The 72089-nt window shown below is 40.7% G+C and overlaps 1 protein-coding gene across 3 annotated transcripts; it reads right to left on the reverse strand.

Annotated features, from left to right (window-relative positions):
- Positions 1-715: 715 nt before the first annotated feature.
- On the reverse strand, positions 716-19025 carry penkb (proenkephalin b). Of its 3 annotated transcripts, none has more exons than XM_063063890.1 (4): positions 18995-19025; positions 13871-13983; positions 13094-13234; positions 716-1682 (listed from the first exon to the last, which is right to left on the reverse strand). In XM_063063890.1, the coding sequence occupies exons 1-4, from the start codon at positions 19008-19010 to the stop codon at positions 1023-1025; spliced, it is 930 nt and encodes a 309-aa protein (XP_062919960.1). In that variant the 5' UTR covers positions 19011-19025; the 3' UTR covers positions 716-1022. The 3 variants fall into 3 exon arrangements, with proteins under 3 accessions (XP_062919960.1, XP_062919953.1, XP_062919970.1); XM_063063883.1 differs by lacking the exon at positions 18995-19025 and adding an exon at positions 14617-14659; XM_063063900.1 differs by lacking the exon at positions 18995-19025 and adding an exon at positions 14112-14264.
- Between the last annotated feature and the right edge of the window lie 53064 nt (positions 19026-72089).

A 72089-nucleotide genomic window follows, 5' to 3' on the forward strand; every position in this document is an offset into this window, starting at 1 on the left:
GGCTCAAAGCTTTGTCTGATGGCCTGGGATAGATGAGCAGATTAAGCTGCTTGCCATGCATCGTTCAGGATGGCAACACGTCCAGAAGAAAGGTGTCAGAACCACTTCCAGCAGAACCCAAGATTGTTTCACAACCACAAGTCTTACCTGCCAGGCAGAGTGACCCCTTGTCGAGAACGACATTATGCCACAAGAGTAATAAATTGTCCAGAGCGATTAAATCTTTAGGCCTGAATGGGACAACTTAAAATTTACAATGCTGTGACTGTCTATGTAGTAGTTGTATTATAGTGAGTGTGTGTGTGAGACTAGAGAGCAACTTGTTACATATTTGAGTTGAGATGGGTTTTATATTGAGTTGGAGTTTACAGCTAAGCGGGGGAGTGTAGAGTATTTAATATTTCAGTAATATTGTAAATATATTGCTTGACCTTAAGTATTTTTGTTTACATAATTCTTTATAGTTTATATGTTAATAGTATGTGAATGGCATACATCATTATGCCACCACATCATATGTGTCCGCCTCACTAAAGTAACAATTAAGTACACATGCAATCCTGGTTCCCATGTTTTTCTTTCAATTAACTCCTGGAGTTATTAAACACAACTGCAGAAATAAATGAGAGTTTGAAAAATAGAAATGACAACAAAATTTAAAATATATTTTCTATTGAGTTAAAGAAGAAATATAACAATGCACAATGAATTTAAATATTTTGCAGTTAGATTTATTTTAGTATATACAACTACACAGTTGAGATTTTTCTTTGTTTTGCATTTAATGAAAATTAGACAACATTTAACAAATTACAATTAGAGAAGAAGTGCACAAAGAAGGCATACAATTATATTTGACAACCTCACCTTAACCAAAGGTAACACAGATCTGCACACAACATGTTAAGTTGCAGGTCTCCTGCTTCTGGTAAACTAAGTTAAAAAAAAACAAACACCTGTACATTCTAAGCAACACAATACACTTAAATCTGAGAACAGGGACAGTCTTTCTGATTGAGGTTCTAATTCCTCATAAATCCACCATATCTCTTTTCAAATTCAGGGACTTCTTTGGAATATATTTCACCATCTTCATCGGAAGGGACGAGAGCATCATTCCAACGTTTCATAAAACCACCATACCTTTTCTGGTAATCTGGTTTCCCAAACCTTCTCATGAAGCCTCCATATCTCTTTTGCAATTCAGGCCAATTGTCTAATTCTTGGTTTTGTTTGATTGCATTCATGAATCCCCCATACCTCTTCATGATGTCACTGCGGCTATCAGAGTCGCTCTGGTCCAAGTAATGCTTCTGATCGTTGAGCTCACTCAGGTTCAGCAATTCTTTGAGAATGTCAGAAGAATCTACTGAAGAAGCACTCTCAACATCCTTCTTCATGAACCCCCCATATCTTTTATTCAGTATCTCCCTCCCCCTATTTTCATCGTGAACGTCGGCAAAGTAGGTGTCACTGGGGTCTCCTTTTTTCATAAATCCACCATAGCGCTTCATGAAGCCGCCATATCGCTTGTTCAGAAGCTGACGTTGTTCTTCCTTTTCCTTGTCATTTTCAGGAGCACTTTGACTGTCCTCGTGGAGTTTATTAATTTCCTCCAGCTCTTTGCACATCCCCCATGCCTTTCCTGATGGCGTCTTACCTTCACACTCCAATGTGCAACTCTGGAATAAAATAATATTTATGTATCAAAGAAAGCATAACTCTTTCCAAAAGGCAGCATGGTAGTCAAATAAACCATGGGCTGGTTCTTAAACCCATATTTTGGTGCTTTAAAATCTATTTTGCTCCCTTTTAATATGTGCTGCAGTGAAGAGAATTTGACTTCATTTGCATGCAGTGGATATGTTAACAAAATTTTTACATGATTTTGCAAATAACTTTTACTTTATTATTTAGTTCAGCTCATTTGACAGCAGGTACTCAACTTAATAAGTAGTTTTATTTCTGGAATTTCATGGGCTTCAAGAGCACTATTGCATTGAAAGCCCCATCACCTGTAGTGTTTCAAAGAGAAGGGCCATTGCCAAGTATCAGAACAACTGGGGATGATAGGTAAAATCATCCTATTAGAATTTCACTTGAGGATCTTTGAATTGTGCTCAGTCTGTGGTAGTGGCTGAATATTTTTCATTTTTATTCAGATGGAATTTAAAAACTATATTCACATGTAGGAAATTATAAAACCAGAAATTAATTACCAGTTAACCCTGACAAAGTAGGTTTTACTAGCCACTGCCAGAATCTTCCACTTATATAATCCAACCAGATATGTTTTAGACCATAAGATATAGGAGCAAAGTAGGCCAATCGGTCCATCGACCCCGCTCCGCCATTCAATCATTGTCACAATGGCGGGGGCATTGGGAGCAAGGGTGGATCCAAATGCAAGACACATCTTGTGAGGTTACTTAGATTTAGTCTATTGTTCGATACCAGGAGAGCAAGGCAGGAGTAGGAATAGCGAACTGGACGAGGACTGAGGACTACGACTAGGCAGGGACCAAGGGTCTGGGCTAGGACTCAGAATCGGCTCCCAGAGCTAGAGGAGACATGAAGAGGCTAGGGTATGGACTCTGAGCCAGAGACTGGGCAAGGACCCAGTACCTGGGTCTTGCCTCGGGCTCGGACCCCAGAACCAGGCATGGACATGACATGGGCTAGGGAGAGGAGGAACCAGGGAACACAGAGCCTCGGTCTTGAGGAGCAGGTACATGGAACCATGGACATATACACAGAACACAGAGCTGGGACCCCTCCTTGGGTACAGGACATAGGGCTGGGACTCACACACAGAACAGAGAGCCAGGACCCCTCCTTGGGTACAGGACAAAGGGCCAAGACTCGCACACAGAACAGAGAGCTGGGACCCCTCCTTGGGTACAGGACATAGGGCCGGGACTCACACACAGAACAGAGAGCCAGGACCCCTCCTTGGGTACAGGACAAAGGACTTAGACTCGAACACAGAACAGAGAGCTGGGACCCCTCTTTGGGTACAGGACATAGGGCCGGGACTCATGACCCTCTGCGGGGCAACGGCAAGACTGCCTGACTTACCCCACGGAGGCGAGGACAAGACACGACAAGACATGACCCCCCATGGGGCAATGGCAAGACGGCCTGACTTACCCCATGGAGGCGAGGACAAGACAAGACATGACTCCCTGTGGGGCAACGGCAAGACGACCAGACTTACCCCCACAGAGGCGAGGACCAGACAAGACAAGACATGACCTCCCGCGGAGCAATGGCAAGACGGCCTGACTTACCCCACGGAGGCGAGGACAAGACAAGACCAACACGAATTAACTCTAGACAGTACCTATCTAGCTCCGGTGATGGAACTAGACCGAAGTGCAGGCGGGGGCTGCAGACGAGGGCTAGAGGTGAGAGGGGCAGAGAAGGGATTCAGACAAGGGGGTAGGACAGGAATCACAGACCGCCAGGGCCAGGACTTGACTCAGAACTGGGAAGCCGCCAGGGCCAGGACTTGACTTGGTGCTTGATTGCCGCCAGGGTCAGGACTTGACTTGGTGCTTGATTGCCACCGGAGCCAGGACTTCACTTGGAGCCTCCGGGTAGTGGCGAGCTCTCGACTCGACCCGGGAACAGTAGACAGCGGTTCTTGATTCCCTCCGGCGGGTTAACTGACGGACCCACCTTGATGAGGAAACTTCGGCGAGGTAAATGGACAGGGTTGCTATGGTGAGGAAGGGCGAATTACCGGCTCTCGCTTCGGCAGAGACTAGGCTTGCTCCGGCCAGATGACATTGGCACGCCATGACTTTGCAGACGCTCCTGCACTGAACGGCTGAAAGCCCGAGACTATAAACTACCGGTTCAGCTGAGTGTTAATTGCCTCTAATCACCAAAGTCGAGGGACACGGGAAAACAGGGAATCAACGGTCCGGATCGTAACATAAACAAGCTAAATTTAAAGGGACCCCAATCCGGACCATGACAATCATGGGCTGACCCAATTCTTCCAGTCATCCCCACTCCCCTGCCTTTACCCCATACCCTTTGATGCCCTGGCTAATCTCTGCCTTAAAAACACCCAATGACTTGGCCTCCATACCTGCTCGTGGCAACAAATTTCACAGATTTACCACCCTCTGACTAAAGTAATTTCTCCACACCTCAGTTCTAAATGGACACCCTTCAATCCTGAAGTCGTGCCCTTTTGTCCAAGGATCTCCTACCATGGGAAGTAACTTTGCCATATCTAATCTGTTCAGGCCTTTTAACATTTGGAATGTTTCTATGAGATCCCCCCTCATTCTCCTGAACTCTAGGGAATACAGCCCAAGAGCTGCCAGACGTTTCTGATACGGTAACCCTTCCATTCCTGGAATCATTCTTGTGAATCTTCTCTGATCCCACTCCAATGTCAGTATATCCTTTCTTAAATAAGAAGCCCAAAATGGTTGAGTGAACTTGGCCTTTTCTCCTTGGAGCGACAGAGGATGAGTGGTGACCTGATAGAGGTGTATAAGTTGATGAGATGCATTGATCGTGTGGACAGTCAGAGGCTTTTTTCCCAGGGCTGAAATGGCTGGCACGAGAGGGCAGAGTTTTAAGCTGCTTGGAAGCAGGTACAGAGGAGATGTCAGGGGTAAGTTTTTTTTTACGCAGAGAGTGGTGAGTGTGTGGAATGGGCTGCTGGCAATGGTGGTGGAGACGGATATGCTAGGGTCTTTTAAGAGACTCCTGGACAGGTACATGGAGCTCAGAAAAAATAGAGGGCTATGGGCAACCCTAGGTAATTTCTAAGGTAAGGACATGTTTGGCATGGCTTTGTGGGCCGAAGGGCCTGTATTGCACTGTAGGTTTTCTATGTTTCTATGTTTCTAAAACTGCACACAATACTCCAAGTGTGGTCTCACGAGTGCCTCAACATCACATCCCTGCTCTTATATTCTATGTCTCTAGAAATGAATGCCAACATTGCACTCACCTTCTTCACAACCGACTCAACCTGGAGATTAACCTTTAGGGTATCTTGCACAAGGACTCCCATATGATTTCTTTATGATTACACTAGTGTTGTTTCCCAGAAATCTGATAGTCTATTTGCAGGATTCCAAATGTAAAATAAAAGTCATTACAACTTCTGCACTGTTTTCCATGGTATATGATCAAGATCCAACTTCACACTCAACATCCAACAAAGGCAGTATACAAGCTGAACAAGCTTTACACTGAAAATAGGAAACAGTCGGTACAATTGTGTTCTGGAATTCTGCTGTGTAGAAGTGTGTATACTGTTCAGCTATGGTATTAGTATAGAAGGGTGGTGGATTCTTGAGGAAATCATGTCTTTTAGTTAGCATATTTTTATCCATTATAGTACTGTCAATTATACCTAAGTGTCCATATTTCTAAATTAGGAATATATCCCTTGGTTGAAGCAGTGTATAGTTTTAAAATTATATGACATTTCTGCCAATTAACCGCTAGGTATTATGTTTATCTAATACCAACAGCTAACCACTGTTGAAAGGTATTCATGCCCAAAGAAATAAACTAGACTTTTAATAACTAACAGAAAATGGGAAAATTCTTGTGTACAACTTTCCATGCATTGTTAAGGAGAATGGTTATCAGCCTTTCTTCAGCAAGTGTCATAAGTCAGCAATCTAGCTCTCAATCCTGTTTACCACCTGCGCAGCATAAGTTCAAATCTAATATGGGAGAAAACAGAATTTGCTTTGAAATTGCGCCTACATAACCTTAGAACAAATTGGTTTATCATTCAAGTCTCAGTCTAAAACATCAATTGTTTATTTCCCACCATATATGCTGCCTGACTTGCTGAGTTCCTCCCACATATCATGTATGTTACTCAATATTCCCTGCATCTACAGAATCTTGTGTTTTTGTGATCAACTAGGCATCTTGCAGCTTTCTAGATTAAACAATTTAAAATAATGATTCTATTATTCCCCTTTTCCTGTACAGTTGGATGTCCAATGCTCCACTATCTGGTAAAAAAGTAAAGGCATCCGTTAGTCTTGTGAGACCATGGATCTGCGCCTGGAAAGTCTTCACTCTCCAGGGCGCAGGCCTGGGCAAGATTGTATGGAAGACCAGCAGTTGCCCATGCTGCAAGTCTCCCCTCTCCACGACACCAATGTTGTCCAAGAGAAGGGCATTAGGACCCATACAGCTTGGCACCAGTGTCGTCGCAGAGCAATGTGTGATTAAGTGCATTGCTCAAGGACACAACACGTTCCCTCGCCTGGTACGAGGCAAACATTTATGTCAACTAAACCAACCCTCCTAAATCTGGGTTCATCACACTAAAATTGTGTGGCCACCCCTCAGAAACTAACTGCTGCAGTTATGACTGTGTGGCTAAGCAAAGCTCCAATGCCATATTTGTTTGCTGATGATACCACTGTCCATAGGCTGAATAAAAGATGGTGATGAATCAGCATAAAGGAGGGAGATTGAAAATCTGGCCGAGTGGTGTCATAACGACAACTTCTCACTCAGTGTCAGCAAGACCAAAGAACTGACTATAGATTTCAGTAGAAGGAAAACAGAGGCCCATGAGCCAGTCCTCCTTGGAGGATTAGCGGTGAAGAGGGTTAACAATTTTAAATTCCTAGGTGTAACTGTTTTGGAGGACCTGTTTCGGGCCCAACACATAAGAGCAATTACAAAGAAAGCACAGCAGTGCCTCTTCCTTAGGAGTTTATGCAGATTTTGGCATGGCATCTAAAACTTTGACTAACTTCTATAGATGTGTAGTGGAGAATATATTGACTGGCTGTACCACAGCCTGATAGGGAAACACCAATGCCCTTGAATGGAAAATCCTACAAAAGGTAGTGGATATGGCCTTCCCCACCGTTGAGCACATCTACATGAAATGTTGTTACAGGAAAGCAGCATGCATCATTAGAGACCCCCACCACCCAGGATATGCTCTCTTCTCGCTGCTGACATCAGGAAGAAGGTACAGGAGCCTCAGGACTCACACCACCTGGTTCAGGAACTGTTACTATTCTCAGCCATCAAGCTCTTGAACCAAAGGGGCTAGCCTCATTCAACTTCACTTGCCCCATCATTGAAATGTTCCCACAACCAATAATCTCACTTTCAAGGACTCTCCATCTCATGTTCTTGTTGTCTTTTGCACTCTGGTAGAACACTGTAGTTGGAAGGACTTTTTATTGATTCTGTAATAGTTATTATTGTATAGATTTGTCATGAATACCCACAAGAAAATTAATCTAAAGTAACCCAACTGGTTTCATACTGCTTCAACACCTGAAGTAACGCAACTGTAGCCAGTCCTCAAAGCCAGTCAAAGGGTCTCAGCCCGAAATGTAAACTGTACTTTTTTCCGTAGATACTGCCTGGCCTGCTGAGTTCCTCCAGCATTTGTGTGTGTTGCTAGCGCAGAGTGGGAGAGGAGCAACTTCCAAGATGTCCCACAGTCATAGGGATCTTGGGGGGCTCATGACACAATTGTCATACGTATCTGCTAGACCCACCTTTTCACACTGTTGACATCATCACACCCATGCTTTCACTCTGTTGGCATCATTCATTATGTCATTCAGTCTCACCATCTTTCCATCGTATTACAAGTCTTTTCAACCATCCTTAGATTCAATGGCATCTTAAAAACCTGTTCACTTGTTTTATTTTTCCACATTCTCTGTCCGGCCTGCTGAGTGTTCAATCACTTTCTTTTTGTATCACATTCTGAGTATTTTGCTTTACAGGATATTATAGCAAACTGCTGTACTCAGATAAATTAACCCATATATTTTATTCACTGTGCATAGCTGAAACTAATCACAAAGCTGAAAACCTTTCTTCTGGGCTGCCTGCAAGATGTGTGAGACAGCAGAAGACAAAAAATGAGAGGTAAGTGGTATTAGGGCACAAAATTCCCACGTATCATCCAGTATTTGAACCTACTACCTGCAATCCAATCAGTAAAAACTACAATCAAAGAATTATATTTCCCTATTTACAACAAATAGTGCTCACTTTGGGAAAATATATGCTGCTCATCAGCTGTTTAGCATACTTATTGATGAATCTGATGAAATGATTGGAAAGCAAATTTTAAACTGAACAATAAAGTATTGGCTGTATAGAAAGAAGTGGAGCCAAGAACATTAATAACAGTCAAACTGGAACACCACCTGAAGGTTTCTCTTCAAGTCACACATTAATCTAGCCAGAAGAAATATCCTTTGTCATTAACTCTTAACCGCTGGAACATTCTCCCATCAACATTGTGGGAGTATCATCACTGGAGGACTGCAGCAGTTTAGCACCTCCTGCAGGCAGTTAAAGATGTGCTTGCCTTTGAATGAATACAAATTTAGATTGAGTGAGCAGGCAGAGTTTTGACAGTTAGATTTCAGTGTAGATAAGATGAGTTGAAACATTTTGGAGTAAAGAATGTTGGAATGTTATTTAAAAGGTGAAACTAAATCAGTCTTCTTCAGTTCCCTTTAAGCACTTCAATCCCTGGCTTCTAATTCTCAACTAGCAACTAACTGAAACCCAACCAGGCTGTTTGTGGCTAAGATTCTGAGGTTTATTAAAAGGTGGTTGTGATGATTCATCCTGTGGGAGGATCTAAAATGGACTTTTATAAAAATGAACATTGCCTATTTAATATGGAGATGATTCCAGGGGATTCCAATCATCTCTGAAATGGTGATAAAAGCACTCTTGGGAGATTTTGATGGAGGATGCAGATGGATTCTTGATAAACGAAGCGATGAAAGATTACTATGAATTGATCGTAATGTAAAAACGAGGTTCCAGTCAGATGCATCATCTATCAAGGAGCAAAGAAGCCTACTCGTCCTCCTGATGTATAGGTTTGTGGACTCATATGATCCACGTGAAGTCTAAATGCCCAGTGCAGCAGCCAGGGCTGCATTTTTTCCAAAAACATTACTATCCTTTGGGGGAGAGACATAGATTCTCGTATTCCCCTTTCTGACATGTATTTATAGAATCCTTTTTAAAAATTATAACCCTTGTAAAGAGATATTGCTAGCTAAGATATTCCAACTTGTTATTCCACTTCTTGTCCGTTGCTCCAAGGTCAGCCTTAATAATACACATCACACCAATGTACAGTATAAGCAATAAACTTGAAACTTAAAAGCTTTAAAATGAAATCATACACAGCAGATATAGGGGAAGTAGCATGTTAACAAATTATTATTCATAGTATTTTGTGATTTGCTGAAATACTTCCACCGTGTCCGAATAATGTTGAATGAAATTTCCCACTCCAAAGACCTAAGCACTAAAGACTAGCTGACATTTCAACTCAGAACTAAAGAAGTGCTACACTTTCGAATTTGTTTGATGATATACAAAATTTATACAAAATTGAGGGCTAGCCCAAGAGTACCAAGTAGACTTTGATCACAAGCGGATTAATGTTCTTTCTGAGACTTTCAGATGTGCAAATTGATTGTTCCATTTTCTACATCAAAAAGGAATCAATTGGTTATTAAGTACTTATCCTGGGGCCATGAAAAGCCTTATGTATTAGCACTGATTTATGTAACATAGCAGCTTTTTGTGATTTGATTTCTACTGAAGATGCCTCCCAGTGTGTTTGAGAGTTATCCCAGCTTGTGTTGTGTTCACAGCTCTGAAAAAAGATGCAACATGATCCAACTGGCGGCATGTAGACAAACCTTCAGTACCAGCATCACCTGGTTATTATTTATTGGGTCAGTGCCTCGCCTCATAAGATAATAACTTGTGTGTTAATAACACTCCCAAAACTATTTCTTGAAAAATGCCATCTTCCCAATAGAAGCAGTTGGTGAAAATTACTGCTTTCATTTGGCTTATCCAGATTTACATTTAGAACATAGAACATAGAAAATCTAGAGCACATTACAGGCCATTGGCCCACAATGTTGTGCTGACCATGTAACCTACTCTAGAAGCTGCCTAAAATTTCCCTACTGCATAGCCCTCTATGTTTCTAAGCTCCATGTACCTAAAAGTCTCTTAAAAGACCCTATTGTATTCGCCTCTACCACCGTCGCTGGCAGTGCATTCCACACACTCACCACTCTCTGTGTGCAAAACTTACCTCTGACATTCCCCTTGTACCTACTTCCAAGCACTTCTAAACTATCCCCCTTCATGTTAGTCATTTCAGCCCTGGGAAAAAGCCTCTGGTTATCAACACAATCAATGCCTCTCATCATCTTATACACTTCTAACAGGTCACCTCTCATCCTCCGTCGCTCCAAGGAGAAAAGCTGACAACCTATTTTCATAAGGCACACTCTCCAATCCAGCCGATATCCTTGTAAATCTCCTTTGCACTCTCTCTATAGTATCCACATCCTTCCTGTAGTGAGGTGACCAGAAGCAGAATGGTGGTCTGCTGGAGGCTTCTACAGAAAATACTACACACCATCTAGATGAACAATCTGGTGTTTCGGGTATACTGTACTTAGTGCAGTATGTTGAAATCTTGGCTGTTTCAAGGCTGCCGTTGGCAAAGTCCATTCATTTTAAAGATCATTCACATTTTGGCCATTTCATGCTTCTTTAAACTAGTGGGTCGTTTAACATCCTGAATTTAGCAACGTCAGCGATCCACCCCATTTTGAATCTGCGGCGTGCGCGTTTGTCACTAATGATAAACCCGTTTGCTTGTAATTTACACCTACTCATAACGTTAATATTTGATTTCAGTAGCATTTCTCCTTAATGGAGGGAGCTAGCCTTTTCAAACTAAACCTTCATTATTTATTTAGTCTATCTGCTAATTTAACTCTTCTATAGGACTCACATTGGCCTACGTAGGTCGCACAGCACATTCCAATCAGCCCATGAAGAACTGTGCTCTTGCCCTTGGAAAGAGCTTCACCCAATGCATAGCGTCTCGGGCGTTGAATTCCCGGATTTGTTTCTACGCCGTGGTTGGGTGGGGTAGGGTGGTAGAGGGCGGGGAAACAAAACGGCAGGATTCCCTTTACTGTTAATCTTTTTCATGGCATTGCAGAATTTAAACTATTATCGTCAAAGGTCATGAAACTACAACTTCTGCACTTTCCTTCTCTACGAATGCTGAAGACCTGCTGTTTCCCCTGGAAGCAGTTTCTGTTTTTATTTAAGAATTCCAGCATCTGCATTTTGTGTATTTTTTTCCTGCTACAATTGTCGGACTCTGGTTCGTCATCTAATTAAATTTGACCATTATATTCCACATAGTACTTTTAAATACATCCCTCTTCAAACTAAGCCTGAAGTTGTTCAAGGCAGAGTTTATAGTCATAGAATCATACAATGTGAAAACTCGCCCTTCTACCTACCATGCCCCTGCTGGTCACTGGGTTGCTAAGGGTCTCTGCTGGAACCATTGACTGTATTCTTTTCCATTGATGCTGCCGGACCTGCTGAGTTCCCCCGGCATTTTGTGCATATGATCTATCATCAATTTCCATTTTCCAGCAGGTCTGCTGAGTTTGATGACATGGCCTTTCAGATGCTGCTCTAAACACTTGGAAAACGTTGTGAGATTGCCTGTCTCCCAACCTCAGGGCCTCCCAACCATTTGTGCTGCCGTGGACGTCTACCATTACCGCAGAGTCCCTAGACCCCAGGTTGGGAAACCCCTGCATTTGGCGGTGCGTTCCAGTTCCCAAACACGCTCAGGCTCGCCTTTATATCTCCTACACCCTGTTTCAAACCTACACCATCTGATTATAGACAATGTTGCTGAGGAGAAATTATCTAACCACATCTTCTCTATTGGTGCTGCTGGTAACCACATCAATTTACGCATTCTCTGAGCATTCTCCTCTTCAAAGCTAACCCTGCCTAACCATTCTCTCTTACAAGCGGAAAGTTCCATCGCAGACAATATCTCGTTCAATCTCCTCTGAAGCCGTACAGTCCAAACACATCCTTTCTATAGTTTGACATCAAGAACTACACACTGTACTCCGTCTATGCTTTCAACCTTACACCGACCACGCCCCCGCCATTACTTTGAGCCCTGCCTAATGATATCACGTTTCGGGATTCTTGGATACGGAGACCCACGTTCCTGTTTTCCGCAGTAGTTCCCAGGGTTCTATCAAACCTCATATTTCGTGATAAACAGTAGAGTAGCGTCCCATTGGAAGTAAAACTGAATTTACATTAACATCTTGGAAAGAACTATTTGAATTCGGGATTAACGGGAGAGTGGGAGTGAAATAAGTGTGATTTGTTGATCATTTTGTTGTACTTGGTGCACTTGGCTGATCGCCATCTATGTCCGGAAATATAAAGATTTGAACAGATAGCCCTGAGCTGTTGTTGTCGCGATATAACTTCTAAGTGAGTTCTTTGTATCGTTCCGTCGGGGCGAGAATGCCGGGGAGTGTAGGGGAGAGGTGAATAGTCTTTACCCGAAGCTGCTCTCCGCGGGTTGCTCGGTGCGGCACATCACAACCCGCGATAGTTGGTGTTCATGATATTTAAGGAACGACCGGCTCCGGTTTATTTTTCCTCCTTTTGGAATAAAGGACTGGAAGTTGTTGGTTAATGGGCAAACCTTGGTGTTGCGGGGGAGTAATTCTGAGCACAACCAGCCCCGTAGCTTTAAAATCGCATAATGCTGCATCTCTCTCTCACACACACACAAATCTTCCCTCGCTGTCAGTCAGTTCCCTCTCCTCCACTGTATCACCCCGAAATCTATCGCTCTATTGAACGTTTTGTTTTGCGCTCGCTTCACGCGCGTACTAAACTGGAAAACAAATGATGCAGATCAATAATTAAAATGGATGATAAAATATTTATCTTCCTAAGAACCCTTAAGCATATCGGAATGCTCGCAATTCCACGAGCTTGTCTCCATCCCGATGGAAATCAATCATACGCTTGCAGCACGTACAGTTCGGTCAGTGACCCTACTCAAAAATGCAAGTGACATCCCGCAGCTGCCGTAAACTTTTCATTGACGTTCGGGTTTTACACGAGTTTGTCAAAACTGTTCTTTCATCTGTATATGTGTACGATCAATGTTTATGTTAAAGTGTGAGAGGTCGTTTAAACTCACCAGCGAGTTGAACTCCGTGGCATGGCCGGCTAAATGGTAGGCACAGTAGGCACATTCTTGGTCACAATCTGCCCCGACCCCTACGAAGGAGGCACACAACACCGCCAGCAGGCAATGGCACTTCCACTGTAACGCCATTAGCTGAAAGAGAACAAAGCATACAGCTGAATGATCGCTTTCTCGTTTAAACTTTTCATTTTCTGCATCGGTTAACAAGGTGCACCTTCACACCATTCTGCACTGCATGAACCGATCACAGTAATCGCGGCTTTGGGTCATCCTTCGGTAGTTCAAAGGTTTGTTCACATTATCATGATTATAGCAACAAAATACATTTTGAGGAAGGTTCAAGTTGAAATTTATTGTCATAGACATAAAAAACACAGGACATATTTCTACTGTTAATTGGGCATATCAGCTCTGTCAAAGAATAGCTATAGCTACTTTTAATGGAACAAGAAACCGGACGGCGATCTGATTGCTGTAAGTAGAACTACCGTTGCCTTGAGAGATCAGTCAATGATGATTATCACCTCGGTCTGGAAGGTGAATTTACATATAAACTCACTGCATCTCCGAGTATCATTGCATTGCTATGCTAAAGAGCGTAAGCATGAGTGAACTCACTTCGATAGTAAAAAGAAAACGGCTCGCTTGTTAAAATTGCCGAGAATCGTAGTTCCGGTGATTTCAGAAAGTTTTACTTAAATGCGCCCGTTCATTAAGGACCATGTAGACAAGTAGCGCCCTACGTCCATTAAGCTGTTTTGCACCTACCTTTGTCGCAGGCTTTCTGAGAATGAAACCTTTCTGATGCCGGGTGAAGGTTTCCAGCTCTTGCAGACGGTGCCTGGTATTTATAGAGGAATGTGCCGGTCTCCGGAAATAACCTGGAAAATAGACAAATGACCCGTAGTTATAGTAGTCAGTTTGCCTGTCTACTGATTTCTTTACCGTCTTGCCTCGCGCCTTTAAGTAAGGGCGGGTCGCAGTGGGCAATTGTCAATCGCTACCCAACCTGTCAAGCTGTTAATATTTACTGCTCCTGAAATGGAAGCGATTCAGAGTAACGATCACAAGAGGAGAATAGTTGCCTGGAGGTCCCAGGATGCAGAACTCACAGACTTTATTCTTCTGCGGCGTGTGACAGATTGCCGCCTACGGGACAGAACACTTTAGGATCTAATTGGCAGCTTAAAATGTGTTTGTAGATAAGACCATGAGACATAGGAGCAGAATTAGGCCACTCGGCCCATCGAGTCTGCTCCGTCGTTCCATCGTGGCCGGTTGATTATTGCCCTCAACCTATTCTCCTGCCTTCTCGCCATAGCCTTTTACGCCCCGACTAATCACGAACCTATCATCCTCTGTTTTAAATATGCTCAATGAGTTAGCCTCCACATCCATCCATGGCAATGAATTCCACGGATTCACCACCCTCTAGCTAAAGAAATTCCCCCTCATCTCGGTCCTAAATGGACGTCCCTCTTATCTGAGGCAGTACCCTCTGGTTCCAGACTCACCCACTATAGGAAGCAACAGCCTCCACATCCACTCTATCGAGACCTTTCAATATTCGATGTGTTTCTTTGAGCGCCCCCCCCACCCCGATTCTTCTAAACTCCAGCGAGTACAGGCCCAGAACCATCAAACGCTACTCATACATTAACCCTTTCATTTCCGATATCATTCTCGTGAAAGTCCTCTGGACCCTCTCCAATCTTTTATTAGATAATGGACCCAAATCTGTTCACAATACTCCAGTTTCGGTCTGACCAGTGCTTTATAAAGCCTCAGCATCACATCCTTGCTGTTATATTCTAGTCCTCTCGAAACGAATGCTAACATTGCATTTGCCTTTCTTAACACTGGCACAAGCTGCAAGTTACCCTTTGGGGAATCGTGCACGAGGACTCCCAAGTCCTTTTGCGCCTCTGATTTTTGAATTTTCTCTCCGTTTAGAAAATATATTCCATCTGCTACTTCTTTGCCTATTCCCCCAATCTGTCAATCTTTCTGCAGAATCCCTTTTTCCTCAACACAACCTTACCCCTTCACCTAACTTCATATCGTCTGCAAAACCTGTCACAAAGCTATCAATTCCGTCATCCAAATCTTTAACCTGTAATGTAAAAAAGTGATCAAAGTACCGACGCCTGTGGCAGCCAACCAGAACTGGCCCCCTTTATTCCCACTCTTGCCTCCTGCAAGTCTACCATTCTTATATATATGCAAGTAGCATCGTTTTTATATCATGGACTCTAATCTTGTTAGGTAGCCTCATATATATGTGGTGGCTTGTCAAAGGCCTTCTGAAAATCTAACTAAACAACATCCACTGACTATCATTTGTCTATCCTGGCTGTCATTTCCTCAAAGAATTCCAATAAATTTGCCAAGCAAGATTTCCCCTTAATAAACCATGCTGACTTTGGCCTACTTTTATCATGTTCCGCTGAAAACTCAGCCTTAATAAGGAACAACAACATCTTCCCACCCACTGAAGATAGGCTAACACACCTATAATTTCTGTTCCTTTGCCTCCTATTCTTAAAGAGTGGGGTGACATTTGCAATTTTCCAGTCCTCTAAAACCATTCCAGAATCCAGTGATTTTTTGAAAGGTCAGTACCAATGTACTCTTTCAGATGCCTGAGGTGTAGTCCTTTAGACCTTCCAGTTTTCCGAGCACCTTCTCCTTAGTCATAACAATTACACTGACTTCTGCCCCCAAGACACTCACAAATATCTGGCATACTGCTAGTGACTTCTACAGTGACACAAAAAGGTTTGTCTGCCACATCTTGTCCCCCCATTACTACCTGTCCAGCATTATTTCCAGTGGTCTAATAACCACTCTTGCCTGCCTTTTACTCTTTGTACAGTATATCTGAAAAAAGGGTTTGGTATCCTCTTTTATATTTATTGGCTAGCTTTCTTTCATCTTTTCTTTCCTTATGGCTTCTTTAGTTGCTTTTCATTGTTTTTAAATGTTTTCCAATCCTCTAACTTCCCACTAATTAAAAATATTATATGCCCTCTCTTTTTCTTTTATGCTTTGACTTCCCTTGTCAGCCATAGTTGCCTCATCTTCCCTTGAGAATACTTCTTCATCATTGGGATTTATCGGTCCTGTGCATCCTGAATTGCCCCAGAAACAACAGCCATTGCTGTTCTTTCGTCAACATTGATAGTGTCCCCTTCCAATCAAAGTTGGCCCACTCTTCTCTCATGTCTCTGTAATCCCCTTTACTCCACTGTAATACTGGTACATCTGACTTTATCTTCTTTCTCTTAAACAACAGAGTAAATTCTATTGTATTATGATCACTGTCCACTAAGGGTTCCTTTACCTTAAGCTCCCTAATCAAATCTGGTTCATTACACAACAGCCAATCCTAGAGGGCTCAACTACAAGCTGCTCATTTTGTAGGCATTCTACAAATTCCCTCTCTTGGGGTCCAGTATCAACCTGATTTTCCCAATCTACCTGCATATTGAAATCCCCCATGACTATCATAATATTGACCTTCATGCCTTTAATATCTCCTGCTGTTACTTCTATCCCATATCCTTGCTACTGTTCTGTGGCCTGTATATAACTCCCATCAGGGTCTTTTTGCCCTTGCAGTTTCTTAACTCTACCCACAAGTACTCTACTTCTTCTGAACCTATATCGCCTCTTTCCAAGGATTGATTTCATTTTTTCTAAGAGACATCCCAACCCCTCTGCCTGTCTGCCTGCCCTTTCGATACAAGGCGTGTCTTTGGATGTTAAGCTCCCACTATAATCTTTTTAGAGCCACGACTCCATGATGCACACGTCATTAACGCCAGTCTCTAACTGCGGTACAAGATCACTTATTTTATTCCGTGCTTTCAAATATAACATCCTGTCTCACAGCCTCACTACACAACCCTTCGACTTGTATACCATTTGTCCCACCCGGAGCCTTATCTCTCCGGTTTCTATCCCCTTGTCAAATTAGTTTAAACTAAGGGGGAGGGGTGTTTGGTGCCACAGTCTTTTTTCAAAGGTTCTATCGGGCAAGATTGTACAAAACATTCATTTTCTGATACAAATCTCGCGCATCGCTACTTTTAAGGAGTGCGGAAACCCACAAGCATGTAATCTTTCAAAACATGTTAACAATTGCGGTAAATTAAAGTCAAATTTAGACACTGGCATTCTTCGGGCACATTTAAAAGATAGCGAAAAGCAAGTTAAAAGTGAATGCCAAATCGATTAAGCTCTTTTTTCAGTAGAGCGTAATGCCACGTCTCGTAATACCACACGCCTCTAAACAAGACTGCACAGAGGTTGATGTGGGCTGCAATCTATTTCCGATATGTCAACCGCCCAGAGAGCAGACTATAGAATTACAAACAATAAAAGGACGCATTCCAGATCAAACGGATTCCATTCGATTTAAATCGAGTTATCACTGTTTTCTAATTAACAATTCCTGAAGTTACAGCCCATCCCCAAGGTCCATAAAGTGCAATTTGCCTTCCTTGATAATTTTAACTGTATTTCGAGTCGTGCGTACTTGCTGTCGTGCGCCGGTAACTAACGAGAGTAGTAAATATGGGCAAGAAAACAGAACAATAACAAGCCTGGTCTAAGCTTAGTGGCGCAACCTGGCGTTAATGGAAGCAGTCGCGGCGAATGCTCAATTTCTCGGCGGGATCTTATTTTGTTCAAATTTTACATTTTGTCATTGAAATTCAGAGGAAGCCAAGCCATTTCGTCACTGAAGTAGCCTTTCACTAGAACTGTTTGTCTTGCCAGTAGTAACATACATGTTAAACGCGTTCATATATTTGACTGATGTATTGTGCTTCACACCAGGATTGCCACAGAGTCGCTTCTATGCCTTGTGAAAATATAAGTAAGAAAGCTTTCCCGCTCTATAATGTTACTGTGTAGATATAGAGGGCATTTATCTATCGGCAATGAAGCTGCTTAGACAGTCGGTTATCTACCAGATCTTCAGCGCTGTTCGCTCAGTGCAGGAGTGGCGAAAGAACGGAAAGCTCTCGTATGGACGAATTCGACGCCCCTTTGGGAGGGACCCTAGTCGGAGTATTTCCTACTTCGTTTTGCCGCCTTTCAAGTATTTCATTGTATTCTTGCTGTGCGCAAGTTTCCTGTAAGTGGGGATGCATCAAGTTCATATAAAATTCAGTGGAACACAATCTAAAAGGCGCTTTTTTTCCTCCTCCCCTTTTGTTAACTCCTCTAAATCTGGACAGCAGTCAGTTGCTTGGCCCAGCCAGATTTACCAGCCAGGTTTCAACATTATCTTCCCCCAGCAAAATAAAGAAATTGCCAGTGCATTTCAGGTAAGAATACCAGCGGCGAAAAAAAAAGCAGCTGTACATTGGTTATGTAGAAAGTTGCGAACACAAGAGGTTTTGCAGATGCTGGTAACACGGAGCATCACACACACGGCGCTGGAGGAACTCAGCAGGTCAGGCAGCATCTATTGCGAGGAAGAAAACAGTCACCATTTTGTGTCACGACCCTTCTTCGGGACTGAAAGCAAGGAGGAAGATACCAGAATAACAAAATGGGAGAGGGGAATGAGTACAAAAGATCAGGTGAAAGTTGAAACCAGGTGAGGGGTAAGGAACAGTAGGTGGGTGGGTGGAGGAGGGGGGATGAAGTGAGTGGCTGGGAAATGAAGGGCTGAAGACGTAGGAATCTTGGAGAAAGAGAAGAGTGGAACTGGAAAAAAGGGAAGGAGGAGGGATAGTTGACGAGACGGGGTAAGAGAGGCGCAGAATCGGGATGGAAAAAGAGAGCAGGAGAGGAGGAGAAATGACCGGAAGTTAGTTAAATCGAAGTTCAGGCCTTTAGTTTGGATGTTCCCCAGACGGAAGGTGTTGCTACGCCAACCTGAGAATGGCCTCATTGTGACCGTCGAGGACGCCGTGGACCGACATGTTTGAATGGGAATTTGAAGTAGAATAAAATGGCTAACCGCCAGGAAATTACGCATTTTGTTGCCAACCTAGTGAAGGTGCTTTAACAAAGCGATCTCCTAATCACTGTCTCACTGATGTAGAGAAGGCGGCAACGGGAGTAGCGGATACCAGATACGATAGATGACCCTGACAGATCACAAGTGAGGTGTCGCCTCACCTGGAAGGACTGTATGGGACCCTAAATGTGGCGACGGAGGTGATGTCAAACGTGCAAGAATAAATTCCAGGACGAGATCAGTGCGGAGGAACGAGTGGACAACTTGATCTTTCTTCTTGGCACTTAGCAAGCGGGACAAGAGCTATACCTGCCTGTTCATCTCCTCTCATACCACCAATCATGACCCCAACCAATCCTTCCAGGTGAAGCGACACTTCACTTGCGATATGTCAGGGTCTTATCCGCTGCTCCCGGTGCGGCTTCCTCCATATTGGGGAGACTCAACATAGATTCGTCAAGCACCTTCGCCTCCTCCGCCGCAGAAGGCTGGATTTCCCGGTGGCCACCCGTTTTAAATCTCCCCATTTCTATTCCGACATGTCAGTCCATGGCGTCCTACGATGAGGCCACTAGCAGGATGGACAAGCAGCACTTCATATTCCGTTTGATAGGATGAAGATCGATTTATCTAATTTTCGGCAATTTCTATCATGTCCCCCTTCACTTTTTTTTCAATTCCTCATTCTAGCTCCCCTCTTACCCTTTCACTTTTCCTCACCTGCCTATCACCTCACTCTGGTGCATCTCCTCCTTCTCTTTCTTCCATTCCTTCTACTTCGGTCCTTTATCTTTTCCACCTATTACCTCCCAGTGCCTTGCTTATAACTCCCTCCCCCATCGAGCTAACTTCCCCTCATCTGTATTACTTATTACCTGCCATCTTGTACTCCCTCTCCTCCCCACCTCCCTATTCGTACTTCTTCCCCTTTCCATTATTCCAGTCCTGGTGATGAGACTGGGACTGAAATATCGACTGTTTATTCCTCTCCATAGATGCTGCCTGACCTGTGAAGTTCCCCTAGCATTTTGTGGATGCAGAAAAAAGTGCTTCTTTTATAGTTTCATCAATGCAAAGAATGGTTACAAATAGGTTGGCAGCTAGGGGCATTATTTATTTACCATATGAGAAGAAATTCTGTACTCTCCTATACTTCTGGTGTTTAGAAACAAGTGCCAGTATTTGCCTGGAGCTTAGCCAATTTAGCATTAGTGATGGGAGAGAATGCTTAGCCCCTTTTTTCCTTTTGTTCTAAGCTCCAAATAACAATCAAGCACTAAAGTTACATCACAAAATTTCAAAAATGAAAATCATGCCATTGATAAATGTTAAACTAGCCTCTGGAGACTGGCTCTCAATTCCAAATCTTCTTGTCCATTCTTTTCTAAAATAAGTAAAGTAAGTTATATGTTTAAATGAAGGATGAATTGCCTATTTTATGATTACTTACAAGTTCTTGATTATTGACATTGTTATACACTTGGTAGCCTCTTCATTAGGCACACCTGCTTGATAATACAACTATCTAAACAGCCAATCATGTGGTAGCAACTCAGTGCATAAAAGTATGCACACATGGTCAAGAGTTTCAGTTGCTGTTCAAACCAAGCAACAGAATGTGGAAGAAATACGAACTAAGTGACTTTGACCGTGGAATGATTGTTGGTGGCAGAAGGGATGGTTTGAGTTGGTTTGAGTTTCTCTGAGCCTGCTGAAGTCCTGGGATTTTCATGCACAACAGTCTGTAGAGTTTACAGAGAATGATGTGAAAACAGACAAAAAAAAGAATCCAATAAGTGACAGTTTTGTGGGCGAAATGCCTTGTTAATGGAAGAGCTCAGAGGAGAATGACCAGACTGCTTCAAGCTAATGGGAAGATGACAGTAACTCAAATAACCATGTGTGTGTAGATTAGCATATCTCAATGCACAACATGTAGAACCTTGAAGTGCATGGACTACAGCTGCAAAGGACTATAAACGTGTACCTCCTGTACCTAATAAAGTGGCCACTGAGTGTACATTGATATTTTATGACCTGTCAAATTTGATAATACACATTTAGGTTTTTGATAGTGTTGTAGAAGGATTCAATTTTTGGGAGCTATTCATTTGAAATTCATCTGACTCATCTGAGTCATTGGTAGTGGGAGTTGCATTTGTGTCTCCGTGGCTTAAAGGGACAGAAGTTTCGAAGTTTTGAAAGTTTAATGGAAGCAAATAATCCCTTTGAGGCCACACTTTTCATTCTGATATGAGCCAGTAAAGTGATTCTTATGTTTGTGACATGTTAAAATCTAGCATAGACATATCCCAATTGGAGATGTGAAGTTTCATTAGAACTTTGGATTTGAAAGTTTCCATTTCTATATGCCATGAATAAATAGCATAGATTTTTAAAAAAAAGAATAAGAATGAAAAGAACTTTGAATTATCTTTCTTAAACAGTTCTCAAGGTGCAGAATTCCTTTGACTATAGTTTTAAGGAGAGTAATAAGTTCTGGGCAGAAACTATGGTCTGTCACAGATGGGACAGATGGAGCATGACAGCATAATCAATTGACAAGGCAGAACTCAGAGTAGAGTCTTTGGTGTCAGGTATGTGAATGATGTAGTGCACACACTGAAGCTAGACAAGCATGTTCAGAGCCTTGACATTTGGTTTGTCTGCAATAGCTGATGAAGATTTTATGGAGATGGCATTGATGGCACTTCTCTAGCACTTTGAGATTCCTGCTGTAAGTTGTTCACATCATTGCTGTATACAGGAGAGTGGAGAAGGTTATTACTCAATAGGTATTAGTTTAATACAACGATTGAGGTCTTGGAATCAGCATTGGTATTTGCCCTCACCAAGAGGTATACAAATGATCGACATTGACCAGTGTTCCATGGTAAATGCTGATACACAATATGTGGTCAGATTGGTGAAGGACCTTCTATATTCTTAGTGTAAGGCCCAACATATTGCATTCTCCAAGGAAGAATTCTACAATAGTTTGTAAATGTACACATCTTCAAATGTCGCTCGTTCACTGTATTTTCTTTGATGGTTGAAATTCTGCTGATCTTTGATCTGGAGAGAAGGTGGACAATTACAGTGGATAAAGTTTGGACAATTTCTTATTTATTCTATAGGTGGGTTGATTTTTGGTGGTGATCATAAGCATTTCAGTGAGGAAGAACAAGAAGTATTTTGTTATATTTGCACAGCCGTGCTTGATCCCAGTCTGTCTGGGACTGAGATTCTGATAGATGAAGATTATGTCTTGCATGGAGCATATTGAGGATGATCCTAAATTTTTGGAGGCAGGCAAATTTGAGGACGATCCTTCAGAATCTCTCTAGGTTAGTGAGACTGTAAACAAAGTATAATTACTTTAATAGAGTGAAACATTCCAAGGCATTTCACACAGGTGAAGTCAGCCCAACGTTGACATACTTACTATTCTAAATCAGGCACATTAGTTTGCCTTTCTGGCTAGAGGAAGCACAAACACTGATACAAGGAAACACCACTATTTTCAAATTCCTCTTCAAGTTATGAAACATGCTGATACAGAAATATATTAGTTCCTTCATTGTATTCCAGAAGGACAAGAAGGCAGTTCTCAAAACCCGCTCAGGAAAATTATGGATGAATGTTAAATAAATTTGTTTCTTATAAATTCTATTCTTATAGAAATATCAATTTATTCCAATTCTTAATTTTTTGCAGTCTTCTTCATATCAATACTAACATACACTCAGTGGTCACTTCATTAGGTACACCTGTACATCAGCTCGTTAGTGCAAATATCTAATCAGTAAATCATGTGGCAGCAACTCAATACATAAAAGCATGCAGACATGGTCCAGAGGTTCAGTTGTTGTTCAGACTAAAATCAGAATGGAGTAGAAATAAGATCTATGTGACTTTGAATGTGGAAAGATTGTTCGTGCCAGACAGGTGCTTTGAGTATCTCAGAAACTGCTGATCTCCTGGGATTTTCATGCAAAACAGTTTCTGGAGTGTACAGAGAATGGTGTGTAAAAAAAAAATCCATGGAGCAGCAGTTCTGTTGGCAAAAATATCATGTTAATGAGGGAGGTCAGAGGAAAATGTCTAGACTGGTTCAAGCTGACAGGAAGGTGACAAATAATCATACGTTACATCAGTGGTGTGCAGAAGAGCATCTTTGAATGCACAATACGTCAAACCTTGAGTGAATGGACTATAGCAGCAGAAGACCATGCTGAGTTCCACTCCTGTGCCTAATAAAATAGCCACTGAGTGCAGGTTAAGAATGAATTCTAGTCATTTAGGTTTGGGATGAACCAGTGGAAGCTAGATCAAATATGGGCTAGCCATGGGAACTGGAGGATTGAATACATCCCCTTTGATCAAGTATATACACAAGAGATTCAATAAATGCTCGAAATCAGGAGCAAAAAGCACAAAATACTAGAGAACTCTGCAGGTCAGGCAGCATTTAAGGAAATAAATAGATAATTAACATTTTGGGCTGGGACCCTTCATCAGTACTGGAAAGGAAGAGAGAAGCAACCAGAATAAGAAGTTGGAGAAGGGAAAGGAGTACAAGCTAGCAGATGATGGATAAAACCAGGTGAGGGTGGAGTTGGCTGGGTGGTTTAGGAGGATTAGGTGAGAAGCAGGGAGGTGATAGGTGTAAGAGTAAAGGGCTGAAGAGTGAGGACTCTCATTGGGGAGGATAGTGAGACATGTGAGAAACGGAAGGATGATGGGCACCTGAGAAAGGTGATGAACAGCTGAGGAGAAAGGAAGAGTTAAGAGGGGTGCCAGAATGTAGAATAGAAAAAGAAAGAACAGGGAGTCAGGAGAAGTTACCAGAATTTGGAGAAATCGATGTTCATGCTATCAAGTTGGAGGCTACCCAGACAGAGTATGAAGTGTTGCTTCTCTAACCTGAGAGTAGCCTCATCTTGGCAGTAGTGGAGGCCACAGACTGACTTGTTGGAATGGGAATTGGCAGTTGAATTGAAATGGCTGTTTATTCTTCTCCATAAGTGCTGTGGCTGACTTGCTGATTTCCTCCAGTAGTTAGTGTGTTTTGCCCTCAGATCCACTTCTGTTTTTTATTAGTTCAGACCTTGATGGTTGCTCATCCTTCTGATAATCTCTAGTCTAAACATACAGTTAAATTTACTTAGTAATCTTAATTGTCAAATAGTTCATTTAGATTTACCTTTAACTAAGTCTTAGCTTTCCTTAACAAGGATTTTTGGGAGAATTAGCTACAGTGTACGTTTGTTATACTGTATACCGGAACTCCAGAATACGCCTTCACAGTAACAAAGTTAAAAGTTCAATAAAGCTCTTTGACACACAGTATCATCAAGGAAAGATAAATTATCTGATATTATTTGTTATTACAATACATTTTTCTCTGTTTAATACAGATTATGAATGTAAATAGTATTGGTCTAGAAAATGTGGACAGTTATGCACTATAATTATTAGGATAAATTAATTTGCAGAAAGGAGTTCCTCATGAAATTAGGAACTGTTACCACCTTACTGTGGGCACAGACAGTGCAACCCTCACTCCAATCCAAGGGCTGAAAAATTAAGCAAAGGTAAATTTGGAATGATTTTTGTTATGTTGAGTGAACCAAGAGTTCTGTTCTGCATCCTTAAAATATGGGCAGTTGTGAACCTCCACATATCAGATCCATCTCAAATATGATGATGATATATTAATGGTGGTGTGTATTGTATTGTCTGTCTGGAGGGATTGCGGTCAGTTGTCTCAGTGAAAATGAGATGAAGGTCTCAAGGCTTCGAATGTCAATGTGCACCTTGTTAGTGCATTATGTCATTCCGTTGTTTAAAAATCCATATCATCCTGCTTATTTTTAATAGATAATGAGCTGCAAGATTGCAGCTGATGATATGCACAGCCAGAAAAAAAATGTTGTATATCCATGGAGTTCAAAATTGTTTGTATTTCACTGATATTGCTCTGGCCACACTTCCTCATGTTCCTTTCATGTACAAAGTCTGACTGGATGGCAACGACCGCAGCAACTATTACTTACATTTGTATAGCACCTTTAACATAGTAAAACATCCCAAGAAGCCTTCACAAGTAATTTTGGTTCTGAGCCATATCTATAAATATTATAAGTGAAGTACAACAATTTGTTAGGATTAAAATCAGGTTTAATATCACTGGAATTCTTGTCTCCATTCTTTTTCCACATAGGATCCATCTTCCTCGTAAATTAATTATGGCGTCAATGCTGATCTAACTCATCATTCTAGCTTAGGACCCAGGTGTGAGGGGATCCAGGAGTACCCCTATTAACTGTTTGGAGAGAGGCATTTATCATTGATGGTTTGTTTGGAAAGGAGAGAGAGACAGAGTTATTTCCCACTGATATGTTGTTTTTGAAAAAAGAGAGAGAGACGAAGATTAACGGTTGGACTGTCACTTTAAGACATTGGAAGTAACTTTGGATTTTTACTGAGTTTGGAGTTGGAGACAGCACCAAGCAGCTCAAAAGTTGCTATGGTGACCGAAGGCAGTGTTAATTAATGGACACTCGATGTTATGATTTTCAACACATTGTTGATATTTCTTCAAGGACTTGTTGCCTGCTTGTACTCCTTTACAGACAAAGGAGGGAGGGACTCTTTGAATGACAGGTGATGCTCAGCACAGAGAAATAAATGGGAGGTCAGATGATACAGACCTGAGGGCACATGATCTGGACACTGAATGAGCATTGTTGTGCTCGCAGAGAAAGTGGGTTTTGGAGGATCAATCAGGCGGATTGATCCAAATTTCTATTCCAGTTTGAGGAGAAGAGGTTGACTGGTGGGGAGTTCTCTATGTGCCCACCCTCGCCTGGGTGATAGCTCCACCACAGGAAGACCGGTCCCCCTGGTTAAAGTCACAGTCGGTGACTTGTAAAGGATTTCGGAGGACGACGAGAAGATTGACGGCATCAGCTCACCTGAAGACTCGACTCGACTCGACTGACTGACTCTCTCTCTCTCTCTCTCTCTCTCTCTCTCTCTCTCTCCATCACTACTCAACTAAATACCACGAACTGAACTGAACTTTACTCAACATCGTAAGACTGTATCTTTTTACCCCTAGACTTAAAGAAGCTTGGTTTTCATACATATATATTCCACACTTACTTTTATATATAATCATTGCTAACCTGTTTGATTTATCTACATTTATATTACTGTATTGCGTAGTTACTAATAAATATTAGTAGTTTATAGCAATACGAGACTCCAAAGTGGTTTCTATTTCTGCTGGTTCTTTATCCCCTTCACGGGGTACGTGACATAAATTGGGGGCTCGTCCGGGATATGAACAAATTGGTCGGGAGGCTGGTTTGAATTAATTGGGGAAAATCCCTTTTGAATTTGGACTTTTGATTTGGTTCTGTGGAAAAACAGCGGAAATGGGTGTTAGAGATTTTCTGAAATCACCAGACCTGGTGACTTTGAAGTTTGCTAAAAAGTATGAGTTGCGGGATATTGCTAAAGAATTGACAATTGAGGTAAATAAGGGTGTGAGTAAGGTAGTAATTCAAAGGAAAATAGTTGAATATTATATAGATAAGGGAACATTTGATGATGAGGTGTTAGATTTGTTCGTGGAAGGTGAACCTACGGAGGATGAGCTTCAGCTTCTGTTGGAAATAGTAAACAGGGAGCATGAATTGAAATTAAAACAGCTCGAGAGGGAGGCCAGAGAGGCAGAGAAACGGAGAGCAGAGGCAGCAAGACAGAGAGAAGAGGCAGAAAGACAGAGACAGCTCGAGAGGGAGAAATGGCAATGTGAAGGTCACGTGGCAGAAAGGCAGAGACAGTTTAAAAGGGAGAGGTTGCAGCAAAGAGGTTTAGTATTGGACCCTGATGATTTTTACAGCTCAGAAGGGCTTGTTTTGTGTGTTGAATTTAAAAGTTGTGTTCCTGATGAGGTAAGGGCATATCCAGTGGCAGAGGATGCCCCTACCCTGCAGGAGTCTGTTGAGAAAGCAGACGAAGAAGTTTTAACCCACGAGGTTGAGTTAACTCCAGATGAGAGTTGGCCAGAGAGTAGCTGGGAAGTTCGAGACGACCTTGAATTTGAAACTGGGACAAGTGATGACAGCCCAGAAGAGGCAGTTGTCCCGATTGAATGTGTTCAGGTTGTTGAAGTACCTGTGAGTTCACAGGCCTCTGAACCTTATGTTGAGACTCAGTTAAGGTCTGAGGTAACTGACTTGGTTGAAAGGGATTGCAGTTTTTGTGTGTCAGATGATCTTGGTTTAGTGAGTAAGGGGTTAACCTTGGTACCAGTGGAATGTGAGGATTCACAGTCATTTGTAGTAGACCATGTTTTAGAACCTGTTGAGGTCAATGTTGCTGGAGGTAATGGGAAAAGTGCTGTTCCTGGACTTTTGGATGAAGTGATGGAAAAGGTTGGATTGGTTACACGACCTTTGACCCTGCTTGCAGGACAAAGGCCTGCTGAGACAGGATGCGCTAGTTTGTTGAATTTTGTTTGGACATTTGGAAGTATGCATCTGCAAGGTCATGCTGTTATTCCGTGCGATATTATGGAGAGGAGGAAAAATTGTTGTGGTTTTGGAGTGAAAGTTGCCATGGATACAAGTCGAAGTATAGGTCGTAATCAGATGGGTAGTTTATTTGGTCTCTTTCATAATGTATACGTAATTCTGATCAGCCTAATGATGGTACTGAGTTTAATAAACAATAGAGGCATGTTGACAGTTCTCCAAGATAAGAGTGTTTCGGCAATTCAGCTGATGAGCAAAGTTGCTATTGGGACCTACAATAGCAAGACCAGAGGTTTAAATTATTATGAGGTGTCAGAGACTTTTCTACCTTCCAAATTTCAGCAGGACTTAGAGGGTAGTACAGCTGATAAGGGTAAGGTGTATAAGAAAAGTTTGTCTTTGTTGAGAAAGGAATGTATTGAGGAACAGAAGCGAGATTCTGGAATGGTGGCTTTAAGGGAGATGGCTCTCACAGGAGAGGAGGTTCAGAGAGAGTCAGTGGGATGTTGTCTTAAAGATGGGGTGTTGATGAGGAAGTGGAGACCAGCCACTGTGCCTGCAAGTCACGTGGTGGTTCTGGAAGGTTACAAGGCTGAAATTTTAAATGTGGCTTACAGTATGCCTTTAGGTGGACATCATTGTGTGAGAAATGAGGAAAGTGGGAACAAGGGGGTTCCCCTCTTCTTATTTAGTGTTGGAGATTCAATTCAGAAGGCAGGGAAGAGTAATTTGTTGGAACCTGTGTTCAGTTACAGGCCAAAAGGACCTTTGACCCTACTCAGAGAACTTTGGAAGGGATGTAGTAAGCTTTGTGACTTTGCCAAGGAAAGTTTACAAAATGATCGAGTCAAAATAAGACACTTGTTTACTGAAATTGCAGCTGGGAAAATTGTTGTAGAACAAAATGGAATCGTGAAATCTGATAATGGAATGGAAAAACATGTTTTCTCGCTGAATCTAGACTCACCAAAATGTCAGAATTCCATTGTTTTGAAAAATATTACTGATAAGGTCCATCAGTTGGACCCAAAACCGAAAAAACAAGTAAAAGGACTAATTGATGTTTTGAAATGGTATCTTCACAGAGTGAACTTTGAGAAAAGTAAAATAGTTGAAGAAGGAATTAGAAACAAGAAAGAACAAATAAAGAGAATGGATGACGGTATTGATGGAGTGGGGAAGGCTAAATACCTTATTAAGATTGACTTGTTAAAAGGATACTGGGGTGTTCCTTTAACAGAGAGGGTTAAAGAGATGTCAACATTTGTGACCCTGTCTAGACTGTATGAATACAATGTTTTACACTTCAGGGTGAAGAATGCTCTAGAAACATTTCAAAGAATAATCGATTCTGTGATTAGAGGATTAGAAAGCACAGGGGTTCATATCAATGACTGGAATGACACTTGGGAAGAACATATTGCAGTTGTAGAGAAACGGTTTGACAGACCTTCCAAGGCCAATCTTACTGTGAACCTCGCTAAAAGTGAGTTTGGCCATGCCATAGTTACATATCTGGGTTATGTGGTGGGCCAAGGCCAAGTGGCTCCTGTACAGGCCAAGGCTCAAGCTATTGCTGAAGTTCCTGTTCTGACTTACAAGAAAGCTTTAAGAAGGATTTTAAGAATGGTTAGGTATTATAGAAAATTATGGAAGAACTTTGCTGACATCGCTGTCCCCCTAACAAAGCTCCTAGGGAAGAGTGAAAGGTTTGAATGGAGTGATCTTTGCCAGGAGACATTTGAACATTTGAAAACCATCCTGTGCTCAAAGCACCGGATTTTTTCAAAGCCATTTTCTACAACAACAGGTGTTATTGAGGAAGCTGCTGGGGCAGTACTGTTACAGAACGGAGTGGATGATACTGAACATCCAGTAGCTTATTTCTCAAAGAACTTTAATGTACACCAGAAAAATTATTCAACTGTTGAAGAGGAATTACTAGCACTAATTCTGGCTTTACAACATTTTGAGGCCTATGATCAGAGACCTCAAAACCTTTCTGTTGCTCAGAGACCACTTGGGGTTTACATGGGTTATAATCCGTTGATGTTTTTAAATAAAATGAAGGATAAGAATAGAAGGTTGTTAAATTGGAGTCTAGTATTGCAGGAAGGTGACTTAAAAATCAAACATGTGAAAGGTACTGACAATGTTATAGCTGATTAGTTATCCAGATGTTACGTTGAAACCTGTAACCATTTTTGCTTTATCATCTGATGTTCTTTCCCTGTATTGTTTAAAACCCTGTGATGGGCATTTAAAAAAAAAATCGTCTTCAACAATTTTTGTTTTCTCTGAGGAAGGGGAGTGTGAGGGGATCCTGGAGTGCCCCTATTAACTGTTTGGAGAGAGACATTTATCATTGATGGTTTGTTTGGAAAGGAGAGAGAGACAGAGTTATTTACCACTGATGTGTTGCTTTTGAAAAGAGAGAGAGAGAGACGAAGATTAACGGTTGGACTGTCACTTTAAGGCATTGGAAGTATCTTTGGATTTTTACTGAGTTTGGAGTTGGGGACAGCACCGAGCAGCTCGAAAGTTGCTCTGGTGACCGAAGGCAGTGTTAATTAATGGACACTCGATGTTATGATTTTCAACACATTGTTGATATTTCTTCAAGGACTTGTTGCCTGCTTGTACTCCTTTACAGACAAAGGAGGGAGGGACTCTTTGAATGACAGGTGATGCTCAGCACAGAGAAATAAATGGGAGGTCAGATGATACAGACCTGAGGACACATGATCTGGACACTGAAGGAGCATTGTTGTGCCCGCAGAGAAAGTGGGTTTTGGAGGATCAATCAGGCGGATTAATCCAAATTGCTATTCCAGTTTGAGGAGAAGGGGTTGACTGGTGGGGAGTTGTCTATGTGTCCACCCTCGCCTGGGTGATAGCTCCACCACAGGAAGACCGGTCCCCCTAGTTAAAGTCACAGTCGGTGACTTGTAAAGGATTTCGGAGGACGACGAGAAGATCGACGGCATCAGCTCACCTGAAGACTCAACTCTCTCTCTCTCCATCACTACTCAACTAAATACCACGAACTGAACTGAACTGAACTTTACTCAACATCGTAAGACTGTATCTTTTTACCCCCTAGACTTAAAGAAGCTTGGTTTTCATACATATATATTCCACACTTACCTTTATATATAATCATTGCTAACCTGATTGATTTATCTACATTTATATTACTGTATTGCGTAGTTACTAATAAATATTAGTAGTTTATAGCAATACGAGACTCCAAAGTGGTTTCTATTTCTGCTGGTTCTTTATCCCCGTCACGGGGTACGTGACAGAGGATAGTGAACAGAATCAAAAAGGCTTGAAATCAGTTACTTTTTCCCTCTCCCAGTCTTGTAAAGATGAGGCTAATTGTAGAACTCCAGTAACTCCCACAAATCACTGAGGAGCGGAAATGCGGTTCTGGTGACAGATATTTTTTCTCAGCATGAGAACACTAAAACTGCAGGATTAAAATGTCCCACAGTCAGAACCATGGGTATGAGTCAATAGAGAAAATTTGAAACAAATTTCATGGTTGAGTGGGTGGTCACCAGGAAATCCTAGCATCTTTGGACACATTCTACATACCTATATGAATATCTCTCTGCCTTTGGGGTTATATCTTTCTCACCTGCTACTTAAAGGAAGGCAGTGAGACTGATGCACCTAAATTGTTTTGAACATTTAAGCTCCTGCCTGTTCAGTTGGCAGATTATAAATGGCACTATTAACTTGGGATAGGGATTTACCAGCAGCAAGGTAAAATTGCAAGTTCGGTTGTCCAAAGCTTACTGCAGATAAAGCACAATGCTATTTGCTGGAGTGCACGATATCTGAAACCACTATTTTTTTTGGTCATGTGTTAACATTGTTACTCTGTAGTGAGTTTGAATGAGCTGGTAGTCCTCTGTTGGAAGTTTGAATTGCATTACAGTAATCTACAGTATATACCTGCTGATTCCTTTCTAAAACAAAATATTTTCCCTTAATAAATTCATTCTTTTTCAGATAACTAAAAATTCACTGATTTTGAAGCTGTTTAGTGAACTTTGCAACATTTTAGTTTGTAAGACATAGGATCAGAATTAGGCCATTTGGCCCATGAAGCCTGATCCGCTCATGGCTTATTTATTATTCCTCTCAACCCCATTCTCCTGCCTTAGTTTTTATAGGAAAAGGAGAGTAGCAGCTAGTCATAGACCTGCCAAACATACAACTTATATAACATTTCTTAACATAAGAAGATAAGAAATGGGAACATGGCAGGCAACTCACTCCTCGAGTATGCTTCACCATTCAATATGAACATGAAAATCGTATTATTGGCCTCAATTCTATTTTCCTCTCTGATTCTCCAAAACTTTTGTTCCTCTGCAGTCTAAAATCTATTTCAACCTTGAATTTACTTAATAGCTCAGCATCCACTGCATTCTGGGTAGAGAAATGCAAAGATTCACAAACTTTTGAAAGAATAAATTCCTCCTTCTGTCAATATTAGGTGGATATCTGGTTGTCTTGGGATGATTTCCCTCAAGATCTACAGTAGATTCATCCATAAAGTGAACTAGTCTCTCACTGGGGGGAATACCCTGCCAAGCTACCTCAGAATCTTATATATTTCAGTGATAGCTCTTGTCGTTCTTCCAAGGTCCAGAGAATATGCATTCAATCAATTAAACCTCGACTCATAAGACAATCCTTTCATCCCTTGTATCAATTGAATGTATTCTGATGGATTACAAATAATAAAAAAATGAAGGCACAAGAGACAGGCAACGCTGGAATCTGGAACAACATATAATCTGCTGGAGGAACTCAGTAGGTTGAGCAGCATCTGTGGGAAGAAGGGAATTGCCAATGTTATAGTCTGAAATCTTGACGCAGGACCTTGACCTGAAACATTGACAATTCCTTTCCTCCCAAAGTTGCTGGATGACCCACTGAGTTCTTCCAGCAGATTGTCTGTGAATAAAAAAAATGGAACTGTGACATTGTTGATGTAAAGGAAAACAAGAGTGCGGTAATATACTGTCCTTGGCCCATGTGAGAAAGTATGACTTTTCACAAGGAAACAATTCATGTGGCTATTTGTATCTAACAACTCATCTCTCTGATTCATAATGCTACAGATACACTTGTAGCATTATCTTACAAAACAAAAGTACAAGCTCTCTATTTCCCTGCAGTACATAAAGGAGGTACAATGCATAATATAAATCTTATTGAGTCAAGACTTATACCCAGGGAAAAAAAATTATTATAAAACTAAAGGCACCCTGAAAAATGAACTCTTTATTTCAACAGATGTTGAGTGTTTCCTGCAATTTCTGTTTTAGGTAAAGCAAACTTTACATTGAGTAAAAGGCAATGTTGTCAGTTGATTCAGAATTTCAATGGTGCCATGATAAATTTCACTGAAAATCCAAATAAATTAGTACATTTTGATTTCGCTATTATTGTTTTAATAATTCCACACATTCATTGTATGAAATGGGTAGTGAATTCTTGAAAGAGGAAATCAAGAAGTAAATATTTTTCAGTTGCCATAAGCATGAATAATTTAAGCCCTTTTCAATGGAAACTAAATAACCAATAATTGTATTTAATTGCATTTGACATTTAAGATAAATACAATATTTAACTTTTCCTCTGGCTTGTCATTCACTGTTCACTGAGCTCTCAATAAATCTGATATGGGCGAACAAAATTCTGCTTAGCATTCTGATTCCCCAGCCAGACTCCTTTGATTCTTCTGACCTTGTCAATGAGTTCTTCCTGATTAGCATTTAGAATGGCATTACAGATTGAAAACCTCTCATTCTTCTCTTCATAAGTTGTTGACTTAGTGCTGCATATTTTTCATTCATTGTTCCTTTCCCATTAAAGGCAGCAGTTACATTTTCATCTGAGTTCATGATTATTGCAAGATGTGTCAAAAGGAGAAACATGCCTGATTGAAGTAAAATTAATTGCAATTATAAACAAGTTTAAACATGAATATAGGGATATTTTACATTTTCTGATACTGATGATTGGTTTATATAATGACACATTCTCTTGATTCTGTAAACTTATGTCTCCCATTGAAAGTCCTGAAATAAATTCTGCTTACGTGCAGCTATCAATTACATCCATAAGTTTTCATTCTGTATTCAAGAACTTGATTGAATACACTCTGCAGAACATCACCACCACCCTTTCAGGTCAAAGTGCCATGCCCTAAGCAAAATACAAAATTATATGAGATATTTACTTCATAATGAACTTTGTACAAGTTGAATAACTGTGAAAATAAATGAAATATATAATAAAAAGAAGCCTTTTTTGAAACTGGATTAATTTTATCCAAGAAGATTTTAAAAAAATTGTTTTGCAAACTCACAATATTTAGATTATTGAACTGAGTGTAAAATGTGAAATATTAATTCTTACAAAAAATTAAGTTCTGCAGAATCAGTAGCAGCAGAATAATGGTTCAGCCTTTAGTTCAAAGTCTTCGTTAAAAAAGGGTATCTGCAAGAATTAGGTTGCCTGGTTTTTTACATGGGTAAATTTGGCTTGCTTCAAGTGATAACCCAAATTCTTTGTAAGGCAATTTGATCTTGAGAGTTGTTGCATTTCAACTAATCTCTGGAGCTTCATGGAAGTTATATTCATTATTCGTTTTTTTTCACCAGTCTCCTTAATGGAACTCGGTCTGTGGCAACCATGAAAGGTAACTCTCAGTAGAAACTATTTAGTTATAATTAATGTGAGTAATAGTTTTCTAAGAATTTCTTTACATTGGTATTTATGCTTAAGTTGGAAAGGTAATGACTGTTAGTGGTTTGATCCTATTTGTGTTGACCCTCAGAATCTTAACCTTCTTTTGACTTGGATGTTTAAAATAAAGCTGTATCTGCTCTCTCGGGTAAACATAGGAGATAATATGGTGATATTTCAAAGAGATTAAGAAAGTCAATCTAAAACTTATTTCTCATTCAACAACACTACAAAATTGTTTACTAGTGGTAACCATATTTTTTATGGGAATTGTATGGAAGGTGTCTTCCATGCTTCATGTATAAATATGATTCCTTTTCAAAAAGAGACTGCTGACTGTGGAAGGTGTGTCAAGAATGAGTCTTTTTCTTTTGTTTTTAAATTCTGTTGTATCCAGTATCTGTGTATTGATTTACCTCCACATCATACAGAGTAACTGAATGATATTCCCTCTTCATGTTAGAAGTTATTTGCTATTTTTTGAAAGTTCTGATATTCAAGATCAGTCAACCTTCAATTGCCCACAGGGAGCTAAGTCTCTATGTTGCTTAACATAAAATAAAGTAGATATAAAGCATCTTTTTTTAGGCACTGTGTCATCATATCCACTGGAGATACTGATTTGATTTTCAGGATTCTCACAAGCAAGACATCTACACTAGCAGTTCAGTCTACTTCATTTAGAGCCTATTGTGTGCATCCATGAAGTAATCGGGAGCACATCATGACAGCTTTCATCAGTACCACACAGATGCCGTTAGCAGAGGCTTCCACTTTAGTACTTCTCAACAGCTGTGTCATCTCATCCATATAATTCGCCCGATTAGATTCACTTAGAATGAATGCACCTGGCCAATGAGTGTGGTACCTGCTGAGTTGGAGAGATGTTTATACCACCTACTTGTTTCTAGCCCCTCTTGTGCCAACTTCTTACTATTGAAAAATACTTTACAAAATGAAATGTCTTAGAGCCATTGATTATGCAACATATTCATGATCAACATAATGATATGCCCCACACTGGTACATTATTCACAAATTGAACATTATTTGCTGTTTCAAATATATGAGGTCATCTGAAGTGAATCTACAAAACTGTCTTATCCTTCCCTTCAATGGCATCTATCCTAATCATTTATGCAACTTATTCCCTATAGAGGCTGAGTTATCACAGATTGTTTCCCTGGTGCTGACTATGCATTGACCTCCTTTGAATAAATAGCTAAATAGTGTTTTTTTTTTGATCAATGAGAGTTAACGTAAGGGGTTCTCTGAAATAACTCACATTCTGCATGATGTGATGGGTAGGTAGAATGTGTATATTGTTTAGGCTATCAGACCATGCACAGTGAGAAAACACTCCAAAGTTATACAAGGAAGTTAGACTACCCGTTAAAGGCTTTAAAACAATGTGAAAGAAATGGGCAAAGAATGCAATGCTCTGATGATCAGCCACTCTCTGTCATTCTTAAGCCATACCGGTTCAGTTGAGAAGTTTACTATTTGTCCCTAAAATTGTCACTTCCTTCAAGGCCACTCCTTCTTTCAAATCATACAAGATCTGTACACAATCTCAAAATTAAATTAGTTCATAGACCCAAAATGCTAACTGCTTCTCTTTCCACAGATGCTGCCAGACTTGCTGAATTCTTCCAACACTTTCTTCTTTTGCTTCTGTTCACAAAATATGGGTTTCCTATTGCTTGCACATTATCTTTGTGACTCTTTAGTACCCATGCACATTATATACATGCAGAAAGCTTATTAAGATCTGACCTAGTAGAACCTAACAGGGCAATCAGATTGGGTTACTTGGGTTCAGACTGAATTGGCCTTTTATGTCATGCATACCATTGACAGATAATTCCCCATTGCTACCAATGAGAAGTCCCACTCTGGCTGATTGAGTGAAATCTGTGCATTCTTTCTCATTTGTTCTCCAGTCCTAATGAAGCGTTTTGGCCCGAAATATCAACTGTTTACTCTTTTCCATGGATGCTGCCTGGCCTGCTGAGTTCCTCCAGCATTTTGTGTGTTGGTCATTTGTTCACAATTCCTTTGCGATTTTGCTCTGAACTCTGATAAACAATGAACAATCTGAAATATTGATGTACTTTCTAAAGAGTTTAAAGAGGTTCAACTTGTCACTGAACACTCTTAACAAACTTGTACAGATGTTCTGTTGAAAGTATTGACTGATTGCATCTTGGATTGGTATGGCAATTTGAATGCACAGGGATGTAAGAATCTGCAGAGTAGTAGACCCTGCCTAAAACATTCCTCCCTGCCATTGGTAGTATCTACAGAAGGCGCCACCTCAAGAAGGAACCATCCATGGTCATCCCTTCTTCTTGCAGCTACAATTGGGCAGGAGGTACAGAAGCTTTAACTCCCACAACATCAACTTCAAGAACAATTATTTCCTTCACCCAATTGGCTCTTGACCAGCCAGGCAAATCCTAATAACAAACAACAGGAATTCTGCAGATGCTGGAAATTCAAGCAACAAAATCCTAATAACTACAGTTTAGTTACACCTTCAGCACTTTAATCACTTTGCATTAAAATTAACATTTATTGTATTAAATATGTTCTTTCTTGTAAAATTTGTGCATAGTTTCTGTTTAATTTATGCTTTTCTTGTCCCTACTGCTTACCTGATGCAATGTGCCTGAGATACTGCAGCAGGTTTTACACTGCACCTATGCATGCATCCTCTTGTGTATGTGACAATTAATTCAACTTTAACATAATGTGCTCCCTTTCTGTTTCCCACTCTGTATCTCCTCTTTCACTCTGTGCTGAATATTCCCATGATTTTTCTGTTTTCACATTTCACCTCTGATTATCTTCTATCGCTGTATTTGTGTTAGATCACTTCAAAAAAAGCACCAGGAAGTCATGGAACACAAGATTCTGTATTATTCTTTCCCTGTACTTGTTATTCAGTGAATGAAAGTCACTGGCATTCTCTTTACCTTGGTCTTGTGGGACTTTAAATTCTAAAACAACATTATTGTTTCCAAAACTTACAAACATTCTCACTAATTAAACATTCCCTTGCTCCATCAAGGAACCAACCACCTGGTGAACACCAGAATCTTTTATTCCACCTGGGAAACCTATTTGGAAGGATAATTTAACATACAGCAATTTGAGAATTAGCTTATCCAAAAGTCAAATAGTATTTCTTATCTGAAATGTGAACTAGCATTCCTCACCCAAAAAGAAAAAAACCGCACTGAACAATCAATGATATCTAATGTACAAAACGGAAATCCACCATGATGTGGTAGATGTAGTAAATCATCAATAAATTAGCCATGATGGAATGGTAGAGCATTCACAATGTGCTAAATGGCCTAGTTCTGCTCCTATGTGTTATATTTTTATATAATATCAGAAGTCATTTTCTTGGTCTTACCCAAGAAGAGGATCCTTCAGTTCAGATCACAAACAAAAAAAAAATCTGCAGATGCTGGGAATGTGAGCAACACACACAAAATGCTGGAGGAACTCAGCAGGCCAGGCAGCATCTAGAAAAAGTGTGTAGTCGACGGTTCAGGCTGAAACCCTTCGGCAGGACTGGTGGTGCACCCTTCAGTTCAGATGGTGACCTCACAATGAATATTTCCAATTTTAATTTTGCTTTATTTTGTCAAATTGTATCCGACTATAAGATTGGAACCCTGGCAATATTTAGTAGTTCAACAGATCAATAGTTCCATTTAATATAAGAGAATGTATGCAATATACAACCTGAAATTCTTGTTCTTCACTGACATCCATGAAAACAGAGGAGCGCCCCAAAGCATGAGTGATTTAAACCAAACAATTAAAATTACAGAAGCTGATCTTAAACTTCAGATCCAGTGTTCCAAGTGATTAAATTTCCAAGTGAGTATGCTGTAATTGATTGATTGATTTATTTATTAATTATTATTATTATTTTTCATCTATATTATGTATTGCATTCAACTGCTGCTGCTAAGTTAACAAATTTCACGACACGTTCCGGTGATAATAAGCCTGATTCTGATTCTGATTCAGATTCCAATCATCTGAAATAATATTTATAGAAGATCTATGGAAGCCCTTGAGAAATTATTGAAACATTAAGTCTGATGATCTTGAGTACATTTGTGGAAATTCAGCCCTTTAATGTTTAACATAAAGTTTTAACTATACAATTATAGAATGATTTCTTCACTTTATTGAACTTATGGAAGATAAAAATAATTAGGAATATGAAAGTGTTATTATAACCTGAACTCTTGGTTTGTATGTAAATAGTTTATATTCCTGTCATATATCTTTGAAATATTGGTAAAATCTTTCTGAATATTTATCGTTCTCTGCTTACATCTGCAGTGTGTGGTGTTGCTTTATAAACTTACTTACTTACTGCCCGTTTAGCCACTGGTGTTGAGGGCAGTAATGAAGGTCCTCCATCTCTGTCTGTCCTTGGCCAGCTTCTCTATTGTGCCCCAGGTATGGTTCAGGGTCAGCCGTGCAAGTCCCAGGTGGAGACTCAGGAATACTGTCATTCACAGATATAGAAGGATTCTTCATTGCTGTTTCCATAACAGTTTTTTTGACCAGTCATGGTTGTTAGCCCTAAGCTGAACCCCGAACCTGAAGGACCAATGAACCACTCTGAGTCTGACTTCCACCCTTTGACCTGTTTGGCATGGATGACCCTACCAAGTATCAAAGCACAAGTCCATGACTCCAGCCAACATAGCTCTCCATTGGAGCACGCAAGGTTGAGGCCCTTTTGAAGGTTACTTTTATAAAGATGTGTAATAAATATATTGGGAATATTTTATTAATTGCATACTGAACAAACTAGCGGATCTTTATTTGGAAAGCTGCAAAGACCTTTTTGTGAAAACCAAACTATGAAAAATCATTTGTTTCACTACCAGGCTCAGGTTTTGATGCTTTAAATGGAAACTGAGAATGAATATTGTGCCTGGCACGATTCTTATTCAAAACAATCATCAGATGAATTTGAAGAGTTCTGATGTCTTTTGTTCAGTAGGATACATGGAAGCAGATCTTAAATGCACCTGCACAGCTAAAGCACATTTAGTTTGAAAACACCTGGTACAGTGTTGTATGAATATCTTCTTGCAATTGCACTGTAGTTATACATTGTAATTCCTTCTGGCTTGTAAGATCTTCCTGCTTGCTGGAATAGCTCTCTGTTGCCTTATGTATATAACTGATGACACACAGAATCTATTCCTCCCACTTAGTTTAACATCATCACAAAGAAGTTTTTATTATTCCAATTCCAACAAGTAAACTGGATACTAGTTACTTTGTTGATTTATGTCAAGCAGATTGCAAGATCCTCGAGCTGTCTGTACTAGTACTCAAGCAAAATTAGAAGATGACAGTGAATTTACAGGAAATGGTAATGTTTTTTTCAACAATGAAAGTAGACAAAAAATGGACTATTTTCTGGATGATGCAATTATCACCCACCATTTAACGTAGGAACCTCAGGCTGCAGAGACAGTACTGTCAATCCATGGCCTCCTCTACGGTCGAGATGAAGCCACACTCAGGTTGGAGGAACAACACCTTATATTCCGTTTGGGTAGCCTCCAACCTGATGGCATGAACATTGATTTCTCTAACTTCCGTTAATGTCCCTCCTCCCCTTCTTACCCTATCCCTATTTATTTATTTATTTATTTATTTAATCCCCTCTTCCCCCGCCCCCACAATAACTCCTTGCCTGTTCTCCATCTTCCTCTGGTGCTCCCCTCCCCTTTCTCTCTTCCAAAGCCTTCCATCTCATGATACTCCCTCTTCTCCAGCCTTGTATCCGTTTTGCCAATCAACTTCCCTGCTCATGGCTTCATCCCTCCCCCTCCTGTCTTCTCCTATCATTTTGGGTCTCCCCCTCCCACTTCAAATCTCTTACTATCTCTTTTTTCCATTAGTCATGACAAAGGTTCTTGACCTGAAATGTTGATTCTTCCCACAGATACTGCCTGGCCTGCTGCGTTCCACCAGCATTTTGTGTGTGTTGCTTGAATTTCCAGCTTCTGCAAATTTTCTTGTGTTTGCTGTGATTTCTATGATAATTGTGTTTCTTCCTGCAACTTCAGTCCAATTCTAGAGCATCTTTCTCCATGTTTCCCTTTCACTGCACCCACATCTTGCAAATCTCTCCTGCTGCATCCCTCTCCCGTGAACTGCCCTCCTGCAAACTCCCTCCTGCTCACTGCCTTGTGACCTGCTCATTTGCACTTCCCTCCTTTGCATTTCCTTCTTCGGGATCCCTGTTCTTTGCAGCCCTCTCATTACCCCTCAACCACCAGGCTCTTGAACCAGGATGGATAACTTCATTCATTTCAATGCTGTACCGATTCCTCAACCTGTGGACTCACTAGCAGGTACTCTGCAACTCATGTTCTCAGTAACATCTATCTATTTATTGTTTTTTTATCTATACAGTTCATCTTGTTTTGCACATTGGTTGTTTGTCACTCTTAGTGTGTAGTTTTCCATTGACTCTATTGTATTTCTTTGTTCATCTATGAATCACAGGGTAGTATATGGTGAAATATATGTAGTTTGATAATTAATTTATCTTAAACTCTGAAATTATGTAGCTCTGCATTTTTCTCTTTTGCAGCTCCATCCTTTATACTTCACTCCTCGGCAATCTCCTCTTACCTAGCTCCCTCCCGTATAATTCACTCCTTTGTCCCAGCCCCCCCCCCCATGTACCTCCCTCAGGTTCTGATGCCACGACAACAAACTGTCATTGTCATGGATTATCATTGCTATTGCCTTCTTGTGTTAGAAACATAGAAACATAGAAAATAGGTGCAGGAGTAGGCCATTCGGCCCTTCGAGCCTGCACCACCATTTCTTATGATCATGGCTGATCATCCAACTCAGAACCCAGCCTTCCCTCCATACCCCCTGACCCCTGTAGCCACAAGGGCCATATCTAACTCCCTCTTAAACATAGCCAATGAACTGGCCTCAACAGTTTGCTGTGGCAGAGAATTCCACAGATTCACCACTCTCTGTGTGAAGAAGTTTTTCCTAATCTCGGTCCTAAAAGGCTTCCCCTCTATCCTCAAACTGTGACCCCTCGTTCTGGACCTCCCCAACATCGGGAACAATCTTCCCGCATCTAGCCTGTCCAATCCCTTTAGGATCTTATACGTTTCAATCAGATCCCCCCTCAATCTTCTAAATTCCAACGAGTACAAGCCCAGTTCATCCAGTCTTTCTTCATATGAAAGACCTGCCATCCCAGGAATCAATCTGGTGAACCTTCTTTGTACTCCCTCTATGGCAAAGATGTCTTTCCTCAGATTAGGAGACCAAAACTGCACACAATACTCCAGGTGTGGTCTCAACAAGGCCTTGTACAACTGCAGTAGTACCTCCCTGCTCCTGTACTCGAATCCTCTCGCTATAAATGCCAGCATACCGTTCGCCTTTTTCACCGCCTGCTGTACCTGCATGCCCACTTTCAATGACTGGTGTATAATGACACCCAGGTCTCATTGCACCTCCCCTTTTCCTAATCGGCCACCATTCAGATAATAATCTGTTTTCCTATTTTTGCCACCAAAGTGGATAACTTCACATTTATCCACATTAAATTGCATCTGCCATGAGTTTGCCCACTCACCCAACCTATCCAAGTCACCCTGCATCCTCTTAGCATCCTCCTCACTGCTAACACTGCCACCCAGCTTCGTGTCATCCGCAAACTTGGAGATGCTGCATTTAATTCCCTCATCCAAGTCATTAATATATATTGTAAACAACTGGGGTCCCAGCACTGAGCCTTGCGGTACCCCACTAGTCACCGCCTGCCATTCTGAAAAGGTCCCGTTTATTCCCACTCTTTGCTTCCTGTCTGCTAACCAGTTCTCCACCCACACCAATACCTTACCCCCAATACCGTGTGTTCTGTAAAACACATTCAGCATATCACCTTCTGAATGTTGTCAGTGTGATGGTCTCAAAAGCTTGAACAATCAGCAAAATCCTGAGATGTTAATTTATTAATATGTGACATCTTATTCAGATAGGGTAATGAAATCTTTAATTATTAATGTGAAATGTATCTTACACGTGTGTTTCATCATCAGGTTTGCAAGTTCAGGAAGTTTTGTGTTAGCAATGTTCAGTTTAATATCAGAGAATGTACAGTGCCTATAAAAGGAATTCATCACCTCCTTGGAGGATTTCATGTTTTATTGTTTTACAACATTGAATCACAGTGGATTTAATTTGTTTTTTTGACACTGATCAACAGAAAAATACTCTTCTGTGTCAAAGTGAAAACAGATCTCTACGAAGAGACCTAAATTAATTGCAAATATAAAAACATTATAATTAATTGCATAAGTATTCACTCCCTTCAAGTCAGTATTTAGTAGATGCACCGTTGGCAGCAATTATAACCTTGAGTCTGTGTAGATAGGTCTCTAACAGCTTTGCACATCTGGACACTGCAATTTTTTCCCCATTCTTCTTTACAAAACTACTTAAGTTCTGTCAGATTGCAGGGGGATCGTGAGTGAACATGCCTTTCAAGTCCAGCCACAAATTCTCAATTGGATTGAGGTCTGGACTCTAACTTGGCCACTCCAGGACATTGTTGTTTTTAAGCCATTCCTGTGTAGTTTTGGCTTTATGCTTGGGTTCATTGTCTTGCTGGAAATCCTCTCCCAAGTCACAGTTCGTTTGTAGACTGCATTAAATTTTCCTCCAGCATTTCCCTATATTTTGCTGCATTCATTTAACCCTCTACCTTCACAAGTCTTCCAGAACATGCTACAGTGAAGCACCCCCATAGCATGATGCAGCCATCAGAACTTTAAATTCCTTGGTGATATCATATCAGAGGATCTCTCCAGGGATCAGCACGTAAGTGCCATTTCAAAGAAAGCAATGCAGTGTCTCTACTTTCTTAGAGGTTTGCACAGATTCAGCAGGTCATCTAAAACTTTGACAAGATTCTGTAGATGCACAATGGAAAGTATCTTGATTGATTGCACCAGGGTCTGGCATAGAAGAATCAATGCCCAAGAACAGAAAAGACTAGGAAATGTGGTGGATACAGCCCAGTCCATCAAAGGAAAAGCCTTTCCACCACTGAGCACAATGACAAAGAGCGCTGCCACAAGAAAGCAGCAGCATCCATCATCAAGGACCCCCACCATCCAGGCCACGCTCTCTTCTTGCTGCTACCATTGGGAAGAAGGTACAGAAGTCTTAGGACCCATAACACCAGGTTCAAGAATAGTTATTAACTTTCAACCATCAGCCTCCTGAACCAGTGTGGACAACTTCACTCATCACCACTGTATGGGTGCATGGCTGTGCAGTAAATGCAATGCTCACGATCACATAGCCTTTTGTTACCATGCTGCTAGAATTTTCTTTTATGTAATGTTAATATAATTCTGAAATTACCCTAATATAATTTTGAAATTTATATTAATGTAATTGTGAAATACCCTGTAATTAATTCTGTTAATGAATATAAACCATAAATTTTCTAAATTGCAACAATAAACACAGAATGGAAGGCAATAGCTGATTGTTTATAAACCACTGGCCTGCTGAACACCGACACTGTCTAGTCAAAACATTTTACTTTTGTCATTGTGCCTGTCAGTTGCTTTGACTGTCTGACATCGTTCACTTGTGTTGTGAGTTACTGTTTGTGTTTGTCTAATGTAAAAAACTCTACATTCTGACTTCTTTGTTAAGTAATCTTTCAAAAAACTCATCTAACAAGAACCATTTAGTTAAAAAATTATTAGAAGATAAACATTAATTTCTATAACTTGCTTGCATGACTGGTTATTTTATTGAAATTATATATCTTTCAAATTTCTTTGTAAAATTTTTCAACTAATAATAAGTTATTAGTATTCTCAAATAATATTTTTAGTATCATAAGAATGTTGAAAAGAAAAACAAAAGCATTTGAATTTGTTGAGTGCATCTGCTTTGAGCTTCAGAAACAAATAATGGAAGAATTACAACTTGTAGAAACTGAACTACCGTCCTCACATCAAAAACACAAGAATAAAAATTGAGAATATTTTTACATATCAAGACACTGGCAATGTTGTCTGCATAATTTGTGCAGAAATTAAAGTTGGGGGTGAGTTCAATAGTGGAAAAAAATGTGAAGAATGGCAGGTTAATTAAAAGACATCTTAACTGCATCATATAGATGCAGTTACCCAGAGAAATGTGGAAGTTTCTGTATGTTGAATGAAACTCCAAAAGAGCATAAAGCAAGAGTGAAACAAAACTAACTTTAATATGGCCAAAGTGCTAATTGATAACATTATCTTATTAATTAGAACTAATGCTTCTATGCATTCCATGCAAGAAATTCATGCTCATGTGGCCGAATATGTAAATATACCAGAGAGTTAGCACAACAAGACCTATGCATTTGAATTTCTTGACTGCATCAGCTTTTGAGCTTCAGAAACAGATAATGGAAGAATTGCAGAAATCTGCCTTTGGAAAGCAGATTTGGAAAAGAGAATGTTGTATGACTGACATAAAATACTCAGCTACTATTACAAACTACGACAAAAGCATTGCCTCAAAAATATAGCAGCAATACTGTCACTTCTGTGAAAGTTAAGACTGGTTCAATTAAGATGTTCACTGATATGTTGCTGATGAAAGTACATTCATTTCTGTACAGAAAATGTTAATTTTATATTTTAAGATTCGACCAGAAAATGAAACCTCCGACAAAACTGTGTTTGTGGTTATTTTGAAACTGACTAAATGTGCTTGTATCACTATTGTTGAAGCAATAAAAAATGTATATTTTCAACAATCTTAATATTCAAAAGTTGGTGATGTTTATTACATCAGAAGCGGCAAATATTATGTTTAAAAAGAAAAATGATGAGGCAGCAATTCTTCAAAGAGAAGTAAAGTATCTGTCTGAACCACATTGCGTTTCACACAAAGACCTGGGATTAGACGACGACACATGGGAAAAAAGTATCAATTATGTAGGATATAGAAATACTGCTATGAACAATGTATACCAGGCATCGGCAACCTCTTTGCCTCTGTGGGCCGGATCGCGTATTAATGAGCAGATGGTGGGCCAGATAAATGCCATAAAAAACTTGAAATATGGAATTATCAATTTAAATACATCTCGTTATGTTTTGCATCAAATAATGAATAATGCATGCTAGAAAATCATTTGTGCTTAAGGTTGCCTACCCCTGGTGTATACAATGTTCAGCAGGTTGTCAGTTAAAAAAGGAAAGCTAGAAGAATTAGCTAATGTTACAGAATGTGACGTTGTGAAATTCAGCTCAGTAAGCAAAGTAAGATGGCTGTCAAGACATTTTACCTTTACTGCTTTAATGAGGAGTTATGCAGTTTTCATCCTGTTTTACAAAGAGCAAGTTAATAAATGTAACGATCCAAACAGCCACTAATGCCTGAAGGTTTTGACTAATCCACTATATCAAGTAGCATTAACCATTTTTAATTATGTTTTAGAAGATCTAGTAACTCTTTGCGAATTCCTTCATGGATACTGTTGGAATGCAACTGAAGCACAGCAATATGCAAAAGCAAAAATGATCAAGGTATGGTCACAGTATCTTGGCGGTACTGTTTATGGAGTGATAGTGAAAGATCTGCTTGCATCTATCATCTTAGACATCAATACTGCACTTCTTGTATGATTCAATCAATGTGTGTGTAACCACTCGGATAATAGGTTTCCTGACGATGAGTTAAGAGAATAGCAAGCTTTTGATCCTGTTGCTATTGCAAACACATCCAATTTTGAATTTGGAAAAGAGAATGTTGTACGACCGACAAAAAAATACTCAGCTACTATTACAAACTACGACAAAAGCATTGCCTTAAAAATATTGCAGCAATACTGTCATTTCTGTGAAAGTTAAAACTAGTTCAATTAAGACGTTCACTGATATGTTGAACTAGGTGCTTAGAAACAAAGAATTTGAAGAGCTGTCAATTTCTGTTGACAGTGTTGGAACATTTCAGTCTCTTAGTGCTGATGGTGAACATAAATTCACTCTTATGAACTCAATCAAATGGTAATCCAGAAGCACACTAGAAGTGCAACATTTGGATAATTTAATGAGGATCAAGACGTGTCCCTCATCTGAATGTGAAAATAATCTGGACAGTGTTTATAGACAATGGATTTGTAATAATGACAGATGAGAAAAAGTTTATGAAACATGAAAGATTTTCTTTGTTGTATTTCATTATACTCTTCAATTAAAAAGCAAAATCAAAACTATGTGATTTTTTTTTCAATTTTCATTCTAAGTATTCATAGCATGCATATCATAAAAAAAGACATTTAAAGGTGCTGCACAGTTATCTGGCCATGTAAACATTTCCAGCTCAGATCAATGATATGGTTGGTCTGTGCAGCCATAAAAAAAAATTAGAGGGGATGTTGTGAGTCACCACGAAACTGAACTGATACTGAACACAATCTATGGACTCACTTTCAAGGACACTACATCTCATGTTCTATTATTTATTTATCTATTTATTTATTTATATATTTGTACAGTTTGCATATTGTTTCCATGCAGTCTTCGTGTTAGTTTTAATTGATATTATTGTACTTCTTTAATTTACAGTGATTGCAAGAAAATGAATCTCAGTGTAGTATTTAGTGACATACATACTTTGATAATAAAATTACTTTGAGCTTTGGATACCTGAGTCTATTTCAAATCGGTAAATGTGCATTCAAAATTTTGTTGCAGTTTGCTAAACAATTGCATAGAAATTTATCTGCAGAATGAATGAGATTGACTGTTAGATGTAAGACAACCCACTCATAGGATATATTTCTAGATAAATTATTCTAAGTACCAATGTTTCCTCTAAGCTGTGCGCAAGCACACATCTTTTGCTACTAGTGCACAAAGGAATTTAAACTGCACACAGAAGGTTGGCACTCTCTGCCTCATTGGCATGTTAAGTATATTTAACGATCGTACACAATCACATTTCTTTTTCTGTTTTCTGAGGTGGTTGGTGTTGACAATGTGGAGTTTGCAAAGACTTGTCTGCAGATTTTAGAACTGGCTTACTTATAGTGTTTTTACAGAATAAATTATTCAGCAAACACATGTTGTCACTGGGCAAAAATATTGCACAGCACAAGATTATTGTGCACACTGGTTATTACAAGGTCAAGAGAACATTGGTAAGCATTAATTTGACCCCAAAACCACTGTTGTTGGGATTAAAGCTTCTCATAAAGGGCTGGACTTTCAACGTAATTGCTCATTGCTATCACCCAGTGGTAAAATCATGCAACTGCTAAATTAGAAATATTACACTTAAGGGACTCTGCAGATCATAAACATGAGAAAATCCACAGTTGCTGGAAATCCAAAGCAACACACACAAGTGCTGGAGCAACTCTGCAGGTCAGGCAGCATCTATGGAAATGAATAAACAGTTAAATTTTCAGGCTGAGACCATTTTTCAGGATTGGAAAAGAAGGAGGAAGATGCCAGAATTAGAAGGTGGGTGCAGGGGAAGAAGGATAGCTAGAAGGTGATGTGGTGATATCATGTGTCACGTGTAAGAACGTGATTGGACAGAGTTCAGAGCATGCGCAGAAATGACAGAATGATCTAGAAACTGTATGGTGAAAATGTGGTTGCTGTTTGCTGTTGTAAATGAAAGTTCTAGTTTTAATTCTTCCAGAATATGGTTTGTACTTAGCAACCCACAGTACGTATAAAGAACACAACATGGTGTCAGAAGTCAGTCTGGGAGAATAATACATTTCACTAACACAGGAGAAGCGAAAATAATTGAAAAAAAAGAGCGCAAACTTTTTCATTGTTTACTAACAGCTTTAAAAATGGAAGTTTTGCAACCCCCATCGATGCTTCAGCTGACTGGAAATGTAGCTGAAAACTGGGAAGGATTTAAACAGCGTTTTGAAATTTATTTATCGGTGACCAGAGCAGATAATAAAATGGAAAAAACAAAAGCTGCAATTCTACTCCACGTAATAGGGGATGATACAATTGAGGTATATAACCATTTTACTTTTGAAAATGGAGATCATTTGAATCTAAAAGCGATAATCGACAAATTTGACACATTTTGTATAGGGAAGTGTAATGTGATGTATGAGCACTATAAATTTTTCAAATGTCAGCAGAGACCTTGTCAAACGATTGATCAATTTGTTATGGAGTTGAGAAACCATGGTAAAAGATGCGTGTTTGCAGATCTTACAGACTGTGTCATTAAAGACAGAATTGTTTGTGACATTCTGGATAATGGTCTGCGAGAAAGACTGTTAGAGCAAGATTTGAATTTGAATAAAGCTGTGGCACTCTGCAAAGCTTCTGAGACCGTGATGTCACAGGCTAAAGAGCTTTTTATTGAGAAAGCTGTGTAGACGCTGTAAAGCACGAACATATTAGAAAAAGTAATGCAGCGACAATGAAGCTGACAGTAAGACATCATCTGAGAGAAAAAAAACTTTGTGATCGCTGTGGGCGGCAACATCACCTTAAAAAAGTGTCCAGCGTATCAGAAAATGTGCAACACCTGCGGTAAGAGTAAACATTTTTCACACTGTTGCAGAAGTAGAAAGGAAATAAAACATGTAAATGCAGTGCGTGAAAATGAACGCAAGGAGTTTTATATAGATGTGCTTTGTGAAAACAAACGAAGTATGAATGACTGGATTATTCCATTGCAAGTGAACCAAAACAATATTCTGTTTAAACTTGATACTGGAGCACAAGTAAATGTTATTGCAGAATCTGACTTTACTGCATTACAGCCTAGACCAAAGTTACATCAGGCAAATATAAAAGTGACTGGGTATTCAGGTGCAGACATTCCAGTTAAAGGAACATGTGTGGCAAAAGTATCACACAAAAATATGATGCATACGCTTTCATTTGTGGTGGTGCCAAAGAATGTACAGTCAAGACTGAGTTTATCTGCCTGTGAGAGACTGAATTTGGTGAAAAGAGTATTAGTCCTGGACAGTGACACAGAGTCAGAATACAGTGACTTGATGAAAGAGTATGAAGTCTTGTTCAAAGGGCTTGGTTGTCTTCCAGGAGAACACACGATTAAAATTGATAACACAGTGCCACCTGTAGTACACCCATGTAGAAGAATACCTTTTGCATTACGTGATCAACTGAAAACAAAGCTTGACAGAATGGAATGGTTAGGAGTCATACAAAAAATTGAACCGACTGAATGGGTCAATTCGCTAGTTATTGTTGATAAGAAAAATGGAAAAGAGAGGATTTGCTTAGATCCAAGAGCCTTGAATTGAGTCATTAAAAGAGAGAATTTCAAATTGCCTACTCGTGAAGAAATTATGTCACAGTTTTTTAATGCATAGTAAGTTAGATGCATCCTCTGGATTAGAAACATAGAAAATAGGTGCAGGAGTAGGCCATTCGGCCCTTCGAGCCTGCACCGCCATTTATTATGATCATGGCTGATCATCCAACTCAGAACCCAGCCTTCCCTTCATACCCCCTGACCCCTGTAGCCACAAGGGCCATATCTAACTTCCTTTTAAACATAGCTAATGAACTGGCCTCAACAGTTTGCTGTGGCAGAGAATTCCACAGATTCACCACTCTCTGTGTGAAGAAGTTTTTCCTAACCTCGGTCCTAAAAGGCTTCCCCTCTATCCTCAAACTGTGACCCCTCGTTCTAGACCTCCCCAACATCGGGAACAATCTTCCCGCATCTAGCCTGTCCAATCCCTTTAGGATCTTATACGTTTCAATCAGATCCCCCCTCAATCTTCTAAATTCCAACGAGTACAAGCCCAGTTCATCCAGTCTTTCTTCATATGAAAGACCTGCCATCCCAGGAATCAATCTGGTGAACCTTCTTTGTACTCCCTCTATGGCAAAGATGTCTTTCCTCAGATTAGGGGACCAAAACTGCACACAATACTCCAGGTGTGGTCTCACCAAGGCCTTGTACAACTGCAGTAGTACCTCCCTGCTCCTGTACTCGAATCCTCTTAACACTCCTTTTGCTAGATACTGTTTTCTTAGGCTTCTGTTTGGAATTGCATCAGCTCCTGAAGTGTACCATAAAACCATTCACATGCTATGTGAGCACACTGAGGGCATGGATACATCCATGGACAATATTATTGTTTGGGATTCATCTAAACAAGAACATGATGCCAGACTTAGGTCTTAGAGGCAACACGCAAGGCAAACCTGAAGTTGAATAAAGACAAATATCAGCTAGGAGTGACTGAACTTACCTTTGTGAGTGATATCATCAGCAAAGAGGGTGTGCGTCCTGATCCATTGAAGGTTTCTGCTATTGAGAACATGCCAAGTCCGCAATGTAAAAAGGATGTTCAAAGGTTTATGGGAATGGTCAACTACATGGGAAAATTCATACCCAATCTTTCGGAACAGCTTGCTCCACTGAGGCAGCTAACAGAAAAGAAAAACGAATGGAGATGAAATCATGAACAGGAGAAGATATGGCATAACCTCAAGGAAGTGCTCACTAAAGAACCTGTGTTGAAATTCTATGATGCTGAGAGACCCATCAAAATCTCATGTGATGCATCTCAGGCAGGTTTAGGGGCAGTATTACTCCAGAAACATGAGCAGGAATGGCTACCAGTGGCATCTGCAACTTGTTCATTATCTGATCCAGAAACAAGGTATGCCCAAATTGAAAAAGCGTTGCTCAGCATTATGTGTGCTTGTGAGAGATTTCATCAGTTTGTGTCAGGGCAATCTATTGATGTTGAAACCGATCATAAGCCATTGATTGCATTATTTTGCAAACCTTTAAGCGACTGTCCTTTGCGATTTCAGTGAATGATGATCAAATTGTAAAGATATGCGTTGAATGTGTCATACACACCTGGAAAATTCATGTACACGGCTGACACACTTTCCAGAGCTGTGGATCCAACAACAAAAGACAGTCACAGGAATGTTATTGATGTTCAGATATTCATTGATATGGTCATAGAAACTGTACCTGTTGCTCCCCAAAAGTTGGAACTGCTGCGTCTTGAGACAGAGAAGGACAAAATTCTCAGTCAGGTAATACAAGTGGTGCCGGATAATAGACATGACTGTACCTCAGTAGTACAAGATTATTGGAACCACAGATTAGAACTGTCTGTTGTGGATGGGATATTGTACAAAGGTAGTAGAATTGTGATACCTAAAAGTCTCCAAAAAGAAATGCTTGGGAAAATTCACAGAGGCCACCTGGTATTGAAAAGTGTAAGAGAATGGTGCGGGAAGTGATGTTTTGGCTCAAGATGAATCAAGAAATTGCAGAGTTGGTGTCTTCCTGTCAAATATGCTTTAAATACCAACCTAGCAACCCTAAGGAGCCACTGCATCCACTTCCTAGTCCTCAGAAGGTAGGTGTTGATCTTTTTGTAACTGACAACAAAGATCATCTACTAATAACAAATTACTACTCAGTGTATCCTGAAGTGTGTGGTTTGAGCAGAACAACAACAGAGAACATAATTACGTGCATGCAATCAGTTTTTTCCAGACATGGTGTACCCGATGAAGTTTTCACAGACAATGGTCCACATTCAATGGTGAATGTATGAGACATTTTGCTCATGAATGGGACTTTGTTCATACAACATCTAGTCCATTTTTCCCTCAGTCCAATGGATTGGTTGAGAAGTTGGTAGGAATTATCAAGAAACTGATGCACAAGGCAAAAGATAGTAGAGATGATTTTTTATAAAACTTTGTTAGCCTACCATAGTACTCCACTTGAATGTGGATTTTCACCTGCCCAGCTCTTGACGGATGTTGTTTGAGATCCAATCTGCCAATAGATGAGAGCCTTCTGAGAACAGAGGGAGGTGAACAAGTGAAAAGGTGGAAAGATGAACACAAAGCAAAGCAGAAAACATATTTTGACAGATGTTCTTGTCCATTACCTGAACTGCACCAAGGAGATGAAGTGAGGATACAAGACAAGATGAACACTTGGACACAGAAAGCTACAGTACTTGAAGAAGTACAACCCAGATCATTCATGGTCCAAACAGAAGAAGGAGCAGTGTTAAGAAGAAATCGCAAAGACCTCAAGAAAGAACTAACTTCAGAGTTTCAGTTAACTGATGCAGACCAGTCAACACATGAAAATAACAATGAAACACAAGAACTGTGTGAACCACTTAGAAGGCCTACTCGTGTTCGTAAATCCCCAGACTGATAGAGACATGTTAAATTATGCATTTGTTTTGATTAATGTTGCTAATTGTTTTTCTTTTTAAGGCAAGGAAAATGCGATATGTGTCACGTGTAAGAATGTGATTGGACAGAGTTGGGAACATGCGCAGAAATGATAGAATGATCTAGAAACTGTATGGTGAAAACATGGTTGCTGTTTGCTGTTGTCAATAAAAGCTCTAGTTTTAATTCTTCCAGCATGTGGTTTGTTCTTAGTAACCCACGGTACGTATAAAGAACACAACAGGTGACAGTGAAGCCAGGTGGGCAGGAAAGGTAAAGGGCTGGAGGGACGAAATCGGATAAGAGAGGAGAGTGGACTGTGGGAGAAAGGAAAAGAATGGACCCAGGAGGAGGTGATAGGCAATTGAGAAGTGGTAAGAGGACAGAGTGGAAAATTGAAGAAGAGGGGAAGGGGAGAGAATATTTTTACCAGAAGATATCAATGTTTTTACCATCAATTTGAAGGCTACCCAAATGGAATATAATGTGTTGCTCCTCCGCCCTGAGAGTGACCTCATCATGGCACAAGGAGGTCATGGACTGACATGTCGGAGTTGGAATGGGAATTAAAATGTTTGGCCACTGAGAAGTTCCGCTTTTGGTGGATGGAGCAGAGCTGCTTGATGAAGCAGTCCCCCAGTTTATGATTGGTCACCAACGTAGAGGAGACTGCACCAGGAGCACTGGATACCATAGCTGAACCCAGTAGATTCGCAGTTGAAGCATTGCCTCACCTGGAAGGACTTACTGGGGCCCTGAATGGAGGAGAGGGAGGAGATGAATGAGTAGGTGCAGCCATTTGACTGCTTGCAGGGTAAGTGCCGGGAGGGAGACTAGTGGAGAGGGACAAATGGACAAAGGAATCACGGAGGGAGCGATTGCTGCAGAAAGCAGAGAGGGTGCAGGAAAAGATATGTTTAGTGATAGGATCCCTTTGGAGATGGCAGAAGTTGTAGAGAATAATGAAGATGGAGATGAATGATTCTACAGATGCTGAGGAAGAGATTTGAAAAAGCTATATAATAAAATAAATGGAAAGGAAGACATAAACTCATTACAAGAAATGTGTGCAGATGTCAATATATGTTAATAGGATGTTGATCAATTACATTAAATCTATATCATAATAAATTATTTTGCTTCAAAATGCAGCAAAAATCAACAAATTGCATTTCTGGAGGAATGGAGGTTTAGTCTACTTTATACCACCTTCCACAATAGTAAACTGGTGGTATAATTGGTAGAGGGGCAATTTAAATCTTGTCGAAGAATTTACCTTGATTTACTGTATTTTACTGTGAAAGAGTTTTGTTGCCAATTTACTTTAAGAGACTTTACCCCATTAGCAAACAGACATAAAGATACAGACCTCGGTATAAAGTTAACCCTTCAATACATGGTCACAGAGAGCTGTTGTCTTACGACTCTGCCAATGTCAGGTTACATTTTAAATTTATACAGTAAACTTTGGGCAATAGCCAACAGCGAAACATACTTGGTCAGCACTTTCAAGAAGCACTTGTAAGGTACTAGCCAGTCTATGAATGCTTCTGCACAGTACGCAAAATTAGAACTGCATGTCCACATTCAGTTTCCCTTTTAGCCAGACAGACTTGGACAAAGGTCAGCAATATCTCATTATTGGCATGACCTATTGTTAGCTTGCACAAGCAAGACAGAGCCTATGTCTTATCCTGTCACCCTCATGACCCACATCTTAGGCAATAATTAGCTAGTCATGCTTGACAACAAAATGTAATTTTCTTCCACAGATCTTCTCCGTCTCCATTGTAGTTCCTGCTCTGATGCAGCAGGTGACTTAACTGGATGTTGTTACGTACCCTGTAACTGGATTGCCAAACCAGCAGAAATGGACCACTTAGTTGGAGTCTGGTTAATAGAAACTAATAAAGTTTTATTAAAGAAATAAGTAACACAGTACTCTAATTGTACGGATATAAATGCGACAGGTTAGCAATGATAAAACACACATGCACATAGAACTAGGGTAATAGGAATCAATCAAGCTCTATCGCAGTCTAGGGGTAAAATGATCAGTTTCAAGTGACGCAGAGTTCAGTTCAGCTTAGGACAGTTTGCAGTAATCGCTGTTGTGCCGTTGAGGAGAGAGAGAGATAATATGCAAATCTGATTCAAACAGACCTTTGTTCTTCGCAGTTAGCTTTCGGACGAACCCTTTTATGTCTTCTGTGGTCACCGACTGTGACCCCTCCGTTCTGGATACGACCGTTCTTCCGCGGTGAACCCGGCACCCAGGCAATGGCGGACACACACACCAGGTTCCCGCCGATCGTACCTTTTCACCCTGTGCGTCGATGGTCGGTCCCGCGACCAGAGCTCTAAGCTCCCACCGACTTGTGGGGGCACACCACTTTTCCAGGGTCTTGTTATCTCGTGATGTGTCTTTTGCCTTAGCGAACCTGTTCTTTTTATCCCCCTGCTGGGGTATCGCCTATCCATCAAACTTCAAACAGCTCAGGTTCAAAGTAACCGGTCTGTCAATATTCTGAAGTGTTTCTTTCTCGTTAATCTCTCTCCTCTCTCATTAACATTTTGAACGCTTCTCCATTGTCTCCCTTATCTCTCTCATCAGTATCAATCTTCTGATAACTTGGTTTGTTGTCACAATGTATGATAAAAAAAAGTAGAAATGAATCCCGAAGTTTCCCAAAATACTGATTAATCCTTTGAATATAAAATAATTTAATATCACCTGAAATTTGTGATCCGGGCTACAGATGTGTTTGTTCATAACCATTTGGAGCTGTATGCTGTTGCCTTTTTCTATTTGGCAGTGCTGTTGGAGCTGTTTTATTCTTACAGATTGGTATAAGTATATACAGTATTAAAAGTGGAAAAGAACATTTTCCACCTATGGAGGTACAAAACATTATTTGAGCAAAAATGCCCTTTTAAGAACCTTTTCCAGACATGGAGTTCTTTTGATCAAAGGAAAGAGTATTTTCAGAAGTCAGTGAATTTACTCATATTGTACCTTTTACTTCAATTTACACTGTCCCTTAAAATCAATAGGATTACTTCTCTGGCACCAAGTCGAACCTAGCACTGAATCCAAGTGTAAATACTGGAGTACCTTGGCACGATTCATCTCTGTTGATGGGCACCACATTGCACATAAAAAAGACTTTGATTGCCTGGTTGTGGTTCTGTTCAGATCCACTGGCATTTGCCAGAAAAATCAGAGCCATAACTATTAATTCCAGTTTATATAAACATCCAAAGAATTACAGCAACAGACACAAAATGCTGGAGGAACTCAACAGGCCAGGCGGCATCCGTGGAAAAGAAGTGCTGTTGACATTTCAAGCCAAGACCCTTCAGCGGTCCTTCTGAAGGGTCTCGGCCCGAAACATTGACTGTACCCTTTTCCATAGATGCTACCTGGGCTGCTGCGTTCCTCCAGCATTTTGCGTGTGTTGCTTGGATTTACAGCATCTGTAGATTTTCTCTTGTTTGTCAAAGAATCACAGTTCTTGGAAAGATGAGGCTCTCTACTTGCAAGTTTCAGGAACCTTTAAGAGTACTTGCCCTCGCAGCAAGGAGACAGCATGGGGAATTATGGCATGTATTGGGACCACTACAATATCTTTGCACTTCTCTCCACAAATGAGCATGCAGGTTCTCGTGGACAGCATTCAGCAGAATAATAGCAATAACAGATATCTGTGAAAGGCAATATGAGACTTCAGCACCTATGATGCATGGTCCATCCCAAACCGTGGACATTTTTGAACATATTTCCCAGCTGATTATAGCAGCTATTCTTTCCAGAAGGCAACAATCTTGACATAACAAGCAAAATGACAAAGAGCAAGGTTAACTGGAGTATCTTAACTATGTCGTAAAATGATAACATTACATTACACTAATAAAATGAATGCGTTTATTTTGGGGACACAGTAGCAGAGGATTAGGGAAGCGAGTTCAAAAGGATAGCATGTTAGTGTGGAGGTTAGTGCAACAGTTCATAGCACCAGCTGTAAGATTGGAGTTCGATTACTGCTACCTACAAGGAGTTTGCAGGTTCTCCACTCATCTGGAGAAGAAGGATGCTTATGTGAGAATGCTGTTCTTGGACTACAGTTCAGCATCCAACAACATAATTCCACCCAGGCTCGACAGGAAGCTCAGAGACCTCGGCTTTGACTCTGCCTTGTGCGGCTGGATCCTGTCAGATAGCCGGCAGGTGGATCCCTCACCTCCACCCCTCTGACTCTCAACACAGGAGTCCCTCGGGGCTGTATACCAAATCCCCTCCTTTACTCCCTGTATACCCATGACTGTGTCGCCACCCACAGCTCTAATCTGCTAATTAAATTTCCCGACGACATTCCATTGGTTGGCCTAATCTCAAACAATAACGAGGTGGAAGTCATCTCTCTGACACAATGAAAACAACCTCTCCCTCAATGTCGCAAAAACAAAGGAGCTGGTTGTGGATTACAGGAGGAATGGAGGTGGGTTAACCCCCTATAGACTCAATGGATCTGGGGTTGAGAGGGTAAACAGCTCTAAGTTCCTTGGCATACACATCACTGAGGATCTCGTATGGTCTGTACACACCAGCTGGGGGATGAAAAAGGCACAACAGCACCTCTTTCACCTCAGATGGTTGAGGAAGTTTGGTATGGGCCCCAAAATCCCAAGAACTTCCTACAGGAGCACAATTGAGAGCATTCTGACTGGCTGCATCACTGTCTGGTATGGGAACTGTAAATCCCTCAATCGCAGGACTCTGCTGAGAATGGTACAGATGGCCCAGCGCATCTGTAGATGTGAACTTCCCACTATTCAGGACATTTACAAAGACAGGTGTGTAAAAAGGGCCTGAAGGATCATTGGGGACCCGAGTCACCCCAACCACAAACTGTTCCAGCTGCTACCATCTGGGAAATGGTACTGCAGCATTAAAGACAGGACTAACAGGACAGCTTCTTCCACCAGGCCATCAGACTGGTTAACTCACACTGATACAATTGTACTTCTATGCTATATTGTCTGTCCTGTTGCACATACTATTTATTACAAATTGCTATAAATTGCTCATTGCACATTTAGATGGAGACGTAACGTAAAGATTTTTACTCCTCGTGAAGGATATAAGAGATAAAGTCAATTCAATTCAATTCAGTTCAGTTCAAACTGGCAGGATTGGTAATGGGACATGTTAATGGGACCCAGGCTCCCAACATGATTTGAATACTTGCAACAGATGTTTACAATCTTCACAGTAATACTTTCACTAATATGGCACAACGTGCAATTTACCCTATCATTGATAAAGACGGAAATGTAGACCATTCGGAACTTGCAGCATTGAAAAATAGGCACCACCATGCCTAATTTCTCACTGATAACTGACTGTTGCTGTTAGCCTGATTGGTTAATGCCTAATATATGCTCTGAAATACTGACATATTTCTGGAGATTATAGCTTTTTAAATGAAAGTAAAACGAAGGTTTATAAACCAAAATTAATCCTGACTATTGACATTTATGGTTAGTTGGAAATTCTAGGTTTACCACTGTGTGCTAGTGACGCATCCTGACACAGTAGGTTATACTCTTCTTTTAATATTGGATTCCAGCTCATTTTAACTGAAGGTCACTGGAGAGATGCTTAAATTACATAGAATTAGAATTTAAAACATATCAGTAGACAATACTGGCTTGTGAAAAAAGAGGAGAGGATCCAGGCTATTGTTAAAACAATGTATTAGTGCATGTTGTGATGGGAAATGAACCAAAGGGTAACAACTCAATCTATTCATGCAAAGCTTATTTAAATGACAATATTAGAAATCTTTTTTAATGCAGCCCAATGAACATCCTTCCTGATAAGAGTGCAATGTATGAAGTAGCAGCTTTTATAGGCAATGCATTCTTCAAGGAGGCTCTTAAGTTAAAATATGTGTGTTTGATATTCTTTAGAAAATCACAGTTACCATGTGACTATAAGATATACGAGCAGAACTAGGCCATTTGGCCCATCGAGTCTGTTGTGCCATTTTGTCATGGCTGATCCATTTCCCTCTCAGCTCCAAGCTCCTGCCTTCTCCCAATATCCACTCATGCCCTGACTAATCAAGAATCAATCAACCTCTGCCTTAAATATACCTTACGACTTGGCCTCCGCTGCTGCCGGTGGCAATGAATTCCACAAATTCACTACTCTCTGGCTAAAGAAATTCTTCTTCATTTCCATTCTAAATGGATGTCCCTCTATTCTGAGGCTATGTCCTCTGGTCTTAGACTCCCCCACCAAAGGAAACATCCACGCTATCTAGGTATTTCAACATTCAATAGGTTTCAATGAGATACTGCTCATTCTTCTGAAATCCAGTGAATACAGGCCCAGGACTATCAGACACCTCTCATATGGTGAGCCGTTTAATCCTGGAAGCTTTTGAACCCTCTCCAATGTCAACACATCCTTTCTAAGACAAGGGGCCCAAAACTGCTCACAATACTCAAAGTGAGGCCTCACCTATGCATTACAAAGTCTCAAAATTACATCCTTGCTTTTATTTTCTAGTCCTTTTGAAATGAATACTAAATTTGCATTTCCCTTCCTCATCACTGCCTCAACCTGCAAATTAACCTTTAGGGAATCCTACACAAGGACTCCCAAGTCTCTTTGCACCACTGATTTTTGAATTTTCTCCCTGTTTAGAAAATAGTACACACCTTTATTCCTTCTACCAAAGTGCAGAACCATACACATCCCGTCACCGTTTTCCATCTGCCACATCTTTGCCCATTCTCCTAATTTGCCCACATCTTTCTGTAGCCTCTCTACTTCCTCAAAACTACCTGCCCCTTCACCTATCTTCATATTGTCTGCAAAGCCATCAGTTCCATCATCCAAACAACAGGAATTCTGTAGATGCTGGAAATTCAAGCAACACACATAAAAGTTGCTGGTGAACGCAGCAGGCCAGCCAACATCTCTAGGAAGAGGTGCAGTCGACGTTTCAGGCCGAGACCCTTCGTCAGGACTAGACGAAGAGTCTTGGCCTGAAACGTCGACTGCACCTCTTCCTAGAGATGCTGCCTGGCCTGCTAATTCCATCATCCAAATCATTGACATATAGTGAAAAAAGCAGTCCCAACACAGACCCCTGTGGAACACCACTAGTCACCGGCAGCCAACCAGAAAAGGCTCCATTTATTCCCAATCTTTGCTTTCTCAAGTCAAGTTAAGTCAAGTGAAGTTTATTGCCATTTAACTGTATCATGTATATAACATATATACATATACATATGGTTATATAATGTATAGAGAAACGAGACAATGTTTTTTCAAACCAGGGTGTAAAGCATGTAACACACATACACATGATAACTTAAGAAGGTACAGATAAAATCTACAGATGAATCACACATAACTGACAAACTAAAATGCATTAATATTAAAGATTAACCAGTGACACTTCAAATATGATGTGCCCAGGAATTCAGAAGCCTAATATCCTGGCGGAAGAAGCTGGTTCTCATCCCGACCATTCTGGTTTTTATGCATCACAGTCTCCTGCCTGATGGTAGAAAGTCAAAGGGGATGCTGGATGGATGGATGGGTGGGATCCTTAATAAAACTAAGGGCCCAGTATATGCAGCACTCCTAATAAATGCCCCCACTGGATGGTAGGGAGACCCCTATGATCCTCTCAGCTGTTCTCACTGTCCTTTGTAGGGACTTCTGGTCCGATACTCGACTGCTCCCGTACCAGATGGAGATGTAACTTGTCAGGATGCTCTCAATGGTGGTCCTGTAAAATGCAGTTAAGGTGGGGGAGGGTGGTTTGGTGGGAGCATTGCTTGCCTCAATTTTCTTAGGAAGAGGAATATTAAGGGACCAGGTGAAGTCGTCTGTTAATTTGGTGCACTTAATTCTCTATACAGGAGCCACGTATTCACAAAGGGGATGTCACACCTTCCTGAAGTCTACAACAATTTCCTTGGTCATCTCCACATTCAGGCTCAGGTTGTTCCTCTCACACCAATCCATCAGCTGCTTAACTTCCTCTCTATACTCTATCTTGGCATCGTTCTTGATAAGGCCAACCATTGTCGTGTCATCCGCAAACTTGATGACACGGTTTGAGCTGGATCCCGTGACACAGTCGAGCTTCAGCAGCGAGCTGAGCACACAGCCTTGTAGAGCGCCAGTGCACAGTGTAACGGGACAAGAGAAGTTGCTGCTCACACAGACTGACTGTGGTCTTACTGTTAAGAAGTCCAGTATCCAATTGCAGAGGGAAATGTTGAGACCCAGCGAGGACAGTTTCCCCACTAGTTTGTGGGGTATGATGGTATTGAATGCCAAACTGAAGTCTGTAAACAGCAGTCCGGCATCTGAGAGCCCATTTTCCAGGTGGGACAGGACAGAGTGGAGGGCAGAGGCTATTGCATCGTCAGTGGATTAAATTGAGCAATAAACAAACAGGATAGGGTCCATGTAGCCAGGAGAAAGGCTTTAATGTGCTCCATAACCAGCCGCTCAAAGCATTTCATAATGGCTGATGTTAATGTCACTGGATGATAGTCATTTAGGCCGGTTACTGTCACCTCCTTTGGCACTGGAATGATGGCTGCCATCTTGAAATCTCAGGGGACAATGAATTGTCTAGGGAGCTGTTAAATATATCCGTCAGCACCTCTGTCAGCTGGGCTGTGCAGTCTTTCAGAACCCGACCTGGTATATTATCTGACCCTGTAGCTTTGTGTTGGTTGACTCTGGCCAGGGTCTTCCTCACCTCAAGTTCAGCCAGACGGAGTATCTGCTCCTTGGGATGGGTGGGGGGAGGGGTTGCCTTCCTCGCTAGCACTTTGTTCTGCACAACAAACCAGGTATAGAAGACATTCGGCCTCTAGGGAGTGAATCATTCGGGTCACTGACACACAAGGTAGGCCTGTAACCTGCAATCTGTTGAATTCTCTGCCACACGCCCCTCATGTCTCCGGTATCGCAAATGATAAATTCTCTGAGATAAACTGTAAATTCTCTGAGAATGATCCTATTTCGCCTTCCTGATGGAGCAGGAAAGCACAGTTCTTGCTTCCCTGTGAGCTGCCACGTCTCCCGATCTAAAAGCAGCATCACGATCCCTCAGCCTGGCATGAACCTCTGCAGTAAGCCAGAGCTTCTGATTTCCGCTCACCCAGATGTGCTTCGTGATGGTAACATCTACAGTTCACTTCTCTATGTAGCTGGTCACAGAATCAACACATCCCTTGACGTTAATATGGTCGCCATAGGTAGCAGCCTCACTGAACGTTCTCCGGTTTGATTTATTAAAGCAATCCTGCAGTGCAGAGATTGCACCCTCAGACCAGGTTTTCACCACCTTTAGAACTGGTTTGACCCGTGTGATCACTGGTTTGTATGCTGGAACTAACATTACCGTTAAGTAATCTGACAGTCCAACATGGGATCGAGGGAGTGCTTTATAAACACCTGGTATGTTAGGGTAACCCAGTCCTAGTGTACTTTCACCTCTGGTGGCGAAGTCAACAAGCTGGTGGAATTTAGGTAGGACTGTCTTTAGGTTCACATTGTTAAAACTGCCTGTGATAATGAAGATACTATCGGGGTGTTTGGTTTGAAAGTTACTTATGGTACTGTAGAGCTCACACAGTGCCTCATCAGCATTAGCTGGTTGGGGGGGGCGGGGGGGAGGATATATACAGCTATTAAACCAATTGTAGCGGACTCCGTCAGTATATAAAACTGTCTGTACTTCACAAAAATAAACTCAATTATTGGTGAACAATGGGAAGCCACTGCTAAATTCAATCGGTCAGTGTTCTATCCATGCTAGTATCCTTATTGTAATGCCATGGGCTCTTAATTTGTTAAGCAGTCTCGTGTGGTTTCTGAAAATCCAAGTACATGACATCAATTGATTCTCCTTTGTCTATCCTGCTTGTTATTTCTCCAAAGAATTCCAACAGATTTGTCAGGCAAGATTTTCCCTAAGGAAGCCAGACTGTCTTCGGCCTATTTTATCATGCACCTCTAAGTGCCCCAAAACACTTCCTTAACATTCATCCCCCAAAATTTTTCCAACCATTGAGGTCAGACTAACCAGCCTATAATTTCCTTTCTTTTGCCTCTCTCCCTTTTTGAAGAATGGAGTGACATTTGAAATTTTCCAGACCTCCAGAACCATGCCAGAGTCTATTGATTCTTGAAAGATTATTAGTAATGCCTCCACAATCTCTTCAGTCACCTCTTTTTGAACCTTGGGGTATTAAACCATCTTGTCCAGGTGACTTACCTCTGACACTGCCAAACTTATAGCATACTGACAGTGAATACTGATGCGAAGTATTTATTCAGTTTGTCTATCATTATCTTGTCCCCCATTACTACCCTCCAGCATCATTTTCCAGCAGTCCGATATCTACTCTCATCTCTCATTTACACTTTATATATCTGAAGATACTTTTGGTATCCTCTTTAACACTATTGGCAAGCTTACCTTCTTTTTACATCTTTTCATTCTTTATGACTTTTTCAGTTTCCTTCTGTTTGTTTTAAAAAGTTTCCCAATTCTCTAACTTCCCACTATTGTTTGCTCTATTTCATGTCCTCTTTTTGGCTTTGATTTCTCTTGTCAGCCACAGTTGCGTCATCCTGCCTTTAGAAAGCTTCTTCCTCTTTGGGATGTATCTATCCTGCACTTTTCGAATTGCTCCCAGAAGCTCCAGCCATTGCTGCTCTGTCGTCATCCCTGCTAGTGTTCCTTTTTAATCAATTTTGGCCAACTCCTTTCTCATGCTTTTGTAATTAACTTTATTCTACTGTAATACTGATACATTTGACTTTAGCTTCTTCTCGAATTGCAGAGTAAATTCAATCATATTATGATCAATCCCCTAAGGGTCCTTAAACTCTCTAATTGATTCTGGTTCTTTGCACATAATCTAATCCAGAATAGTTGATCCCCTAGTGGGCTCAACCAGGAGCTGCTCTAAAAAGCCATCTCATAGACATTCTTCAAATTCTCCCTTGGGATCTGGCACCAACCTGATTTTCCCAATCTGCCTGCATATTGAAATCACCCATGACTGTCATCATATTGCCTTGCCCTTTTGACATGCATTTTCTATCTCACGTTGTAATTTGTAGACCCCATCTTTGCTGCTGTTTGGAGATCTGTATATAACTCCAATCAGTGTCTTTTTACCCTTGCAGTTTTATCCTCAACAATTTTACACCTCTATGTTACCTCTTTATAGTGATTTCATTAAATTTTTTGTACCTACAGAGCTTCCCCAGCCCCTCTGCCTACCTGCCTGTCCTTTTGATACAATGCGTATCCTTGGATGTTAAGCTCCCAGCTGTAATCTTTTTCAGCCACAATTCAGTGATGCCCACAACGTCATACATGCCAATCTGTAACTGTGCTACAAGTCCATCAACTTTATTCCGTATAATATGTGCATTCAAATATAACACCTTCAGTCCTGTATTTATTACCCTTTCCAATTTTTACATTGCAACTCATCCTGTTGACTGCAATTTTGCCCTACCATCACCCTCTCCTTGCTAACTTTTTCACTACGCCCTGCCTCTGTTTGTAACAAACTACCCCATTGTCAACCCCATCTCTCCGGTTTCCATCCACCTGCCAAATGAGTATAAACCCTCACGAACAAACCTGCCTGCAAGAATATTGGCCTCTCTCGGGTTCAGGTGTAACCCGTCCCTTCCTTACAGGTAATGCCTTCCCCAGAACAGATTTCAATGATCCAGAAATCTGAACCCCTGTCCCATACACCAACTCCATTGCTTAACAAGTGCCAGGATCAGGGATATCACAGATCGAGTCCATAGCACATGGCATTCTCAGGGGTGAGGGGAGCAGCCAGAAGTCTTGGTACATATTGTCACCAATGACATAGGTAGACAAGGTGAGGAGGTCCTGAGGAGAGACATTAGGGAGCAAGGTGGAAAGCTGAGCAACAGGACCTCCAGGGTAGTAATCTCAGGTTTGCTGCCTGTACCATGTGTCAGTGAGGGTAAGAATAGGATAATTTGGCATGTGAATGTGTTGCTGAGGAACTGGTGCAGGGGGCACAGACATTCAGATTTATGGATCATTGGGATCTCTTCTAGGGAAGGTACGACCTCTACACATGAACCGGGGTGCAGGGGGTCCAATATCCTTTAGGGCAAATTGGCTAGAGTTGTTTGGGAGGGTTTAAACTAATTTGGCAGGGGGATGGGAAGTGGAGTGATAGTGCTGAATATGAGGTAGTTGGTTTACAAACAGAGGCAATTTGTAGTGAGGAGAGGCTGGTGATAGGGCAAAATTGCAGTCAACAGACAAAAAGGGTGAATACAGGACTGAAGGTGTTATATTTGAAGGCGTGCAATATACAGAATAAAGTAGATGAACTTGCAGCACAGTTGAAGATAGGCAGGAATGATGTTGTAGGCATCATTGAATTATGACTGGAAGACTATAGGTGGGAGCTCATTGTCCAAGGATACACATTGTATCAAAAGGACAGGCAGGAAGGTAGAGGGAGCGATGTTGCTCTATTGGTAAAAAATGAAATCAAATCTTTAGAAAGAGGTGACATAAGGTCAGAAGGTGTTGAATCCTTGTGGATAGAGCGAAGGAACTGCAAGGGTAAAAAGACCCTAATGGGAGTGGTATACAGACAGTAGTAAGGATGAGGCCTACACGTTACAACAGGAGATAGAAAATATATGCCAAAAGGGAAATATTACAATAGTCATAGGGGATTTCAATATAAGTGTAGATTGGAAACAAATCAGGTTGGTGCTGGAGTCCAAGCGGGGGAATTTCTAGAGTGCCTATGAGATGGCTCTTTAGAGCAGCTCATGGTTGAGCCACTGAGGGGTCAGCTATTCTGGATTGGGTATTGTGCAATGAACTGAAATTGATTAGAGAGCTTAAGGTAAAAGAACCATTAGGGTACAGTGATCACAATATGATTGAATTGACCCTGAAATTTGAGAAGGGGAAACTAAAGTCAGATATATCAGTATTAGGTGGAGCAAAGGGAATTACAGAGGTATGAGAGAGGATTTAGTTGGCTAAAACTGATTGGAAAACAATACCGACAGGGATGACAGCAGAGCAGCAATGGCTGAAATTTCTGGAAGCAATTCAGAAGGCACAGGATATATACATCCCAGAGAGGAAGTAGTATTCTAAAGGCAAGATGACACAACTGTGGCTAACAGGAGAAGACATAGCCAACATAAAAGCTAAATAGAGGGAATATAATAGAGCAAAATTAGTGGGAAGTTAGATGATTGGGAAGCTTTCAGATACCAACTAAGGACAACTAAAAAAGTCATTAAGAAGGTAAAGATGGAATACAAAAAATAAGCTAGCCAACAAGATTAAAGAACATACAAAACGGTTTCTTCGGATACATAAAGTGTAAAAGAGGGACAACAGTGGATATTGGACTGCTGGAAAATGATGCTGGAGAGGTAGTAATGAGGGGCATGGAAATGGTTTACAAACTGAATAAGTATTTTGCATCAGTGTTCACTGTGGAAGACATGTGTAATATGTTGGAAGTTCCAGCTGTCAAGGGTAATGAAGTGTGTGAAGTTACCATTATGAGAGAAAAGGCTCTTGGGAAACTGAAAGGTCTGAAGGTAAGTCACCTGGACCAGATAGTGTATACCCCCATGTTCTGAAAATGGCGGCCCAAGCGATTGTGGAGGCATTAGGAATGATCTTTCAACAATTACAAAATTCTGCAATGGGTCCAGAAGAATGAAAAATTGCAAATGTCACTTCTCTCTTCAAGAAGGGAGAGAGGCAGAAGAAAGAAAATTATAGACCAGTTCGTCTGACCTCAGTGGTTGGGAAGATGTTGGAGTTGATTGTTAAGGATGCGGTTTCAGGGCACTTGGAGGAACATGATAAAATAGACCAGTTGTTAAGCACACGGTTTCAGGGCACCTGGAGGCACATGATAAAATAGGCCACAGTCAGGATAGTTACATCAAGGGAAAATCTTGCTTGCCATATCTGTTGCAATTCGTTGAAGAAATAATAAGCTGAGTGGCAGGAGGCAAAGAGTGAGAATAAAGGGAGCCTTTTCTGGTTGGCTACCGGTGGTGTTTCACAGGGGTCTGTGTTGGGACGATTTGTTTTTATGTTATATGTCAATGTTTTGGATGATGAAGTTGATGGCTTTGTTGCAAAGTTTGCAGATGATATGAAGATAGGTGGGGTAGCTTTGAGGAAGTAGAGGGGCTTCAGGACTTAGACAGATTAGGAGAATGGGCAAAGAAGTGACAGATGAAATACAATGTTGGGAACTGTATGATCATGCACTTTGGTAGAAGAAATGGAAGGGTTGACTATTTTCCAAATGGAGAGAAAGTACAAAAAAACTGGGGAGCAAAGGGATTTGGGATCCTTGTGCAGGGTTCCCTAAAGGTTAATTTGCAGGTTGAGTCTGCACTGAGGAAGGCAAACATAATGTTATCATTCAATTCAAGCGGACTAGAATATAAAGTTAAGTATGCAATGTTGAAACTTTATGAAGCACTGGTGAGCACTGGCTTGGAGTATTCTGAACAGTTTTGGGCCCCTTAGGCAGGATGTAGTGATACTGGAGAAGCTTCAAAGGAGGATCACAAAAATAATTCAAGGATTGAATGGTTTGTCATATGATGAGCACTTGATGGCTCTGGGCCTATATTCACTAGAATTCAGAAGAATGAGGGGTGGCCTAATTGACCCCGATTGAATCGTGAAATGTCTTGATAGAGTAGATGTGGAGAAAGTCTAAGACCAGGGGACATAGCCTCAGAGTGTCCTTTTAGAATGGAGGTGAGGAGGAATTTCTTTGGCCAGTGAATGGTGAATCTGTGAATTTCTTTGCCAATGGCAACCACAGGCAGAGGATGATAGATTCTTGATAGGTCAGGGATACAGGCAGAAGACTGGAGATTGGGGCTGAGAGGAAAATAGGATTGGTCATGATGAAATGGCATAGTAGACTTGATGTTCTGCTCCTATATTATATGGTTTGAAAAGAGAAGTTAAAATTGCTCTATCATTGGAAACCACAGCCAGTGACACAATTGAGTTGTAGTCAGGAATGAAAATGACCACAAACAACATTACAACATCTGAACAGGAACCAACCTGGTCAAAGCAAATTGTCTTATCTTTGTTGCAGGGTCTCACATACACCAGACCAATGCAGGTTTAAAGGTGAAATATGCAAAAAATGCAAGAATGTTGGACACAAAGAGCATGTCAGCTGGACAAAAATAAATAGTCTGCATAGGGAAGAGATAAAGATAAAGAGTCAAGTTGCAGTTTCAAAACGGGCACTAATCTGTATGCTGTTGATGAAAAATATGATATTGATGAGAATGATACAGGACTGGGTAGCTTTGAGATTTACAATGTCAAACTAACAAGAGACAAGCAATGTGGCTTACACTAGTAGTGAATGGCAAATTCATTAAAATGGAATTGGACACCAGCTCGGCTGTTTGAGTTAGTTCATGAAATGAGTTTGAATGGCATTTCAGAGACTAGAATTTGATTGGAAATCCACCCACCATTTGCATACCTAAACCCCTGCAACAGATCAATTGTAAGCAAACTAAGAAAGGTACTGGGTGATGCTACAGCAGTTTTCAAGGTTGACATTGGAAAACTCAATCATATCAAGGGTAAAATAGTTTTAAATGAAAATGCAACACCCAAGTTTTGCGAAGCCTGTTCAGTTCCATATACCATCTGTGATAAAATAACCAGTGAGCTATATTGCACAGAGGCTGAAGGAATTCTTTCCAAGGTTGAGTGGAGCCCATTGGCAAAACCAGTGGTCCTAGTACCCAAGAAGGATAGGTTTGTCAACATGTGTGGTGATCTTAAAATCACCATTAACCCAGTACTGAAAGTAGATCAATACTCTCTGCCCAGGATAGAGGACATCTCTGAAATCCTCTCCGGAGGACTTATTGAGGCTTACCTACAGATGGAGATGGAAGAAGAGTCCAAAGTGTTTCTTGCCATATAGTCACAAAGGTGCATTTATTGCTATAATAGCCTAATTTTTGGAGTAGCACCTGCTCCTGCACTCTGACAGGAATGTACCAAGAATTCAGTTGTGTATCTGTGGTCTGCATTAGCAAAGTCCATTGCAGAAGAATGGATCATTCTAGAAAGCTGGCAACATTGGTAGCATTGTCCTTTCAGGCTTCAGCTCTTCATGCTTGGTTCTTTCCACTTGCACATCCTGTCTCTGAGCAATCTTTAAAATTACACACTATGTCCTATTAAAGGTGATGGCTGATGACTGATCAGAATCAGGTTTATTATCTCCAGCATGTGATGTGAAATTTGTTAACTTAGCAGCAGCAGTTCAATGCAATACATAATATAGAAGAGAGAGAATCAATCAATTACAGTATACATATATTGAATAGAAGAACATGCAGAAAACAATTACTGTATATTAAAAAAGTGAGGTAGTGTCCAAAGGTTCAATGTCAATTTGGGAATCAGATGGCAGAGGGGAAGAAGCTGTTCCTGAATCACTGAGTGTGTGCCTTCAGGCTTTTGTACCTCCTACCTGACAGTAACAGTGAGAAAAAGGCCTGCCCTGAGTGCTGGAGGTCATTAATAATGGATGGCTGCTAGTATAAATTTGAAGGAATGGGTGTGGGAGAAAGAGGAGATAGGCTTCACACCATCCCCAGCCTCCAACCCTCACCAGGCCAATAAGCTGAAGTGAGACGTAAAGAATAATTAGATATATGGTTATCATCCTTGTCAGTCATGTCAGACTGGCCTCAGTAATAGTGTTACTTCAGTGGGGAGCACTGTCTCCTCCTTGGGTTAAGAATATATTACCATACTTCTACCACCTTAGTTGTGTATGATGTCAAGGAAAGAGAAAGTAAATTTGACCATGTGTGTTGTGTGGTAGTGATAGATGAACACCTGGAAACATACAAAATATGAACCGTGCAAGGGAAAGTTACAAGTGTGTGAGAATGCAATAAACCTGTGAATTTTGGTTTGCATTTTATGTTAGAGATTACGAGTGATGGATTGGTGACTCACTGAACAGTTGAATAGGTTAATGTGCGGTCAATAGGGCATAACTGTGACCATGTTATTGAGGTCAATCTGTACTCTCTTGCCACTCGTTATCCCTCTTTCTGGCATCTGCCTGAACTGAACAAGGCTTTGGGGTCATATTTGACCTTCACCAGGTGGGTGGGTGGGGGAGGGGAGTATTTATGAAATACTAAAACACTCAGCATGTCAGGCAGCATCTATGGAAAGTTCCAACAAAAGGCCTTTGACCTGGAACATCAACTTACTTTGTTTTTATTTCAGGTTTCCAGTATTTTGATTTTCATTAACTTTATGTACTACAGAGTTCCCAGAGGGTATTGGTCTCCCGCTGAGGAGTGCAAGCTTTCAGCAGTGCATCAGACAATTACTGCACACTGCAATCATCATCAGTCTCGGCAAGCTACATGAGCTAGGCATTCTGCCTCCATCAGAGACAGTTGATAGTTAGCCATGGAAGAAAACGTCGAACTCGAATAGGTCACGGACAATGAAAGTAGACAGATCAATTGTCTTTGTTCCTGCCATGTGCTTGGAGATCGAGGCTGCCATTTTGTGGAACTGTTTTATGTCCTTCATTTTGTATTAGTTGCTTGGATTGATCAGTGTTTTAAAGGCGACCCAATGATGTATCAGGTAATCTGCTGGACTATAAATCATTTCCAAATGAGAAGTTATTTGTGAGATGTTCTTGGTTTGGATGTAGCATGCAGGTTTTTGGCTGTTGGCGTCAGTAGCTGTTATGCATGAATCAAGCTCTTTGGTGATTGACAACAAAGAGCCATGAATGACTGATTTTCACTTGCTAGGAAGAGGGCATTACGATATTATAGATACTGGCCTGGAGCAGAGCCAATAAAGAGGTGTTAAAGGTCAGACACATGACCTACAGCCAATGACACTGGAATGTTACATTTGAACTGATAAGAAATGAATATAAAAGTGGACACTTTGATTGTGCTTGGAGTGATAACTCTAGAGAATCACTAGCGTGAGGAAGAACCCTCGTGCAAGGGGCTGGGGGAAGAAAGGATAGATTGTCTGCCAATGGAGATCTCCTATTCTGGTGTTAGAAATGGGAAAAGTGGTATGAGTGAGCACTGGTACAGAGGGAACAGCAGAATTTGTGTTCCACGTTGTTGGCCATGGCTTCAACATAGTTACTTTGCTTGTGCAAAAACAATAGAGTGAGCTTTGATTAATTTTGAGTTGTGTAGTGAGTTTTCTAACCTAGTTCCATTGAGGAATAGTCAACAGAACCATACATTGCTAACCTGTGCTGGTTATTGGAGCTACCAGATTTAGTCCCCTTTTCTGCCTTCACTTCCACTGATATCATATCAATGATTAGTTGTTTCTTGACTTCTAGATATTGATCCCAAGTACATGCTGATTGATAGGTTACAATAAATAATGCTTAGTATAGGTAAGCGGTAGGAGAGTCAGAGTGGAATTGATGGGCATGTGTGAGGGAATGGATTACAGAGAAATATATGAGGGTTGGGATTGCCCTGAGAGTCCCTATAGAATCAATGGGCTGTACGATCTTCTGCAATGTTGTAAGAGAAAATAAATGAAAAAATGTGGAAGTGATGTTTTTGGAAGAATACAGTGAAATGAACAGTTGCATTGGGAAGTTTACATTACTGAGTCGGTCAGGTACGTGTGGTATGAAGAAATACTTGAGAAATTTCACTTTTAATTATCAGAACCAAGATGATGTATGGATGGTCTAATAGGCATCTTCAAAATGTTGAACAATATGTTAGAATAAGTGGTGATATGCTGTTCCTGTAGCAATTTACCATTTCAAAATGGTACAACTTTAAATTATTCTGCAATAAGCAGAATATCCCTGTGCCCAACCATTTTAATTCCATTCCCCATTCCAACATGTCAGTCCATGGCCTCCTCAGTTACCATGATAAGGCTGCTCTCTTGCCACAGATGGTCATTCAGGTTGAAGGTGCAACTTCAATTCGTACAGGGAGCCTGCAACCTGATAGCATGAATATTGATTTCTCCAACTTCCGGTAAAATTTTCCTCTCCCCTCTTCAATTCCCTTCTGACACCCCTCTTACCTCTCTTCACCTGCCTATTACCTCCCCTTGGTGCCCCTCCTGCTTCCTTTTCTTCCATGGTCCACTTTCCTCTCCTGTCAGATTCCTTCTTCTCCAGCCATTTACCTTTTCCACTTATCACCTCTGCGTTTCTTACTTCTT

The sequence above is a fragment of the Mobula hypostoma genome, chromosome 1, assembly GCF_963921235.1.
Source record: "Mobula hypostoma chromosome 1, sMobHyp1.1, whole genome shotgun sequence".
Lineage (NCBI taxonomy): Eukaryota > Metazoa > Chordata > Chondrichthyes > Myliobatiformes > Myliobatidae > Mobula > Mobula hypostoma.

Bases quoted from the DNA above. Each gene is read 5' to 3' on its own strand.
- penkb (XM_063063883.1), bottom strand. From the start codon at position 14,644: ATGTGGAGGCTGTTGCTTCCTATAGTGG. The intron at 13,984-14,616 runs GTGAGTCTGGAA...TCTATTTTCCAG, and splicing joins GCTGTTGCTTCCTATAGTGG to GTTATTTCCGGAGACCGGCA. The intron at 1,683-13,093 runs GTGAGTTTAAAC...ATTTTATTCCAG, and splicing joins CCACGGAGTTCAACTCGCTG to AGTTGCACATTGGAGTGTGA.